General features: G+C 40.2%; 2 protein-coding genes and 1 pseudogene across 2 annotated transcripts; 1 reads left to right on the top strand and 2 right to left on the bottom strand.

Annotated features, from left to right (window-relative positions):
* Positions 1-1,353: 1,353 nt before the first annotated feature.
* On the bottom strand, positions 1,354-6,647 carry LOC113608485 (zinc finger protein 709-like). Its single transcript, XM_027084857.1, has 4 exons — positions 6,017-6,647; positions 5,528-5,654; positions 5,252-5,312; positions 1,354-3,408 (listed from the first exon to the last, which is right to left on the bottom strand). Exons 1-4 carry the CDS (start codon positions 6,017-6,019, stop codon positions 1,845-1,847), a joined length of 1,755 nt encoding a protein of 584 aa, XP_026940658.1. The 5' UTR covers positions 6,020-6,647; the 3' UTR covers positions 1,354-1,844.
* A 3,157-nt stretch (positions 6,648-9,804) lies between these two features.
* Positions 9,805-9,898, top strand: LOC113609005 (uncharacterized; annotated as a pseudogene).
* A 17,254-nt stretch (positions 9,899-27,152) lies between these two features.
* Positions 27,153-60,021, bottom strand: LOC113608881 (zinc finger protein 729-like). The gene is given in 11 exon segments (XM_027085847.1): positions 27,153-27,484; positions 27,486-29,391; positions 29,782-29,842; positions 30,047-30,173; positions 45,575-45,708; positions 45,711-45,770; positions 45,773-45,807; positions 45,809-47,113; positions 47,498-47,558; positions 47,760-47,886; positions 59,898-60,021. Coding segments are annotated over 11 exon segments (3,963 nt in total). The 5' UTR covers positions 59,973-60,021; the 3' UTR covers positions 27,153-27,412.
* Positions 60,022-68,882: the final 8,861 nt, after the last annotated feature.

Below are 68,882 nucleotides of genomic sequence, written 5' to 3'. Positions count from 1 at the left end.
AGGGAAAATAATGTGGAAAACGGGCTGGAAGCAAGTGTCTACAAAGGCCCTATGCTTCTGTCTCCTTCCATACAGGTGACTTCAAAACCTGACTAAATCATACTTCATTTCTGCATTCCAAGTTTCATGTAAGTTAGGCTTTGGTGACTTCTCACATGGGATCATAAGGCAACACATTCTAGAAAATATAGTTCATGTTACTCACATTAATATAACAGGATCAAGGGACATTGCCAAATCTAAATTTTATTGTCCTTTCACACGTCTCTCTTCTTCTTTTTTTTTTTTTTTCAGTATGCGGGCTTCTCATTGTTGTGGCCTCTCCCATTGTGGAGCACAGACTCCAGACGCGCAGGCTCAGCGGCCATGGCTCACAGGCCCAGCTGCTCCGTGGCATGTGAGATCTTCCCGGACCGTGGCACGAACCTGTGTCCCCTGCATCGGCAGGTGGACTCTCAACCACTGTGCCACCAGGGAAGCCCGGTCTCTCTTCTTAATGTAAATTCCATAGTCCAAATCCCAATCAAAAGAAATGACAAAGTGTAAAGGACAAAAGATGAAGATAATTCACAAGAGACTGCACTATGATAAACTTTGCATACTTACAAGTATATAGCAATTATATATTCCACGGAAAATAGAATAAGGATCTTTAGGCAATAAAAAGATAGTTTTCTGCTAAATAAGGTGGAATATATATATATATATATATATATATTTATAAAATGAATAAGGCATATCCAGTACTTGCCACAGGAAGCCAGTAGGAAAAAAAAACCAAACCAGCATTTTTCAATGTTCTTTTCCTTACATATAACTTACAAAATTAGGTAAAAATTAAACCTACTTGCATACTAGAAATAAACTTCAATTCATGGTTCCAATAGACTTCAAAATAGACACACAAAAAATTACTAAATAACTAAAAGACTACCTATTAATTTTTAAGGAACTCTTGCTTAATGAGTATCTACAAAATTATCTCACTTCAATGTGTACTTTGAAAACAAATTAGAAATCCATACTAGAGAGAATCACTTTAAGAATGAGTCAATTACAAAGAAAATTTATAACATTTCTTTCATGTTGTGAATTTTCAGACAGTGTACCCATAGTACTTACATGGAGATAATTTCTTTCCAGTGCAGTTTTCATATGACTTTGAAAATATTTGTTAAAATTGAAAAGTTTCCCTAATTTTTCAGTTACAAAGTTTCTAATGCATGTACATTTTTTTTTTTTTTTTTTTGCGGTATGTGGGCCTCTCACTGTTGTGGCCTCTCCCATTGAGGAGCACAGGCTCCAGATGCACAGGCTCAGCGGCCATGGCTCACAGGCCCAGCTGCTCCGTGGCATGTGGGATCTTCCCGCACCGGGGCATGAACCCGTGTCCCCTGCATCGGCAGGCGGACTCCCAACCACTGCGCCACCAGGGAAGCCCCGCATGTACATTTTCACATAGTTTTGTAAAGATGTGGGGCAAGTGAAGGTTTTCCTACATAGTTTACATTCAATACAGTCTCTCCAGTGCAAGTTCTTTCGTGGCTTTCCAAGGAAATGGGACTGAAGGCTTTCCCACATTCCTTACATATATACTGTTTCTCTCCAGTGTGCACTCTCATGTGTCCTTGGAAACGTGTGATACATGAAGGCTTCCCCACATTCCTTACATTCAGTTTCTGTCTAGTACGAGTTCTTTCATGTATCTGAATATAACAGAGAGTGCTGAAAGCTTTGCCACACTGTTTGCAAAAATACGGTTTCTCTCCAGTGTGAGCTCTTTTATGTATTTGGAATGAACTGGGAAAAATAAAGGCTTTCACCCATTCCTTACATTCATAGTGCTATTCTCCACTATGAGTTTTTTCATGGCTTTGAAAAGAACTGGGACAACTGAAGGTTTTACTACAAGTTTTACATTGATAGGGTTTCTCTCCAGTGTGAGTGTTTTTATGTGCTTGTAAAGAACTGGGACAATCAAAGGCTTTCCCACAATCCTTACATTTGCAAGGTCCATCACCAGTATGCATTATCATGTGTCTTTGAACATTTGAGGGATAAATAAAAGCCTTTCCACATTCCTTACATTCATAGGGTTTCTCTCCAGTATGAGTTCTTTCGTGTTTTCGAATGGAACTGAGATAAGTGAAGGCTTTGCCACATTGCTTACATTCATAGGGCCTCTCCCCAGTATGACTTTTTTCATGTATTTGACGACAACATAGAAAACTGAAGGCCTTACCACATTCCTTACACTTATATGGCTTTTCTCCACTGTGAGTCCTTTCATGACAACGAAAGTAATTGGGACAATCAAAGACTTTCCCACAGTCTTTACATTTATAAGGTCCATCTCCAGTATGCTTCATCATGTGTCTTTGAAATTTGGCAAGATAACTGAAGGCTTTCCCACATTCCTTACATACATAGGGTTTCTGTCCAGAATGAGTCCTCTCATGTTTTCGACAGGAATTTGGACAACTGAAAGCTTTACCACAATTTTTACACTTATAGGGCTTTTCTCCACTGTGTCTCCTTTCATGACTTCGAAAGGATCTGGAATAACTGAAGGCTTTACCACATTGCTTACATTCATAGGGTTTCTCTCCAGTATGAGTTCTCTCATGTTTTCGAAAGGAACTTGAACAACTAAAGGTTTTACCACATTTTTTACATTCATAGGGCTTTTCTCCAGTATGTGTCCTTTCATGTCTTCGAATGTAACTGGCACAACTGAAGGCTTTACCACACTGCTTGCATTCATATGGTTTCAATCCACTATGAGTTCTCTCATGTTTTATAAAGTAACTGGGACAATTGAAAGCTTTACCACATTGCTTACATTTATAAGGTTTCTCTCCAGTGTGCGTTATTTCATGAATTCGACAGTATCTGAGAGAACTGAGGGCTTTACCACAGTGCTTACATCTATAGGGTTTCTCTCCAGTATGAGTTCGTTCATGTTTTTGAAAGTTGTGGTGATATCTGAAGGCTTTTCCACACCTTTTACACTCATAGGGTTTCTCTCCAGTGTGAATCCTTTCATGCCTTTGAATAGACTGGCGAAGCTTGAAGGCCTTCCCACATTTCTTACAATCATAGGGCTTCTCCCCAGTGTGAATTTTCTCATGGGTATGTCTGGACTGACGATGCTTGAAGGCTTTCCCACATTCCTTGCATTTATATGGCTTCTCCTCATATTCCTGATACTCACGTGGTTTGGGTGTAGTGCGAGATGTCATGTGCCTATTAAAGGATGAATGACGCATGAAGATTCGTCCACATACACTGAATTCACATAGTTTTATTCCAGTTTTCTTTTTCTGATTATGATTTGAAATTTGGCTAAATGTTTCCCCATACTGACTACCTTCATTATTTTTACAGAGTCTCTCTACCATATGACTGCTGTAAAAAATAAGAAGGATATTATTAATGAATTGTTTATTAATTATATTTAGTAATAGTTATGACAATGAAAATTTTACCATTTTAAAGGAAAGTGCACATTTTCTGCACATTCTGATTGAAAGTGAATTTACTAAAGCTCTGCAAGATAATCATAGCAATTATCAAAACAGTAATATTCATAAATGGTGAGTCTGAATACTGATTCCAAGTGTACTATTTTTCAAACACTCAACATTTAGGACACATTTGAGAAAAAAGGTTTGATGCAAAAATTCTAAGATTCATTAATTTTAAGGCTGGGATGATTTATTTCTTTGTTTTACAATGTCATGGCATAAACAATCTTGAGAGAGAAGAAAGAAGCTAGAGGAATCAGGCTCCCTGACTTCAGACTATACTACAAAGCCACAGTAATCAAAACAGTATGGTGCTAGCACAAAAGCAGACCATAGATCAATGGAAAAGGATAGAAAGCCCAGAAATAAACTCATGCACTTATGGTCAATTAATCTATGACAAAAAAGGCAAGAATATACAATAGAGAAAAGACAGTGTCTTCAACATGTGGTGCTGGGAAAACTGGGCAGCCACATGTAAAAGAATGAAACTAGAACATTCTCTAACACCATATACAAAAATAAACTCAAAATGGATTAAAGACCTAAATGTAAGACTGGATACTATAAAACTCCTAGAGAAAAACATAGGCAGAACACTCTTTGACATAAATCGCAGCAATATTTTTTTTGGATCTGTTTCCTAGAGTAATGGAAACAAAAGCAAAAATAAACAAATGGAACCTAATGAAATTTAAAAGCTTTTGCACAGCAAAGGAAACCATAAACAAAATGAAAAGACAACCTACTGAATAGGAGAGAGTATCTGCAAATGATGCAACGGACAAGGGATTAATTTCCAAAATATACAAATAGCTCATACAGCTCAATATCAAAACACCAAAGGACCCAATCAAAAAATGGGCAGAAGACTGAAACAGACATTTCTCCAAAGAAGACACACAGATGGCCAACAGGCACCTGAGAAGATGCTCCACACCACTAATTATCAGAGAAATGCAAATCAAAACTACGAGGTATCACCTCACACCGGCCAGAATGGCCATATTAAAAAGTCTACAAACAATAAATGCTGGAGGGGGTGTGGAGAAAAGGGAACCCTCCTACACTGCTGGTAGGAATGTTAATTGGTGCAGCCACTCTGGAGAACAGTATGGAGGTTCCATAAAAAAGTAAAAATAGAATTACCATATGATCCAGCAATCCCACTCCTGGGCATATATCTGGAAAAGACAAAAACTCTAATTCGAAAAGAAACATGCACCCAGTATTCATAGCAGCAATATTTACAACACCCAAGACATGGAAGTAACCTAAACGTCCATCACGGATGAATGGATAAAGAAAATGTGGTATCACTTACACGTGGAATCCAAAAAAATGATACAAATGAACTTATTTATAAAACAGAAATAGACTCACAGACATAGAAAACAAACTATGGTTACCAAAGGGGAAAGGGTGGGGGAGGGATAAATTGGGAATTTGAGATTAACAGATACACACTACTCTATATAAAACAGATAAACAACAAAGACTTGCTGTATAGCACAGGGAACTATATTCAATATCTTGGAATACCCTATAATGGAAAAGAATTGGAAAGAGAATGGATATATATATACGTATAACTGAATCACTTTGCTGTACACCTGAAACTAACACAACATTGTAAATCAACTGTACTTGAATAAAACAAAAAATATCATGGCATACTAACATTCTGTCATGGGACATTGCTTTCTCATGTGAATATAACTCACCTTAGATTTGTCCCATGATTTTCATACTGATCTTCAGTATCAGGGTCTTCCCATTTTTCTCCTAAAATGCAGACCAACAACAAAAAAAATCATTATAAGTTATAAAATATCAGAGAAAAGTTGTTACATGACAGGTCCATGATGAACTATGACCATGCCTGGTTTATTTACTAATGTAGTCCCTTTCCACATTTCACCTCTTGAAAATGTTGATAAGCAAGCAACACTGGTTCTCTAATTGACTAAGTAATTAAGTAAGAATGTCATCATCCCTACCTATTGAGGTCAAGTTCTTAAAGGTTTCCTGCATCACATCTCTGTAGAGTTTCTTCTGGGATAGATCCAGCAGAGCCCACTCCTCTGTGGTGAACTTCACACTCACATCCTCAAAGGTCACTGAATCCTAAAACATCCCAAATACGTATGTGAGAGAATGGACAGAATGAAGAGCACCAGCAATCTATACTCAATTCATAGGAAGTTCACATATGACTCTGCGGTCTCCCAACATTTGTTCTATAACTTTGTCATTAGAACTCTCACTCTATGGTGACACTCCCTCATGAATTCAAGAGCATCATGAACACAACGAATTTACTGCTACATTTGTACTGTGATCACTTCAAGTCTTTATTCCTCTCTGTCAAGACATAGAGCACCTTGGAGAAATAAGAGAAACTTGCTACACAGATGAAAGAAATAGTCCATTTTAAGCACACCGGTTCATTCTGATAAAAACTTTCTCATTCCCTCTTTAGTACCCACCATATCGTGCAGCACTGTACGAGCACAGGTTCACATCTGCATGAGGTTTTAACAAATAACAACACAGTGAAGAACTGGAAGGTTTTCTTTCTATTCTCATCATCAGACACGAGGCCAAAAGTCCTGTGGAAATCCAACCTGTAACAAGATCCAGCTAGTCATATTGTCCTGAAGTACTCCAGGCTAACAGAAGTAGTCAGATCCAGGTGGGTGAATGAAAATATTCTTGTGGAGGAGTATAAATTAAAATTTATATAATATTTATCACATACTCAGTTTTGCTTTCCTTTCTCTGTCTCATTTCATGGGGCTAGGAAGTTATTCAGAGTCAGAGCCGAGACATGAGGAGGAAAACAGGACAACTCACACCTCCACAAAATCCCTATATTCATGTGCCTTGGGATGGCTTCTGAACAATTTTTAGAACACCCATACTGAGATGATAAGATCACAGAAGACCTCATTTTGGCAGAATCATACAACTATAATCTGGGCCTTGATGACCTTGGGGAACAGGTTAAGACAAAGTTTGCAAGGGCTTCATTGAAATCTTCAATGGTTTCATGGTGAATTTGCACAAATTATAAAAATACATAAAGAGTTCAACAGTGCTTTCTCAAAAAAACCCACAAAACCCTTTTCTCTTATATCAGCAAGTGATACCTGACCAGCCACTCTAGAGGCTGTCCTCCCACCTTCTCTCATTTCTGAGCTCCCAGGTGGGGCACAGCAGCATGACAGCCCATCCTAGGTATAGGAATTCCGCAGTGGCATAATTTCCTAAATGCTGGTCCCTGAAAGAGACCAATTACCCGTTGATGTCCATGTGAAGGGAACAGAAAAAAGGCTCCCATCCATCAATTCTGATGCTAGAATTAGCTTGTTTGGTAGAGCAACATCAACGAAGGAACACCTCTCTTGTTGTGGGTCCAGGGAGTAAGAGGAGCGGCCTAGGGCAGCCCTAATTACTCTTTCTTCACTGGAACAACAGCACTTGCTCATAACAAAATCCAACTACCTAGTGTGCAAAAGACAGTGAATATTAGCAGGCCCAAGAATGCTTAGCCTTAGAAATGCTTGCTCACAAATTTCATCTTTCACTAGTATCTGGGATCTGTGATTTTTGGGAGTAAGCTGACCAACCTTACAGATAAAAGTGCCTCAGTGAGCCTAAAGTGTATATGGTAAACTCCTGTTTTCCTTTGGAGAGTGGTAATTTTGTGTCATGTTCAGCAGAAGGTGCCTACCTGATCAGTACCCACCTCCCTAAACAACAATGGTCACTGAGTTTCTAATCTGTTACTTGGAGAACTGAGCCCATCCTACATGGTAACACCAAGAGACAACATTTGAGAGCTTGCTTCTGGTTTCCTCCACACCAAATTTAATTCAATACTAAACAAGACTAATACAAAATATTTAATGATCCTCATGTAAAAAAATTTTTTTTAATTATTGGGTAATGTTAAAGTAGACTGAAGTAAGTAAAATGATGGCATGTGTTCTTAGAAAGAATTCAGTGTCGCCCAGATGTCATCTCTCCCAAATGATACATTTATTAAGTTTCGCAAATACCTAAAACAGTTTTTAGGACTCGATAAAAGCTACTCCTCCAAACCTAATACAAAGAAGGAATGTCCAAAAATGGACAAAGTCTTCTATGGAAAAACATGGCAGTCTACCTAACACACCTCTATGGTAATTCAGAGGATACAAGTATTAGCAGAAAGAAAAACAAACAGAACAAAGGAAAGGAAAAGTGTCTTCCATAGACCAGCATTTAATATGGAAAGTTGTTCAAGGACAGAATAGGAGAGTAGTGGCAAATATCATGAACACTTGACTACATAAGGGACAAACTATTATCCAGTAGGAAAAATGCAGCATATTTCCCTTCATTCCATAGACAATGGCCTCCTCATTGTAGATTTAAATGTGAAAGATAAAACTAGGCCACTTTTAGAAGTCACAGGTAAATGTTTTATTGATAGAAGAATAGAAAGAGTATCTCATATAAGCAAAAGAATGATCTATAAAGACAAAGACAAATTCAAATGTATTAAAATTAAGGTAGTTAAAAGATACATAGGGCTTCCCTGGTGGCGCAGTGGTTGAGAGTCCGCCTGCTGATGCAGGGGACACGGGTTCGTGCCCTGGTCCAGAAATATCCCACATGTCGTGGAGCGGCTGGGCCCGTGAGCCATGGCCGCTGAGACTGTGCATCCGGAGCCTGTGCTCCACAACGGGAGAGGCCACAACAGTGAGAGGCCCGTGTACCGCAAAAAAAAAAAAAAAAATTACATAAAAAGGAAAATATCTGCAATGCACACAGATATAAAAATAGAAAAGGGCTACTTTGTAGAGTTAAAATGAACAGAGACAATTTTAAAATGGAAAAAGAAGCAAAACATATTTAACAGATATGAAAAGGATAATATATGAAAAAATGTCTATCACCTTGGCAACTGGGTAATAGGACACTAATATGTCCAGTAAATCCCATTTCACAGTGATTAGAACAAAACTTAGTCAATTTAATAATCTCAAGTGTTGGGACTTCCCTGGTGGTGCAGTGGTTAAGAATCTGCCTGCCAGTGCAGGGGAACAGGTTCAATCCCTGGTCTGGGAAGATCCCACATGCCACGGAGCAACTAAGCCTGTGCTCCACAACTACTGAGCCTGCATGCCACAACTACTGAAGCCTGCGTGCCCTAGAGCCCATGCTCCACAAGAGAAGCCACTGCAATGAGAAGCCTGCGCACTGCAACGAAGAGTAGCCCCCACTTGCCACAACTACAGAAAGCCCGCGCACAGCAACGAAGACCCAAAGCAGCCAAGAAAAAAAAAAAAAAGAAGAAGAAAAAGAAAATCCCAAGTGTTGAAGACCATTGGGGGGAAAAATCATTAAATTATGCACAAATGGAGGAATGGAATGGCCAAGTGATATACTCCATTGCTATTTCCTGTGAATATGAACTTGATCACTATTTACAGCCCAGCAATTCCCAACAATGTCCACAGAATTTATTGCATAGTTGCACTTGGAGAAATATACAAGGGTGGCATACACTAATATCAACAGATCTGAAGGTTTTATCAATAAAACAGTAAAACAAAGAGTACTGCAAAAAGTGCAGCATGTTACCTATTCTGTAACTGTTATGGTCTCCTGCAAAGACAGATGAAGCCTCGCCCGAGATTTAGTTCAGATGTCTGCACTGATGATAACACATACACACGTAAAGAGCATGAAAAGGGTTTCTTACTTCTATAATGGAAGTGTTTGGGAAAAGGAAAGGAAGCTTCTGAAGAAGGTGAAAAATGCCTTGAGACATCAAGGAAAGAAGGAAAGGAGCCTGGCCTGGGTTTTTTATTGAGCTTAGGGGATGGTATAGGGTGAGAATTCAAGTACACGAGCAAGGCCTTCTGTGGATTCAATCACTTGCCAGAATCAAAGGAAGGGAGACTGAGGCTTTCTTATCACCATGTACAGATGTGGGCACAAGTAGATGAAAGAAAGAGGAAGTAAGGTTTAAAGTTGTTAGCAGTCAAACATCAAAAAAAGGAGTCAGAGACTTCTTATCTATGGTCTGTTCTGGTATCTAAGGAGCTTGGAAGTCAGCTTCTGGTACCTTCTAGTCCTCAGAAGAAAAAAAGCCAAGAAACTTAAAAGCAACAACTCTTCCACCAGAGAACTGAGGTCACAGGGTAAACTGCTGTCTCCAAATTAGAAATAGAAACAAAAAAGTATACCCAGACACCTGAAACTAAAACAACATTGTAAATCAACTGTACTCCAATAAAAATTTTTAAATAAAACTGGAACAATACAGAGAAGATCAGCAGGATGACATGCAAATTAATGAAGTGTTCCATATTTTTATAAAAATACTGAATCACTGTGCTGTACACCTGAAACTAATATAATACTGTAAATCAACTGTAAAAATAAACAAATAAAAATAAATAAATAAATAAAAACATACCCAGAATAGTTTCTTCTTTTTAACAAGCCTGTCCTGAAAACAATCTATTTCACAAGCGCGCAACTAACTGGGATTTTGCTAGAGCCTAACTGACCTGTGGCTGTAGGGAAATAGCCAACGTGAGTCTCTTTTAGCATTTTCTGCTCTCAAAGGTGGGGGCACCTCTGAGGATAAAAGTGTTTTTTTCCCCTCCTAACAACAAATATGTGGTGTCCCAATGCCACTTCTCCAACTCTCTGTCACCAAATAGATGTCCAAATAGATGTTCAATTCAATTCTAACACTAAATCACATATGTTACACTCTATAGATTTAAGCGCTCAGTACTAGACAATGCCTCTACTTCAGATGCCAGACACAAATGGCGTGCTTTGGTTACCAACGTTTCTCCCCAGCCGTCTACAAATCATAGATTTCCTTGACACACCATCAGGTTTCATAATTTACTTAAAACAAAAGACACTCTATCACCCTTATTACTCAAGTCATTCCAAGGACTTCAAAAGTTTTTGCTAGGAATGCGGGACAAAGACCAAACATCTTTCTCATTGTATCACAGAAAGTCAAACCCAGAGATACAGGATCACTAAAAGATTGAGATCAAATCAGTGTCCTAGAGAATGCTTCCCCTCTGCCCACATCTACTTCTACATCAACTGGCCTCTTGTTTAATATAAATGGACTATACAGAAAGACCTAGATGCTTTCCGGTAACATCAAGAAGAAGGCAAGGATGTCCCCTCTCACCATTCCTTTATCAGTCTTATACTGGAATTTTTAGCTAATGCAATCAGACAGGAAAAGTAAATAAAAAGGATAAAAAATGAGAAGAAATAAAACTGCCTTGGCTGGCATATGACAAGACTGTCTTTGGAGAAAACCTCAAAGAATTCCAAGAGCAAAAAAAAAAAAAAAAAAAAAAAAGACCTTGAACTACTAAGAGAGTAGAGGAAGGCTGAAGATTAAAACGTTAACATGCACAAGTCAAGTGCTTTCCTACAGATCCACACATAATACTGAACTCAACTTTGACGAAGGACCAAAGGCAATATTTAATTTAGAAAAAATTTAGTCTCTTCAACAAATAATGCTGGAAAAATTGGATATCCACATGCAGAATGAAGAAATGAATCTAGACAGAGATTTAAAACCTTTCATAAAAATTGGGCTTCCCTGGTGGCGCAGTGGTTGAGAGTCCGCCTGCCGATGCAGGGGACACGGGTTCGTGCCCCGGTCCGGGAAGATCCCACATGCCGCGGAGCGGCTGGGACCATGAGCCATGGCCGCTGAGCCTGCGCGTCCGGAGCCTGTGCTCCGCAATGGGAGAGGCCACAACAGTGAGAGGCCCGCGTACCGCAAATAAATAAAATTAAAAAAAAAAAAAAAAAAAACAACCAAAAAAAAAACCACAAACCTTTCATAAAAATTAACCCAAAATGGGTCAGAGTAGTTAGTGTAAAATGTAAAGCTACAACATTCCAAAAAGATAACATATGAGAAAATCTAGGTGACCTTGGTTTTGGTGATTAATTTTTAGATACAAAAGCAAATGCAAGATCCAAAAGATAAAAATAACTTTGACTTCATTAAAACAAGAAACTCCTGCTCAGTGAAACACAGTGCTAAGAGAATGAAAACACAAGCCACAGACCGGCAGAAAATCCTTGGAAATCATCTATATGATAAAGCACTGGTATCCAAAACATCCAAAGGACTCTTAAAACTGAACAAAAAGAAAACAACCTTAAAAATGAGCAAAAGATCTGAACACATTTTATTGACGATATACAGATGGTAAATAAGCACATGAAAAAATTCTTAATATATTACCAGGAAACTGAAAATAAAAGAATGAGATATCACCCGACACTTCCTACAATGGCTAAAATTACAAGCCTTCAGAACACCAAATAATGGCAAAGATGAAGAACTGGTGGTAATGGAAAATGGAAAGCTGGTGGAGTTTTGATGTGGATCTTGTGAAGCCATTAGTGGAAAACTAAACCTCTCAGGAAACAGAAATTAAACAGTTGGTGGTGCTTTTGAGGATAAGCTTGATTGGAAGATCAAAGAATGTGGAAATATTTAAAGGAGCAAAAAATCTGAAATTATTTAAAATATATTGGAAAAAAACACTCTTCTCTTTTCAACACCAAAAGCCGTCCTTTGATGAGATCAATTTAATAAAAGTGATAAGTATCTAGTCAACATAACAGAGAAAGGAGGGAAGACAGAAATTACTCATAACAGAAATGAAAGAAGGGGGAAATGAACATGAAAAAGGACTTGACACCATCCAATATCCATTTATGATGACAAACTAATAATAGAGGGGAACTCTCTCTTTTTGAGAAAGAACATTTACATGACACCTGGAGCTAACATCATACTTAGTGGTGGGAAACTAGATGCTTTACTGGTAAGACAGGAATGGAACAGAGCAAGAAGATTCCTCTCACCACTCCTATTCAACACTGTACTACAAACAACACACACACACACACACACACAAAGAAAAAAATAAAACATATTGTACTAGAAGCCCTAGTCAATGCAGTAAGAAAAGAAAAGGAAATAAAAGATATACAGATTGGGAAGCAAGAAATAAAATTGTCTGTTCTATATGACATGATTGTCTATGTAAAAGATCTGAAAGAATCTACAACAGAGATTACTCTTGAAATTAATAAGAGCAGAGCAAGGTTGAAGGATACCAAAGGAAATAAGGTATCAAGCCATGAAAACACATGGAGGAACCCAAAAGGGACTTCCCTGGTGGTCCAGTGGTTAAGACTCCATGCTCCCAATGCAGGGGGCATGGGTTCGATCCCTGGTCGGGGAAGTATGATTCCCCATGCCGTGCAGCCGAATTAAAAAAAAAAAAAAAGTATACTGCTAAGTGAAAGAAGCTAATCTCACAAAGATACACACTGTATGATTCCAAGTATGTGACAATCTGGAAAAGACAAAACTATGAGCCAAGAAAAAAATCTCTGATTGTGAAGGATTTGAGGGTTCAAGGGAAGAATGAATGAATAGGTTGGCCATATAGGATTTCTAGGGAAATGAAACTACGCTATAGGATACAGAAATGAAATGAAGGATATATGTCATTAAACATTTGCCAGGATCTATAGATCTTTTAACACAAGGAGTCAATGCTACTGTAAACTGTATACTTTAATGTATCAACATTCACTGAACAATTTTAAATGTTCCACACACAAGATTTAAAAATAGTGTAAACTGTGTGGATGCAGAGTGGTTATGTGGGAACTCTCTGTACTCTCTATTTTTCTTTTTCTGTAAGCCTAAAATTGCTCCAAAAGAAAACTGAAGTGAATTAGAAAAAAAAAAAAAGTCGAAGACAGACTCATTGCAATTCACCCCTGATGACTGATGACCAAAACGGGACACCTTTCATACAACTGATTTGAACTTATTTCAATAAGCCAGTATGGTGCTCCATGAGCCTGAGACCTGTTAACGGAAGTGAAACTTCAACTGAATGTCATGTTGGAGAGCAGCACTGTATTTTCTGAGAAGTGCCACGGTTACTACCAGTCATGTCTGGGACTCCAACATGGATAAGAATGTCCTGGTGAGTCCCTATATTGTGGACCTAGTATATGTACAGATGAGAATAACCCTGAATTCTATTTTGGGCATCTCTAAATCAAGAGATCCCAACATTTTTTTTAATACAAAGGGGCAATTCTTGGAGGTCGTCCAAAAGGCTGTGAATACATGCAGATGGGGCCAATTTTTGGCCAGTATCAAGATGACTCTCTGATGTTTGGTTAGTTGTGTGGTTTGGTCATTTATCAGGGATATCACAAGGGATGAAGAGCAGCAACTCTCCACTGAGCTCATCATGCACAAATGCATATTGTCATCCTTAATGTCTATGCACACCCCAGAGCTATGCATTCAGTTAATCCCAAGAAACTCCCGAGGGAAGTCTCCATCTGGGGGAGTAGTGACCTCTTCCAAGACCACAGCATCCTTTAATGGACTGAAGAGAGAACAGGCCACCCTCCTGCAGGAGGCATAAACCAGGACAGGTTTTGCTCCATCACTGCACACAGTGGTGCTGGTAGGCATGCCAACCCGATGGGGTGCTAGTTCTAGGGTCAAAGGCACAATGGGCAGCTCAGCAGAGGGTCACAAGCTCAGTGCTTATGAGACCCTTTCTTTTCTTTTTTTTTTTTTCTTTTTGGCTGCGTTGGGTATTCATTGCTGTGCGCAGGCTTTCTCTGGTTGCAGCGAGCGGGGGCTACTCTTCGTTGTGGTGCACGGGCTTCTCATTGCGCTGGCTTCTCTTGTTGGGAGCACGGGCTCTAGGCGCACGGGCTTCAGTAGTTGTGGCTCGCGGGCTCTAGAGCGCACGCTCAGTAGTTGTGGCACACGGGCTTAGTTACTCTGCGGCATATGGGATCTTCCCAGGCCAGGGCTTGAACCTGTGTCCCTTGCATTGGCAGGCAGATTCTTAACCACTGCGCCACCAGGGAAGCCCCGAGACCCTTTATTTTCAAGAGAGCTTAGTGTGTGACAGTCACTGCAGCTCTAACGGCAAACAGTGTGAGGCACAGGGCAGTTTCTTGCATCAGAAGCCTATGGACAATTTAAGGCCATCGTGGGTAACTCTAGGAGGTATGAAAGGTCACTGAAAACTCTACAGTGAAGGAGGCTAAGAGGACTCTAACACAAGTTAGTGTTATGTATGGCTGTTGTACGGCAATTTAAACACAGTCTAGAGCCTTCTGTGGTAGGGGTGACCTCAAGGTGGGCAAATTTCCAAGCAATAGCAAATATGGGCTCAAGTAAAATTAGTAAACAAGGAAAATGTTGCCTCCCAACACCAAAAGGACCCAGCAGATCTTGTGGGTACTGAAAAAGACTATGTAACCATTTCTTCACAGTGTCAGAGAGGGAGCAGCCATCTGATTATCAAAGAATTTTCAGGAACTTGACCAAGGCATGAGGGTCTTATCTTATGCATGGGTCAATGGCCCATCCATCTCGTATGAGCTCCCATTCCAATACTAGTTCTGAATGAGTGTGAAACGAATATCCTCAGAGGAGGACGTCATTAGTGTGATGTCATACCTGTGTTCCTGGAGCAAAGTGCACGCAGTGCAGATCCTACCTGCAGAGACTGTGAAATGGCAAGGATGCTGAGGTTCCCTGAGGATAACCAGGTGAAGATGTATCATGTCTCTTCCTCCATGACATATAGTTTAAGTAACCCAAGCTTAAATCAGTTAAAGCTAATTCCTTTGCTGTGTCACAGTGAGGTTATGGTGTCGTCCCTAATAACTCAGAGGGTCAGGATCTTTGTTGCAGTAGAGGGAGAAGCAGCTGCAGCAGAGGTGCTGCCGATGAGCCCTCTGGTATTTGGAGAGTATACTCAGTCCACCAACTACTGGCTCCCTTCCTTCTCTTCTCTTTCTTTCTCTTTGAAATAACTGCTCTTTAAGAAGTAATCCCTAGGCTCACCTCATTCACGGGGTATAATAGTATTCATAACACCCTAATGTAACAGGGGCTATTTGCCCTCTTGCCTTGTTACAAAAGTCCTTTTACACACACACACACACACATGTGTGTATGTGTGCGTGTGTATGTGTGTGTATATATATATATATAAGTAGTCAAACAATAGTGCAGTGATACAGCAGAGTCCTAGTATTCCCCCCCACCCTTTGCCAAGCCAGTCAGCTTGCGGTATCTTAGCTTCCCGACCAGGGGCTGAACCTGGGCCACAGCGGTGAAAGCACCAAGTCCTAACCACTGGACCACCAGAGAATTCTCAGGCCTTCTATATTTTATTAACTGACCTGATTAAGCTGTACTAACTTCACAGAATGCACTAAAGTATTTTACTTTGTCCTCCTAAACTTCATCCCCTATAGCATGATAATCATTACCCAAACCCTAATTCCTAAGAATAACAGCACTTTTGACTAGCTGTTTTCCAGGGCTAGATGGTATCTACAGATAAGGGTGACTTAGGAGCTGGGACCTCCTGCCTCCTGGGAAAATGCCACAAGAAGATGAAAAACTGCCCTCTCACTTCTCCTCCTAGCATAAAAGAAACCTAAATTCTTTTCTGAATTAAGATGGTTCTTTAGGAAGTTAGTCCACCTTCTCGGTTTGCTGACTTTCAGAATAAAGTCACTACTTCTTGCCCCAACACCTCATGTCTCATTTTATTGGCCTGTCATGCAGCTGTAAGCAGGTAAGTTAGGGGAACCTCAGGAAAAAAGAACCCTGGCTTTCTTGACATAAGAGAAGCCATTTCTGGCCTAAGCCATTTTGTGATCTAAGCCTGGCCACAATGCTTGCCCTTGAACAGGTCTCAGTAATCAATGAGCTTAAGGAACAAAGGAATGAAAGAACAGAGAAAAAGTAGTCAAACAATAGTGCAGTGATACAGCAGAGTCCTAGTTCCTCCTCAAGGGATATAGATATATATACAAAATAATATATCTTTGAGTTCTGCAGGAACGAAGGCCCCCACCCGGGTGGAGGACAGAATGATGATGTTGACCCTCCTGACTTCATAAACCAAAGCTTGGACTCTGTCGACCTTTGCCCCAATTTTATGCTGAATTCTCCTCTGCTAAATCCCCTTCATGAATATGCATGTACCCTTAGCTTAAAACTTCCCCAATTTTGTTGTTCAGGGTGACAATGCTTTGGGAAATATCCCCAGTGTTCTCCTTACTTGCTGCAAGTAATAATAAATCCTTCCTTCTCCTGATCTTTGGCTTGGTTGTGTCTATTGGCTCAACACCCACCAAGAGGTGAACCCAGTTTTTGGGTGACACAGTGAGCAGTATGAGCTTGAACTTGGTAACACTAAACCCCTCCTAAAGTTGGGGAGACACCAGCCTCAGACACATCTTCACTCCAAACACATAGATGGGTTACACCCAAGACATCCACCCAGAAACACTGTAAGGAGGGCCCCATTCCCATACTCCTGCTCCCAAAGGACAAAGAATTACAGAAACTGCCAATTCAGAATCCTCTGTATATAGAACCCAGCGTTGCCGGGATCAACAGTGCCACACGGGGCAGGAGAGCGCACAGGAGGAGACCCCAACAAATAGCAGCTCATGGAGCAGGAGCTTCCAGGCTTTCTTATCAGCCTGCCCAGGTAAGAAGCGCTAGGGGAAAAGGGAGGGGTGAGGCTTAAGTTTTCAGTAGTCAAACATCAAATATGTGGATCCCCACCACCCCACCCAAGAACAAACAGAAGAAAAATGTGCATTCACATGACTTGGTTTTATATAAAGAAACAATAGCAGGACGATGGAAGTAATCAAAACTGGTTCTTTGCACAGAAGTGGAGTGGGATGTGTGGGCAGGGAGTTGCCTTAAGTTAGTTTCCTATCTTAGGGATTTTTTTAACCTTCCCATGAATTATTTATTTAAAAGAAGGAGAAAAAATTTTATACGCCATATTTTGCTATGCTTAATAATTATTTTATATTAACTTTTACATTTAAAAATTAATTTAATTTTAACTTTTCTACATAGGAAACCACACCAAGACTTAATCCTTTAAACAGTAAGGTGTATAAGACTGCAGACTGTAAATAATTTACAAATCCCTTTCTAACAAAAAGGACTAGGGGCCTTACAGTTTGTCCTTCCACTATATTTCACACTGGTGATGTTTTCAGGAACGAATGGCATACTCTAATACACTAGGACTTGCAAAGTAAGAGCTGAAGTAAACTAAGAATTTCAAATATTTACAGAGGCTTTGAGGATTTTCCTCATATCGATGAAAATAGAAATTCAATTGTTTTTTTCCTCACATTCATTAAAATAGGAACTCATTTACCTTAGGAATAGTATAATAGCTTTTAAATGTCAAATTTCTCTAGGGACAGGCACATACACTGATCTAAAAATGAAAAAAGCACCTGAGAACTTAAATATGCCCATCTCACATCTTGAGGTTCTCTTGCCTAAATGGAATAAAAATCCTATTTGGCTCCACAATTTTCTTGCCTTACATCGTATCTCTCGATCAACTTACATTTTAAAATCCCAAGTGCTGGTGCAAACTAGAGTTAAAGGGCTGCAGTATTTTGGATAAAAGAATCCAAATACTGAAATCAAAACAGATAAGCAGGCTGCTTCCCTCAAATTCAGAAGAAAACCCCATTTTCATAAAGTTGAACATATTCCAGACTTGGTGTCTAAACACTCCAGGTTGAGATGGAACCCCTAGAATGGGTCAGTCCCTGGTGAAGGAGGGTAGGGACAGGTTAGCAGCCACACGAATCATCTCTGGGAGCTCTACATGTCCTCCCCTCTCCTGTAAGCATGGAAGCACTCCCTCCTCCAGGCTTCTCTTGTCACAAGTCAGGAAACTCTCAGGCTGATTCAGTTTAAGGCTCTGACCCAAAGGAACTCCCCAATTCATAAACCTTCTGTCCATGAGACAGAACACCTGATCTTCACAGACTCTCAGTGTGTACAAATTACACTAACTGCACGTACACTGTGGATGCAAAACTCAAACACTCTGTCTAAAAGTGGCTAGGCCTACGGAACTACAACTACAACCTAAAAAAGGCATCATCCCCACCCCCACGTGCAGGTGCACCGCCAGCTTTCCAAAGCTCTGCATCTTCTCTCACTATAAAGTTTCCTTCTGTGGTGGATGTGAACAGGGAGGACACCTGAAAGGGTAAGGCTTCCCAGGAAGAACCAACTAGATTTCGCAGTACTTCCCTTTCCAACCTCAAGGGGGCCTTAGTGAGGCTCACTGACCACAGGCCTCTACTCTCCCTGGACTTGCTTTGGATCCCTGAGATTTTAAATGACACAAAGCCAGTTTTTGAACAATACAGCAGAATAATTTAAATCCAGTGTTTATGTGGGAAGGAGGAAAGAAAATGCTAAGGCACTTTAGTAGTTCAAGCAGAAAACCCCAAATATCTATTCCATCCAGAATAAAAGATGTCAGTTAATTATTATTTCCATGGCAAGAAATTCATTTGTAAGTAATTAACTATACTTGAACACTTTTGGTCTAAGCCCTGCAATTTCATTTGAAAATATCCAAAAGTAAACACAGACCTCAGAAACTTACTACACACGTTCAGGGAAAGAAAGAGTGGAACCAAAACTCTTAACAAATGTAATGTAATACAAGAATATTTTATCTTCTCTCAGAGTCACCTCTTTCTTGCCTGTTTGGAACTATTTTATACTGTCCTTATAGCTCTATTGATTAAATACGTTTTTCCTTTATTGAAAAATGCAGACTAAGTCAGTAAATCTCTTTAAAGTTACAAACCCAGGGAGAGGCAGTGCTGACAGTTTCCACAAAAATAAACTCCACCCAAAAGCCTTCCCATAGGATGTATGTGTCCTGTAAGGATTCTGGGGGAGAGGCACAAGGTTTTCATACAATGAACATGGTTCCGTGTGGTTATTCGTCTTTCTTCACATGTAAAACATCCACAGATAAAAAAAATAAATCTTTAAGGGCCATCCATGGCTCTGTGGGAAAAGGATAAACAGTTAAAATATTCGGTCGCTTTGAAATGCACCACAGAGGACAAATAGTTGATAGTCATGCTGTGAATCGGAAAAGCGAAGCTGGCTTTGGGAATGGGAGGAGGTATTTATTGCCAGAGCTAGGCTGGGGAAACAAGAGCTGTGAATTTGAAACCCTGCTCTAAAAACCACAACACTCGTAAAACTCAGAAGAAAACGAGTCCCGCTGACGTGAAAGGAGAGACTGTGGACTCCATAGAGCACAGCTCCTCCCACGCACGATCCCCGGAGACCCAATCACAACTGTTCCCTGATGACCCTCCCTGTGGTCACCGCACAGTCTCGGGGAGACGACAAACTGCGGGCGCAGAGCTGCCCAGAGAGGCTCCGGGGTCAGGGCCCAAGTCGCCGCGCGCAGTGACGGGACAGGACGCCCGGGGTTCCGGCTGCCGGCCCCGCCCCTACGCTGCCAGACCGAGGGGACTGAGGTCCGAGCGGAGACACACGCGGCTCGGGTCCGCATACCCCAGAGTTGACCGCGGTCAGACCCGGGTCCTGCCAGGGCCGGTTCCGACCAGACCCTGCACCGCATCTCCACATCGCTGGGCAGCGCACTTACCATTTCTAGGTTTCCCTGAGTCCCTCCTATGACTCCCACGACCGCTGCAAAGCATAGCGTGAGGGACACTGCGGCAAAGCCACAGAGACGACTAGGGGCGAGTAGGGATGTCTGCGCCAATGCAGTGCATGCCCCCACCCACTTTCCCCAGCGGGGTTCTTGATTGGACAGTTTGAGAGGCCTCGCCCCCCACGCTTGAGTGACAGCGGGGCAGCAAGATGCATGTCTGCGGAACCAGACTCTGCGGGTGGGCGGCGACCTGATCCGGCAAAGGATGTTTGCATTTAAACGGAACTTCTTTCCGGCTTCGGGCGGCCTGTGTTGTTTTCGCCCAGTTCTTTATGAACGCGGAGGAACAGGGAAATGCTGATTAAATTCCCAAATGAATAAAGTAAGTACAGCACTGGAAGATGGCCCATATCAGGCGACACTGAAACAATACGGTCTTACGTCCTATATGGGTCAGGGTCTTGGCTTAAGTCTGTCAGACCATTCTAAATTGTGACCCTTGTTTAGAAACAAAGACACTTAAGGTGACCCCGCCATCTGTAATAGTCTGGCTCCATTTTAATATTTGTCCTTTGACAGGACTGAGCCTTCCATCCATCCCTGCGTCTTCCCCACTCATATAAATTATGAAACAACTTGCCAATCTTTCTTACAAAGATTATTGCTGGCATTATAATAGGTATTACATTGAATCTTCAGATCATTTTGTGAAGTAGTGCCAGTTCAGCAGTGTTAACTCTTCTGAACCATGAAATTGGAATGTCTCCTATTTACACTTGTCTTAATTTCTTTTCATCACGTTTTGTAGTTTGAAAAGTACTCATTTTATACTTTAGGTTTAGCTTGTTCTTTTTCTAGTTTTTGAGGTGTAAATTTAGGTTGTTTATTTGATAGCTTTCTTTCTTAATATAGGTGTTTATAAGTTTCCCTTTTACTATACCTTATGCTGTATACAAGTCTCCTTGCATTTATCTCCCCTGCTGTGTTTGGGTATCCCTAGAAACTCGATGTTAAATAGTCTGTGTCTTAAAACTCTGTTTTAATCCACTCCTTTTATACTGAGCCCTGTTGATACGGTAGGAAGGTACTGGTGTGGGAAAATGTTCTCTTTTGATTGAACCTGTAATGTTTTGGCAGGACAGAATCCCTGGACTATGAGCCTCGGAACAGGTTCTTAGTATTCATTCCTTCCCTTTTGACACAGAGAAAACCTGAAGGGTCAGGGAGCTGTCTGACTGCTCTGCCCCATTTCAGATAAGGTTTTGGCAAGTTAATTTTCTTTGAGAGCCTGAGTTACAGGGAACAGAATGCTTTGTATGCTTATCAAAATTGTTTTCCTGATTCGTGCATGAAGCATGAGGCAGTGTTTTTCCATCATTCATGAGGAGAACCTGGTTGGGCTCCTAGGAAAAATTCATAAATTTGGGGGGTTCCCTGAGACTGGACTCCCTAAATGTTTTAAATCTCAAGGTAGTCCAATCTGTGTCTCCAGCAAATTCAAGTTACCAGTTTAAATGTTCCTAGAGGTTACTAGCTCCAGTTGCTTCACCTCCAGGTAACTGACAGTTCTATTTATCTGTCTCTGATTTGGGGAGCATTGATTGCCATGTACTCAAATCTTTCATGAATCTAAGAACAGGTGTTGCCTTTCAAGTTGTTTAGTTTTTCTTTCTTGTTGTGAAGATAACAATGATCTCTCAGAGCTCTTTACATATCCGAGCAGAAACCATCCATTCAGTTGTGCTGTTCTGTATTTTTCCTTTATAAGACTGTTTATCATTTCACTTATTCATTCCTCTGCTAGTGACCATGTAGGTGGTTTCAAAGTTCTTCTTCTGTGATCATATTTGGATCTCTGTATTTGAATTTCTTTCCTCATGTTCTAAAATATCTTACCCTGAATACATGTTTGTCACCCTAAAGACATTTTCCATGCGTTACCTTCTGTTTTATCATTGCCCTTTGGGGAAAGAATTAACACCTTACCCAAAATGGGATCAGATGTCAACACTGATGTTCTCAAGTGCATCAAAAGAAAGATGTTGGACTTCCCTGGTGGTGCAGTGGTTAAGAATCCGCCTGCCAATGCAGGGGACATGGGTTCAAGCCCTGGTCCAGGAAGATCCCACATGTCATGGAGCAACTAAGCCCATGTGCTACAACAACTGAGACTGCGCTCTAGAGCCTGTGAGCCACAACTACTGAGCCTGCATGCCACAACTACTGAAGTCCGCACACCTAGAGCCCGTGCTCCGCAACAAGAGAAGCCACTGCAAGGAGCAGCCCGCTCAGCTCAAAGACTAGCCCCGTTTGCTGCAACTAGAGAAAGCCTGTGCGCCGCAATGAAGACCCAATGCAGCCAAAAATAAATAAATTTATTTAAAAAAATAGAAAGATGCTTATTACTCAAAGGTACTTTCTAAGGAGAGTCGGGCAAGGGTAAGCTACTTCAGGTGCCTTGTGTAAAGAATGGCTTGGCTATTTAATGTGTGTATAAGTGGAGGCTGCAGGTTTTCAAGTTTTGACCCTCCCACCTGCTGACACAAAAAGAAAAGGAGCAGGTGTCACCCTTCCTAACTTAGTTATGCACTGTAGGCCAGACAGGTGAGCAGATACCCGAAGCCCTTAAGAGTCAGATATCAAAAATGAGGTCAGTTCTTTCACTCCTTAAGTTTACAGACTGAATGCTGCCACATCTCATTGAAATGAATTTGAATATTAATTGAAAAGCCATGTGACACAAGCAACATAATTAAGATGATGAAGCTTCGAAACAACATTGGAATCCTGTCATCCCCGGGTATTTTGAGGGATCCAGGAAAGTGTGTCAGTATGGTTCTGGAATTCTGTTCAAATATTTCAATAACATTGTTGTTGTTTATTTTAATTTGCTGTCTCATTTGTGTTACTGGTGGCACTTTGCCAGTTTATTCCACCCACATGCAGCAAGCAGCCCTCCTAGGGGAACAGAACTCTCCCTCCCTGGCTCATAAATAGTGCAAAGCCAGGTGGTCATCAGCTACCATGTCCACTAGAGAGTTGTTCTTCATGGAAAACACCTGAGGCATTAGCTGACTACTACATGTATTTTGAAAGTTTTTGACATTTCTTGATTGGCATTAATGATATGTTTGTTGAATGACGTTATGTGTGCCCAGGTCAGTGCCAGGGGCTCCAACGACGATGAGTCTGTGATTGTAAACTGTAGGAAAAGAGCACGTTTGTGTTGGATGGGCCAGAGGGGTTTGAAGGAGGGTGCCCCAAATGAAATACTGACATGTAGGTTACCCAGTCTATGGATGATGTTAGGAGGAAGAACTGGGACTGGGATATACATGTGGTGGCCAGGATCTACTATGACAATAAACCAAAGACCTGTAGGAGTGACCAGAAATGTCACTGACAGAATGTCCAGTATAGAAAGGCTCTACTCGTAAGATAACAGTAAGCCTGATGACCAGAACAAAGTAACTGGCCTCAAAGACTGTGGATTAAATCTGAATAATGCCCTGAACAGCAGGAAGACCTATGTATAGAAGAAAGCAAGCTTTAAGTAAGCCATTAGAACATCCTATGAGGGTTGTAGACTGGGGTCCTGAGACTGCCAGTGAATGCCTTTTTCAACAGCCTGGTTTTTCAGAATTGAGTGGATATCAATAATTTCTACTGTGTGTCGGTGAGTGATTGCATTTTGGTTTCAGAAGGGTTATGTGTGATAGGATAAGTAATTTTTGTATATAAGTATCTACCAAGTTTAGAGCATAGCAAGTAGCCAGTAGAGGGGGTGAAGGGCCCTACAAAGTCTGTTTGCCATCAGCTGTAGGGACCCCTTCCTTGGTCAGGAAACTATGTCTATTGAGTTTATTACCAATGGTGTGTTTGTTCACATCAGATGCCTTGGTCAGTCACTAAGGCAGCCATGGCAGAGAAGGGATGTCCCATGAATATTGCCTAACATTGAGGTTAGAGGCCTCTAAGTGGTTACGGATTGCGGGGGCTCACAGGACCAAGGTTAATACCATCAGATCCCAGGTGAGAGTGTGCCCAGAAGTCAATTTATCGCTCTGAACACAGCCTCTGCAGACTGAGGTTTAATATATGCACAGAGTAAGGACTGTCATTGATTTGGACTTGGATATTGTGAGGCGTTACTCTCAGACTTCTTAATGCCAAAGGGGGTAACTTTGGATAAGGAGCTGTGATTGGTGCTTGAGGCACCTAGATCATTGGCAGTGGCCAAAGGATCTGTAACAATGTACAGATGAGTTCCGTTCTTGGCTGGGGAATTCTCTATTGCTAGCACGATTGCCTGGAATTTGACTAATCCATCTAATGCTTGGGTCCAATCTCTCATCTCAGATGGCCTGTTTGATTTAGGGACAGAACACAGCATCTCTGCAGTGGACCCCATCAGGTGTGGTGGCAGCACACTGTGTATAAAGTATGTGGACTCCCTGGTCTCTCCTGGGATCCCAAGTGACTCCTCAAGTGGCCGTGTGTCCAGAAAGAAGTGACCTACTCTAGAACAGAAGACATTAACTGGGGGGGAACACAGTTCCTTCAGCAAGTTGGATGTGACAGAGGGGCCAATTTTTGCTTTATGCTGCAAGTACCAATGTCTTTTTAACGAGGAAGACTCTGGTTTGCAAAACTGAGGGGTCCTACATTCATGACCCAAGGCAAAATGGGAAATTGGCTGTGGAGGCTCAACTCTGGCCATGGGAGGGCCTCCATTTACAGAACAACTCTGTCAGCTGCCAGCAGAGCTGTTCTAATTGTGTGCAGTTAACAGCTGAGGAGAATAGTTTCTGGTACAAGAATGCCTTGGATAACTTGTGTCCACCATGGGTGGTTTAGAGACACCTGGATGCATAAACAGAGGCTGCTAAAGCCTTTATGGTAAATGGGTGTGGGGAGGGAGACAATAATAGAGTAACTGTTACGTAGACAAATTCCAGAGTGTATGATTCCCCATTCAAACTCAGTAAAAATTGAAGTACTGTGTGAACAAGCAAGCAAACATATTTTACAAATATGAGACAGCCAGGATTACTGTGGCCGATGGAATGTGCCCATAACATAGGTTCTGCCAACTGTTTCTATTACCCTCTCAACTCACAGTCACTGGTGTTGCCTCAGGAAATTTTCCAGAGTGGGATATACGTGGATTTCTAAAGATGTTTCCACATAAGCAGGCACAGAGTAGGCTTGAGAGCTGGAAATAGTCTACAGATGGTGATGGGAGGAAATGATGTGATTTATACAAACGAGGATGTCTCCAGGTAGATCCCACTTGGGATACACCATTAGGTTTCAGAACCACAGTATCCCTGATACGAGGAAGGAGCTTATTCTCACATGGAAACAATGGGTCAAGGCAGACACTACCCAGTGCAGCAGAGAAACAAACCCCCATGTTGACCTCTTTGGCTGCACCCTTCTGAATGTCATGGTGAATCAGGAAAACATACTCACTGACACTATTAATGGCATAAGGTGTTTCCTATACAAATTAGACATTATAAAGATATAAGCTACAGAAGGTGGTAATCAGACAATACTCCCAATGATGAAACATGAATTACTTTCCAAGTGGACATGAGGCCTTACAGAAAAATTCAAACTCTGATGGATTTTGATGTGGAACTAGTCAAGACATCAGGGGAAAACTAGACGTCTAATAAAATGGAAATCAAATATTTGTTGGTGGTGTTGGAGATACTCTTAACTACAGGGACACAGAATCTGGGAAATAAGCTGCAAGACATTGTCCTCAAACCTCCTATTCATCTGTCTCTTTCCCAGTGTGGTGGCTCCAAAATCTGAATAATACCCTCTTTGCATCTGCCTTTCAATCCAACTCAGGTAATGCAACTGATGACTTCTAACACAGAGTCACAAAGGAGATGAATTCTGGTAAATCTAGCTCCTAACATTACTCACAGGCAATGTATCTCCAACTCTATAGATTTTTTTGTCCTATCACAAGTCTCTCTTCTTTTTTTTAAATTTAATTTTAGTTTTATTTGTTTATTTTTGGCTTGGTTTGGTCTTCGTTGCTGCGCACAGACTTTCTCTAGTTGCAGCAAGCAGGGGCTACTCTTCGTTGTGGTGCACGGACTTCTCATTGTGGTGGCTTCTCTTGTTGCAGAGCATGGGCTCTAGGTGTGCGGGCTTCAGTAGTTGCAGTACATGGGCCTAGTAGTTGTGACTCATGGGCTCTAGCACGCAGGCTTAGTAGCACACAGGCTTAGTTGCTACACAGCATATGGGATCTTCCCGGACCAGGGATTGAACCCATGTCCCCTGCATTGGCAGGCGGATTCTCAACCACTGTGCCACTAGGGAAGCCCCCTCCCCTTATTTTCAGTATTTATTTATTCATTTGGCTGTGCCGGGTCTTAGTTGCAGCACACGGGACCTAGTTCCCTGACCAGGGATTGAACCTGGGCCCTCTTCATTGGGAGCACAGAGTCTTAACCACTGGACCACCAGGGAAGTCCCATAAGTCTCTCTTCTTAATTCAAATTCTATTCACCAACTACCAGTCAGAAGGAAAGACGAAAAGCAAAGAGGAAAATCATAATTTACGTAAAAGTATACTCTTTGACAACCTTTCCATACATAAAAATTTATTCCAAGCCTTTAATAGAATGGGAAACTGAAAAAGGCTCCTATACCCACCACCCCCCAAAAAGGATCTTTCTCAGTAAAAAAGGTGCAATATATATAATAGATTAGGGGTATACAGGAACTGTGACCCAAGGCCAGTAGAAAAATCCCAACATATACCAAACTGCCATTTTCAATGACCCTTTAACAGAGAATGAACAGAATATTACAAAAATTTAAGCCTACCTGCATATTAGAAATACATTTTAATTCATCCATGGATCCAACAGACTTCAAAACAGAAAGAGAAAAAAACCATCTGATTAAACTCAAAATCACTACCTTTGAACCTTATGTACTATTGTTGAAAGACAACTTACAGAACTCACATTAATATTTATTTTTGAAATTCGTAGAGATCCTATGTCCAAGGATACACTTTAAGAAAGATCCTTGCTAAACACAGCATATTTAAAAACTTTTAAAACAACTCTTTCATACTGAAGGTTTTCTGGAACATTAGGCATGGATTACTTTCATCAAGTTATCTCATGTTAAATTTATACCTCTTCATAGGAGTTTTCACGTCTAAGGATGTGGGCCAACTGAAGTGTTTCCCAAGCTGTTTACAAACAAGAGGTTTTATCTAGTGAACCTTTTCATGCCTTTGTAAATTACTGTGATAAAGGAAGGCTTTCCCACATTCTTCACATTTATATGGTTTCTCTCCAGTGTGCAGTCTCATGTGCCGTCGAATGCTTGACAGAGAAATGTAGGATTTCCCACATTCCTGACATTGATAGGGTTTCTCTCCAGTGTGAGTTCTTTCATGCACTTGAACATAGGTGGAACTGAACGTTTTCCCACATATTTTACATTCATAGGGGTTTTCTCCAATGTGGGTTCTTGCATGATTTTGAAGAGAACTGTGAGTACTAAATGCTTTAGAACATGTTTTACACACATACCGTTTCTCTCTAGTGTGAGTCTTTTCATGTCTTTGAGAAGAACTGGTAACAAACAATGCTTTCCCATATTCCTTACATTCATAGGGTTTTTCTCCAGTGTGATTTCTTTCATGATTTTGTAAACCTTTTTGAGAACTAAAACTTAAACCACATTGTTTACATTGATAGGGTTTCTCTCCAGTGTGACTCCATTCATGGATTTTAAGAGAACTGGGATTAATGAACACTTTCTCACATTCTTTACATTTATAAGGTCCATCTCTAGTGTGTGTTATCATGTGATATTGGAAGGTTTTGTACCATGTATAGGTTTTCCCACATATTTTACACTCATAGGGTTTTTCTCCAGTATGGGTTCTTTCATGCATTTGGAAACCTTTTTGAGAACTAAAACTTTTACCACATTGTTTACATTGATAGGGTTTCTCCCCAGTGTGACTCTTCTCATGTATTTTTAGAGAACTAGGATTAAGGAATACTTTCTCACACTCTTCACATTTATAAGGTCCATCTCTAGTATGTGTTATCATGTGATATTGGAAGGTTTTGTGCCAGGTGTAGGCTTTCCCACATTCCTTACACTCATAGGGCTTTTCACCAGTGTGGGTTCTTGCATGATTTCGAAGAGAAGTGGCACTACTCAATGCTTTAGAACATGTTTTACACACATACGGTTTCTCTCCAGTGTGATGCCATTTGTGTATTCGGAAGGAACTGAAATAACTGAAGCCTTTACCACACTGCTTACATTCATAGGGTTTCTCTCCTCCGTGACTCCTTTCATGTGCTCGAAAGGTTTGTTTACATCGAAAGGCTTTTCCACACTGTTTACACTGGTAAGGTTTCTCTCCAGTGTGACTCCTTTCATGGGTTCGAAGAGAACTGTGGTATCTGTAGGCTTTCTCACAGTGTTTACATTGATACGGTTTCTCTCCTGTGTGAATTCTTTCATGTGTTTGAATGCTTTCATGACAACTAAAGGCTTTTCCACACTGTTTACATTCATAGGGTTTCTCTCCAGTGTGAGTTCTTCCATGTACTCGTAAGGAACAGTAATAACTGAAGGCTTTGCCACATTGTTTACATTGATAGGGTTTCTCCCCAGTGTGACTCCTTTCATGTATTTTAAGAGAACTGGGATTAACAAATACCTTCTCACATTCTTTACATTTATAAGGTCCATCTCCACTGTGTGTTATCATGTGTTTTTGAAAGGTTATGAGCCATGTGAAGGCTTTCCCACATGCCTTACACTTATAGGGTTTTTCTCCAGTATGAGTTCTTTCATGTTTTCGAAGACAACTGAGAGTACTCAATGCTTTAGAACATATTTTACATTCATACAGTTTCTCTCCAGTGTGACTTCTTTTGTGCATTAGGAAGGAAGTGAAATGATTAAAGGCTTTACCACAGTGCTTACATTTATATAGCTTGTCACCATATTTTTGAAACTTTCCCGGTTCACATTCAATGTGACATTTCATGTGTCTAGTAAGGGATGAACGATACATGAAGACTTTTCCACATGCACTGCATTCACATGGTTTTAGTCCAGTAGTTTTCTTCTTCAGATTGAGAGATGGAATAAGGCTGAAGTGTTCTCCACAGGAACTACTGTCTTTACGTTCAAAGAGTCTCTCTACCATAGGACTTCTGGGAAAAATGAAAAGTACATTTCTAATGATTTCTTTATTGATCTTATATTTCTTGTATTTATTATGATTTATAGGAATAGTATAGGTTTTCCACCTTGTGTGAATTGTTAGAAATTGAATATACTGAATGTACTGCAATGGGACTTCACCCTTCCTACTATTAAAAGTGATATTCAAATATAGGGTTTATTAATAATATTTGCAAGTGATCTATTTTGCAAACACCTAACATTTATGTCACATTTAAGAAAGTGTTTTTGGTAGAAATTTTCTAAGAAGAACTAAATTTGAAGAAGGGGCTATTTGTTTTGTTTGCTTGTTTTAAAAATGTCATAATTTACCAGGATTCTCACTTGAGACAATGCTTTGTATTGTGAGTGTGACTTACCTTAGGTTTCCCCCCTGGTTTTTGTACTGATCTCCAATGTCATGATATTCCCATGTTTTTCCTAAAATGCAGACCCAGAAAAATTATTCCAAAATATTAGAAATTAATAAGAATTATTTGATTCTATGTCCATTGTTTAGGGTGACCAAGCCCAGCTGATATCCCAATATCCTCCCTTCCCCAATTCCACATCTTAGAACAATGTCAAGTAGCACAAAGCATTTGTTCTCTAACTGACTAGGTGAAAGAACGTCACCATCCTTACCTACTGAGGCCAGATTCCAGAAGATTTCCTGCATCACATCTCTGTAGAGTTTCTTTTGTGAAGGATCCAGCAAAGCCCACTCCTCCAGGGTGAAGTTCACAATCACATCCTCAATAGCCAATGAGTCCTAAAACACCCAAAATATGTGTACAGTAAGATGCATGAGACTGACAGCACTAGGCATCTATATTCCATTTATAGTAAGGTTACTTATGAACCTGTTGTTTCCAAAGAGTTATTCTATGACTTGATCATGAGAAAAACTTATTCTCTCCATGCTTCCTCGTAAATTTAATGGCATCATGAACACACGGATATTATTTACACATTATTTTTGTGATCACATGATAACTTATACCTCATTAATGGTAGAGCCCAGAGATTGCTGGGAAACGACAGAAATGCTATACAAGTAAAACAAATATCATTTTAAAGACATTGATTTCGTGTGACAAAATTCTTTCATCTTCCCCCTTATTTTTTTTTTTACATCTTTATTAGAGTATAATTGCTTTACAATGGTGTGTTAGTTTCTGCTTTATAACAAAGTGAATCAGTTATATATATACATATGTTCCCATATCTCTTCCCTCTTGTGTCTCCTTCCCTCCCACCCTCCTTATCCCACCCCTCCAGGCAGTCACAAAGCACAGAGCTGATCTCCCTGTGCTATGCGGCTGCTTCCCACTAGCTATCTATTTTACGTTTGGTAGTGTATATATGTCCATGCCTCTCTCTTGCTTTGTCACAGCTTACCCTTCCCCCTCCCCATATTCTCAAGTCCATTCTCTAGTAGGTCTGTGTCTTTATTCCTGTCTTACCCCTAGGTTCTTCATGACATTTTTTTTTCTTAAATTCCATATATATGTGTTAGCATACGGTATTTGTCTTTCTCTTTCTGACTTACTTCACTCTGTATGACAGACTCTAGGTCTATCCACGTCATTACAAATAGCTAAATTTCGTTTCTTTTTATGGCTGAGTAATATTCCATTGTATATATGTGCCACATCTTCTTTATCCATTCATCCGATGATGGACACTTAGGTTGTTTCCATCTCCAGGCTATTGTAAATAGAGCTGCAATGAACATTTTGGTACATGACTCTTTTTGAATTATGGTTTTCTCAGGGTATATGCCCAGTATTGGGATTGCTGGGTCGTATGGTAGCTCTATTTGTAGTTTTTTAAGGAACCTCCATACTGCTCTCCATAGTGGCTGTACCAATTCACATTCTCACCAGCAGTGCAAGAGGGTTCCCTTTTCTCCACACCCTCTCCAGCATTTATTGTTTCTAGATTTTTTGATGATGGCCATTCTGACTGGTGTGAGATGATATCTCATTGTAGTTTTGATTTGCATTTCTCTAATGAATAATGATGTTGCGCATTCTTTCATGTGTTTGTTGGCAGTCTGTATATCTTCTTTGGAGAAATGTCTATTTAGGTCTTCTGCCCATTTTTGGATTGGGTTGTTTGTTTTTTTGTTATTGAGCTGCATGAGCTGCTTATAAATTTTGGAGATTAATCCTTTGTCAGTTGCTTCATTTGCAAATATTTTCTCCCATTCTGAGGGTTTTCTTTTGTTCTTGTTTATGGTTTCCTTTGCTGTACAAAAGCTTTGAAGTTTCATTAGGTTCCATTTGTTTATTTTTGTTTTTATTTCCATTTCTCTAGGAGGTGGGTCAGAAAGGATCTTGCTGTGATTTATGTCATAGAGTGTTCTGCCTATGTTTTCCTCTAAGAGTTTGATAGTTTCTGGCCTTACATTTAGGTCTTTAATCCATTTTGAGCTTATTTTTGTGTATGGTGTTAGGGAGTGATCTAATCTCATACTCATCTTCTCCCTTATTATCCACCATTTATTATCCACCATTCCATGAGGTAGAGGGTCAAATCTGCATGAGTTTTCAATGAATGAGTCTCCTGAGCAGAACTGGAAGCTTTTCCTCCTAGTCCTATCACCAAACATGAGAGTCCAGGGGGCCTGTAGAAATCAAACTTTTACCAAAACCCAGCTGGCCCCACTGTTCCAAAGTCCTCCAGCCCTTTAGAAGTAATTAGATGCACCTGACTGAATGTAACTCTTCTTGTGGGGAAGCACTGCTTTTAAGTTGTGTAATAATGATCACAGACTGTGTTCTTCCCTTCTCTCTATGTATAATTTCATGCAGCTAGAAAGTTATTCTAAACTTAGAGCTCAGACCTGAGGAAAAAGGAATAACAACTAAGACCACAAAATCCCTCTACTCATGTGCCTCAGGGATTGTTCCAGCCAAACTGTAGAATACATACGGAGATAATAGCCAGAATAGCTCCTTCTGATCAAACCCTGTTCCCTTGAGGAAAAGGTTAAGAGCTACAGATTGCGAGTGAGTTCACTTAAGTTCATATGGGTTGATGGTGAATTTGTCCATGATTATAAAATATGTAAAGGTTTCATCAGTGGTTTCCTCCAAAACAGCATAAGGTCTCCATTCTGCAATTGCAAGACCTAATGTTTCCTGAGCAGCCACGCTAGCTGCTGCCTGGCCAACTTACGTTCTGGAATTTATGAACCTAAAAGTTGTGATTTTCAATCTTACTAGAAGAGAATGAAAACATTTGAAAGTCTTCCTAGAGCCATGAGACAAATGACTTCAAAAGACAAACTGGTGTCTCTGGAACTGGGAAAGAGAAAATAAAGACGTTTTAAAATATGCCACAAATATTCTGTTCTTAAGCGCTGTACTGAAAAAAAATGTTTCACCAGAGTGTAATGCAAAGACAAAAGGAACAAAACAGATAGAACATGCTATCCATAAATCCTAGCATAACTTTTTCTAACAGAAGATTAAAAACACATATAATGAAAATAACTGAAGGAAAAGAGAGACAGAAAGAAACAGAAGATGTAAGTAACAATCACTGAGATTTTTCTAAAATTAATGATAGACAACAACTGTAGATCCATGAATCTCAGTGAACACTAAACATGAAAACACCTAAAAAGAAGACTAAAGTATATCATACTCTAACTAGAGAAAAATCAAATGCAAAAAGAACATATTTTAAGAAGCCAGAGGGGGAAACAGACCTCAGGTATAGAGAAATTAGAATTAAACTGGACACCTTTTCAGAAAACAAACAAGCAAGAACAGAGTGGGGCTTCCCTGGTGGCGCAGTGGTTGAGAGTCTGCCTGCTGATGCAGGGGACATGGGTTCGTGCCCCGGTCCAGGAAGATCCCACATGCCGTGGAGCGGCTGGGCCCGTGAGCCATGGCCGCTGAGCCTGCGTGTCCGGAGCACGGGAGAGGCCACAGAGTGAGAGGCCCGCGTAATGCAAAAAAAAAAAAAAAAAGAACAGAGTGGATTGAAATGCTTAAAGTTCTGAAATTAAAACCACTCTAAGAATACTACATCAAGGACAATTATCCTTAAAAAACAAGGAAGAACTGAGGACTTTCTGAGACAAAAATTGAGGGAATTTGTCATTACTACATCTACTTTGAAACAAGTGTTCAAAATTCATAAGAAAGAATACAAATGATGAAGGTGGATTAGGAGGGGAATAAATAAACATCTTTAATATTATCATATATAACAGATAAGACTTTGTGTAAAATAATATTAACAACAATGACACTGGTAATGAAAGCCTTGTGGATAAGTAAGGTAAGACAGGAGGGAATTGAGAATAGTGTGGTATGAGATACCTGTACAACCAATGAAGAGGTATAGTATTACTTGACAGAAGACGTAGGCTAATTCTAAATATATACTGAAAACTCAAGGGCAACCACCAAAAAAAATTTTTTTTAATGTGTAACTGATAGGCTAAGAGAGGATTAAAATGAAGAATCAGGTAAAATGCTCAGTTAAAGCCAGAGAAGATAGAAAAAAGGGGGAAGGCAAATGAAAGAAAGAACAAAGGCAACAAATAGAAACAGGAGAATGTATGGTAGATATTAATCCAACTGTATTAATCACCATTTCAATCATCAATGGTCTCAATACAAGTGAAAGACAAATACAGTAATATCAGATATTAAAAACTGTAATTATATGTTGTCTACAAAAAACCCATTTTAAATATGGAGACACAGGTAGATGAAAGGTAAAGGGATGGAGAAAAATGCACTATGCCAAAACTAATAAAAAAAAAAGCTGGCATTGGTATATGAATTTCAGATAATGGAGATTTCAGCCCAAGGAAAACTCAGCGATAAAAAGGGGCTTTACATAGGGACAAAAAGGTCCATTCTCCAAGAAGGTATAACAATCCTTCATGTGTACATACATAGCAACAAAGGGGCAAAGTACTTAAGGAAAGACGTGAAGAATGCAGGGAAGGATACATGAATCCATTATTATAATTGTACATGAACACCCCCTTATCACAAGCTATAAATTTCAGCAGGCAGAAAATCAGGAAGGACAGAGTTGAACTGAACAAGCACCATGAAACAACTCAACTTAACTGTAACCTATGGAATGCTTTATGCAACAAGGGCAGAATACACATTCTTCTCAACTTTACATGGAACATTCACTAAGACAGAACACATTCGGGGATATGTAACATACCTTAACAAATCTGAAAGAAGAAAAATCATACAAACTATGCTCTTAGACCTCAAAGGCAATTAATCTAGATATCAATAACAGCAAGAGTTGGAGAACCTCTCAATACCTGGAGATTCAACAACACCCTTAGAAATAATACAGAAGATCAAAGAAGTCTCAAGAAATATAAAATTTATTTTGAACTAAATGAAATGAAAATATAATGTGTCAAAGGATGTGGGATGCAGCAGAAGAAGTGCCTAGAGGGAAATTTATGCCATAAAACAAATACACTGGAAAAACACCAAGATGTGTAAACAATAACGTAAAAGCATGTACCTTAGGAAACGATAAAAAGAAGAGCATATGAAACGCAAAGTAAACAGAATAAAAGAAATAATAAAAATTAGAAAAAAAGTAAGGTAACTGTGGGATATCGATGGAGAAAAAAATTTTTTAACTCTTGTTCTTTTTTTAAAAAAAATATTTATTTATTTATTTGGCTGCACCCAGTCTTAGTTGCGGTTCATGGGGTCTTCATTGCAGCATACGGACTCTTAGCTGCAGCATGCATGTGGGATCTAGTTCCCTGACCAGGGATGGAACCCAGGCCTCCTGCATTGGGAGCGAGAAGCCTTAACCACTGGACCACCAGGGAAGTCCCTAACTCTAGTTCTTTACCAAGATTAATGACATTAATAAATATCTAGTCAAGATAACTAAGAAAATAGGGAAGAGAAAAAGTACAAATATCAGAAAGGGACAGAGGGCGAAATGAAAATGAAAAAGAATTTGATAAAATCCAACAACCATTTATGAAAACAAACTGCTAACAGAGGGAACTTTCACCTCCTGAGAATGAACATCTTCATGAATCCTGTAGCTAAATATATAACATTTATTTGTATAACATGATTATCCCTGTGAAACATCTGAAAGAATAAACAATGAAAGAGATAGCTCCTGGAATCAATAAGAGACTGAGATTGAGGGTTAATCAGTTGCTTTCCTATAGACCCACACAAATGCATTCAACTGAACTTGGAGAAAGATGGCAAGGAAATTCAAATGAAAAGGGAACCTTTTAAACAAATAGCACTGGAAATAACGGATATCCACATAAAACACATGCACACACACAGACATACAACAATGAATGTAGACACAGGCCTTACACATTTCACAAAAAATAACTCAAAACACATCATAGATCTCAATGTGAAATGCAAAAGTAATAAACTCCTAGAAAATAATACAGAAGGAAATGTAGGTGACTCTGGGCTTAGTGATGAATTTTGAAATATAACACCAAATGCAAGGTCTGTAAAAGAAAAAGGTATAATTTCACTTCACTGAAATGAAAACATTCCTGCTCTGAGAAAGAAAAGTGTTAAGAAAATGAAAAGACAAGTCAGAGAGTAGGAGAAAATCTTTGCAAAACATTTATCTGATAAATGACTGGTATCCAACAGATGCAAAGAACTCTTAAAGCTCAACAGTAAGAAGAAAAACAACCTAATTAAAAATGGGCAAAAGATCTGAACAAACAGCTCCCCACAGAAAATACACCAAAAAGAAATATGCTACATGAAAACATACTCCACATCAAATGTCAATGGGAAATTGAGTAAACAACAACGAGGTATCACGACACACTTATAAATGGCTATAATTCAAAATACTCAGAACGCCAAATATTGGTGAAGATGGGAAGATAATCCTCAGTCATTGCTGAGGTGGAAGGAAATTGGTACCCTAACAATGAAAGACAGGAGCTTTCTTTCAAAAAATATACTCTTATTATGTATAGTAAGATTCAGCAATTACACTCCTTGCTATTTATCCAAATGAACTGAAATCTTATGTTCACAGAAAACCTGTATACAAAAATCTGTAGAGGTTTTATTCATAATTGGCAAGAGTTAGAGTTAAGCAAGATATACTTCAAGAGTCTAATAAATAAATGATCAGTGCAATGAAATACTCTTTGGTGATAAAAAGAAATGAGGTATCAAGCTTTGAAAATACATGGAGGAAGCTTAAAAGTATATTGCTAAGTGAAAGAAGCCAATCTAACAAGGTTATATACTGTATGGTGCCAAGTATACGAGGTTCTGGAAAAAACAAAAGCATGAGACCATAAAAATATCTTTGGCTGTGAAGATTTTGGGCTTTTGTTTTAAAGGATTTGAGGATTAGAGAAAGAGATGAATCAACAGGCTGAGCACAGAGTATTTTTACGTAAGTAAAATTACACTACATGTGCATAAACGATGGACACATATTGTGTCAAATCCATACATTACATAACACAATAACACACAACACAATAACAAAAGGTCCACACTAATACAACCTGTGCACTTTTAATGTATCAGTATTGGTTCAGCAATTCTAACAAATGTAGCAGTCCTACAAGATTTAAAAAACAGTGAATACTGTATGGATGGAGAAGGGTTATGTGAGAACTCTCTATAATTTCTGTTCAATTCTTCTCTAAACCTAAAACCAATCTAAAAACGCTGAAGTCTACACCAAAAGAAGAAGAAGACGATGACAGATCTGTACAGCTCACCCCTGAGGACTTTCTGATTTTTCCTTAGGTGTGGTGAACCATGGGTGTGCTTATCTACCAAGGCTGTCCCAATTGAGGGATGAAGGGCAGCAACTCTCCACGGAGTTCCAATACACCCTGACAATACCTCAGGGGTGTACTGTCATCCTTAGTCTATGCACTTCCCCAGACCTGTGCATTCAGTTAATCCCAAGCAACTACCCAGGGAAACAAGGTGTTGGAGACAATGGCTCCTCCACCACCAGAGCATGTTTCAAAGGACTGTAGAAAGAAATGTCATCTCTCCACCGGGAGGCATAAGCCAGAGGGCCAAGGTTTAGCTCCATCATATAACAAGTAGGTGTGAGTAGTCAGTCTGAGCTGACTGGGATGCTCTTTCCAGTACCAAAGCCATAACAGGCACCTCAGTGGAGCCCTCTATTTTTAAGAGATCCCAGTACGTGGAGACAGTTACAGCTTTAATGGAATATTAAGATGGGACCTGGGCAGTGCCTTGCATCAGAAGCCTATGGACAACTTAAGGCCCTCCTCCAGAGAGCCTCCCATTACTGCCAGCGGGGTTAGAGGCCTCCTCATGACACTGATTGCTTTATAGAATTTAAGGAACTCACTTATGTTGGGTTTGAACTAATCTCTTTGCTGTGCCAAACTGAGACAGTGGGTGTTGTCCATCATAACCCAGAGGGTAAGGAGCCTTGTTGTAATAGATGAAGGGGCAACATCCTCTTAAAAGTTATTTTAAAAGTTTTGGTGAGCCTTCTGGAATCTCACCACCTACTAGCTGCTTTTCCCTGTCTCTTTTCTTTCACTTTCTTTGAAGTAACTGCTCTCTAAGTAGTGACTGTCTTTTGGGCTCACCTCATTCACAGGGTATAATCATCCTCCTACTCTCCCAGTCCTTCCCTCAACACTAATGTCTGGGCAAACCCGGCTTCAGTCACACCTTCACTCTAAACACAGATAGGTTCCAGCTCAGACATCAACCCAGGACCATTGGAAGGAGGGCCCCATTCTCATATTCCTGCTCCCAAGGTACAAGGGATTAACAGAAACTGCCAACTCGGAGTTCTAAGTGTATACAACCCAGGCTTGGTGGGGTCAACAATGCAATACAGGGCAGCACAGGAGGAGACCCCAGCAAACAGCAGCTCACAGGGCAGGAGCCTCCAGGCTTTCTTATCAGCCCGTCCAGGTAAGAAGCACTAGGGGAAAAGGGAGGGGTGAGGCTTAACTTTCAGTAGTCAAACATCAAATATGCGGATCCCAAGTAATCATTCCAAGAACAAAAACTGTAAGGAAAACAGGCATTCGCACTGGATTGTTTGTGTATAAAGAAACGCTAAAAGGATGATGAAGTAGTAATCAAAACTAGTTATCTGAGGGTGGCTGGAGTTAACAGTGGAAGAGTGTAGGAGGATACGCGGGCAGGGAGTCCTGAGATACTTTCCTCCCTTAGGAGTTTTCTACAAAGGAAACTACTGCAAGATCTGATCCTTTAAACAGTAATGGATATAAACTTGTAATCCATAAAAAATGAAAACCTCCTTTCAAACTAAAAGGACAAGGGACATTATAGTTGGTCCCTCCACTATAGTAAACAGAATGGTCCCTTAATGACCCTCCCCGTGGTCAACGCACAATCTGGAAGAGACACGGGGCTGCGGGTGCAGAGTTGCCCAGAGAGGCTCCGAGGTCGGGCTGAAGACGCCACCCGCATGGACCGGGTCCCGGCTGCCGTCTCAGCCCCCACGCTGCAAATCGGAGAGGACTGAGGTCCGCGCGGCGCTCCCGGTGGATTCGTGTCCGCAGACTCGAGTTGACCGCGAAGAGGCCGGTTCCGGACGCTTCCGACCAGTCCCTCCGCCCCGTCTCCGCTCCCCGGGGCAGCACACTCACCATTGCGAGGTTTCCTAGGTCTTCCTGCGTCCTTCCCTCGACTCCAACCACCAGAGCAGGTCAGAGCGGAACAGAAGAGACGGAAGCTCTACCAGAGACCCTGAAGGGTAAGTAAGCCGCCAGCCCAACGCTGTGGGAAGAACCGACGTCCACGCCGGTGCGCCGCGTCGCCCCGCCCACCCGCCTCACCGGCCTCCTGATTGGACAGGTCCCAGTGCCCCACCCCCTCATGCCTGAGTGACAGCCTGGGAGAGGAAGCCTGAGTCAGCGGAACCACTTTCTGCGGTTGGGATGGGACCTGTCCCCGCCTGGCACTTTTGGTTTGTGACAGAAATTTTTCCTGCCCCGGGATTGTCTCTGCTCTCTTTCGCAGCTCCTCGTGCACTGGGATTCCTGACTCAATTTTAAGACGGAGCTAGTACAGATAAGAGGATGGCTCAGGCCTGCCCTGCCTGGAACAAGGTTTTATGTCCTCCAGGGCTCAAGGGCTTGGTGTAAGGCTGGCTGTATGGCCATTCATGGAGCTGTGCTTCTTGTTAAGAAACGCAGACATTTAAATGTGAACTCATCATCTGTAGTAAAGGGCCGGCTCCATTTTCATCTTTGGTCCTTGACAGCGCTGAACCTTCCACCCATCCCTGCGCCATCCCCACTCATTAAGTACTTAAGGTACCTAATCCCAGCGCACTTGGCTCTGGTAGGAGGTCTGAATCAGTCAGCTGGGTGCCAGGACAAATCTCAGTCAAACCACAGGCTGTGAGGTGTGTGCATTAACTTCTCAGGCGTACATTTTACACTGGAAGGAAATTTATTTTAGATCAGTGTTCCCTGTGTGCCTAGAAAACCTTGAAATGTCAACAGCTATAATATATATATATAAGGCAATTGTATTCCTATTTCCACTGACAGAAGAAAAACTATAAATTGTACTTAAAATTGGAATGCACCTAGAAACTCTTCCTGCCCCCCATCTTTATTGAAATATAACTAATAAAATTGCATCTAAAGATTAAAACATAATGATTCTGATACTTACACTGTATTGTATAATAGATATTTGCTGAGAAAGTGGATCTTAAGCATACTCACCATGCAAACAAAAATAAAGGTGACTAACTGAGGTGATGGATGTGTTTAACCTGGAAAGTCTTATATTCCCAAGAGATTGAAATGCAAACTGCTTTACATTGCAAAATACTTCATGCATTGATTTCTTTGAACAGCTTTATGGAGACATAATGCACATACTTTAGAAGGCATCTATTAAGTGTACATTTTAATGGTTTCCGTATATTTGCAGATACACACAATTATCACAATTTTTGAGGATTTTTGTTACTTCAAAAAGAAACTCTTCTGCCCTTTAGCTATCACTGCTAATCTTCTTATCCTCCTATTCCAATCCCCCAGCCTAGAAAACCACTACTGTACTTTCTATTTCCATATTCTGCTCTTTCATATTAAAAGAATTATATATGGCCTTTTGAAGGACTTCATTCACTCAGCATAATTTCTTCAAGAGACAACTATGTGTGAATATTGCCTTCGTTTTATGTCAGAATAATATTCTACTGATTGGATAAAACATGTTGTGTTTATCTATTCACCTGTTAATTGACATTTGGATGTTTCTCCCTTTTGGTCACTATGAATCACATTACTACAAAATTCATATATGTTTTCATCAAATATGTGTTTTCATTTTCTTGAGCATGTACCTAGGTGGGATTGATGGGTCATATGATAATTCTAGGTTTAATATTTAAGGATCTCCCAGACCTTTATCCAGAGCAGCTTCGCCATTTTATCTTCATTCCACCCCATATGAGAGTTCAAATTTCTCCATGTATCCTCGATAAAACTTATTGCCTCACTTTTTAATTTTAGCCATCCTAATTGTTGTCAAGTGGAATCTCACTGTGGTTTTGATTTGCATGTCCTTGATGACTAATGATATCCAGAATCTTTTCATATGCCCTTGAACATTTGTGTAGTTTACTTGGAAAAATGTGTATTCAGATCCTTTGTCATATTTAAATTGAATTATTTGATTTTTATAAATTGTTATGTCTAGATATTTTCATTACAAGTTCCTTTTCAGATATAAGATTGGCAAAATTTTCTTCCATTCTGTGGGTTGTGTTTTCACTCTCTTGCCCTAAAAATTTTACTTATATTTGTAGTAATATACACATACCATAAAATGTACATGTTCACCACTTTTAAGTGTATAGTTCAGTACTATGTAATACACTGCCATTGTGAAACCAATCTCCAGACAATTTTCATCTTCCACAAACATGTTGAGATAAACAAATAGACTGCCAGTTATTTCTCCAGCAAAATATGGGTTTATCCAGGACGAGCAAAGAATTGTAATTTGGGATCTGCAACCTTGGCATGCGAGATCCCTGGAGCAAGGAGACGACTCTTTTAAAGAAGGGAAAAGGATGTTGGGAGGGCTATCATAAACAAAGAATGATCTGAGCAACTGAGGGTTCAAAGTACAGTGGCTTTTCATTGGCTGAGTTATGACAGTTTCTCACTGGCCAAGATCTTGAGGCAAGAAGAGAAAGCCCTCCTTCTTTCTGTTGGGCTCAGCTATCCTCATAGGGTGTGATAGCTTCCCTTCTGGTCTCCTATTTAATTTAGGTTTCTGTTTATTAATTTTTTACATCCGTAAGACAACAAGTCCTCATTCTCCCATTGCCCAGCCCCTGGCAAAAACTATTCTACTTTTTGTCTCTAGGAATTCAACAACTCTAGGTACCTCATACCAATGAAACCACACAGTGCCATTTCAACAGTGTTAAATATTCTGATCCAAGAAATTAGGATGTTTTCACATTTATCTTACATTCATTTATTTATGTTGACCATGCTTTGTAGTTTTCTGAGTATTCATTTTGTATTCCTTTTGCTAAATTTATTCCTAATTATTTTATTCCTTTTCATCTTATTAGAAGTGCATGTCTTAGCTTCATTATATCATTCCAAGTGTATAGAAATACACTAAAAATAATTATTATATTTTGATCTTGTATATTATCACTCTGCTGAACTCAATAATGAGCTCTAATACTTTAAAAAAATTCTTTAGTCTTTTCTGAATAGACGATATCTCATCTGGAAATGGAAATAGTTTTTCATCTTCCTAACCAATCTTTAAGCATTTTATTGCCTTTTCTTGTATAATAGTTTTGGCTAAAATCTCTAGTACATTCTCAAATAGAAGTGACAAGACCAGATATCCTTGTTTTGTTCCATATCTTCAGATGAAAGCATCCAATCTTTCATCATTAAAAATATTAGCTTTGGGTTTTCCACAGATGTTCATTATGAGGGTAAGAAATTTCTTTCTATTCTGAGTGTTTTCATCATGGTGTATATCATAGGTGTATATCACTACAACCTTCCCTTTTACTACTCCTTATGCTGCATACAACTGTCCTTGTATATTTCTCTCCTGGTTTTTACTTAATACTAAACACCATGGAAAATATTTAATTTCTTCTGCTCTTTAATAAAAATTGAAGTTGTTACTTTTATTTTCTAGGTTTCCAGAAAATGTGCTGGAAGTCTAAGCATATGGAAATGAAACCTGTGAATAGCAAAATGTGCTGTGGGCTTTGTGGATCATCGAAACGAGAGGCGTCCTGCTTAAAGGAAAAAACATTAAAAATTTCCCATATCTCCTTTTATACTCAATTATAATATTACATGAAATGACACAAATCACCAAAACTTATAGGCCTCACTTGAGTCATAAAGGAGATATTAAAAATATTACATAGTATACTAAACAGTAAATTTATATATTATAACTGAGGTACTGCTTGGTACTTCAGGAAATACATCAGTGTTTAGATAACAAGTAGGAAATGCAAAAGCTGTTCCAAAGGACCAGGAGCTGGCCTGTATTCTTTGTAAGGCCAAGTCTTTTCCTGTTGAAAAGAAAAATGTCACACACCTCCTTCATCAAGGCACTCAGTGGCCATGAAGGACAAAGACATTTATATGGATATTTTATAACACTATCTCTAAAAATGGTAAAAGATAAAACTCCAAATCATAAAAATGACCAGTACTTTCCTTTTCTTCCTAATGTGACTGACTGGAATGTCTTATGAAAAAACTTTCACTCTAATTCTCATTTTTACCTTCTAGAAAACAACAATTATGATCACCAATAAGAGAAAAGTTTACCTCCTCACACCATTCAATACAGAAAAACATCTTGCTTGGTTAAATAGCAATCATATCCTCTAACAAGAGTCAAAATCCTATAAGAAGTCCATTTCAGCATCCTGTTGCTATTATACTTCACAGCCCTTTGCGGTCTGTGTTCATTCTTATTAAAATTCATTATACTCCTTTTTTTTTTTTTTTGTGGTACGTGGGTCTCTCACTGCTGTGGCCTCTCCCGTTGCAGAGCACAGGTTCCGGACATGCAGGCTCAGCGGCCATGGCTCACGGGCCCAGACTCTCCACGGCATGTGGGATCTTCCCGGACCGGGGCACGAACCCGTGTCCCCTGCATTGGCAGGCGGACTCTCAACCATTGCGCCACCAGGGAAGCCCCCTCTACTCCCCTCTTTGACTACAGGTGTGATCCTATGGGTCAGTGGCAGAGGGCACTGAAAAATTTTTACATTTTTGGTATTAAGAGTGAATGAGAAATGAATTTCAAATAAAAAATTTTAACTACAAAAAAGTAAAATTTTTCTGAGAAAAAAATACTTGAACATGATAATACTAATGCAAAAATATAATGATTAAATGAATAAAAATGCAAATTTATCTGAATATCCATAATTATAATGGGTATTTTAAAATATATTCTGAGAAAAGATAAACCACAGTATTTGTTAGCATACGAAAGCTTAGGAAAGAGTTGATAAAATATCTATCCGAAACAACTACAGAATCATTTCTTTCACCAAAAAATGAACATACTTTTAATCATGTACAATCAAACATAACTGAAAACAAAGAGGGATTATATTCAGCTACAAGTAACAGAAAACACCCATATTTTTCTTGATATGAGGAAGGGGCTTCTTCTCATATAGAAGGAGTGGGGTCAAGGCAGCCACTGCACAATGCAGCAAACTCCCATGTCATTGTTCATCGCTGCACCATTGTGAATGTCATGGTGAATCAGGAAAACATACTCACCAGCAATGTTAACAGCATAAGGTGTTTCCTACACAAGTTAGACATGATGAAGCTATAATCTACAGAAGAGGGTAATCAAACAATACTCCAAACCATGAAATTCTGAATTATTTTCCAAGTGGACACAGAAGGCTTCACAGAAAAATTCAAACTATAACAGATTTTGATGTAGAATTGTGAAGACATCAGAGGAAAACTACACTTCTGATAATAGAAATCAAACAGTTGGTGGTGGTTTTGAGGATACTCTTGAATACAAAGGCACAGAATCTGGAAAATAGGATGAAAGGTGGTGTCCTCAAACCTCCTAGGTATCTGTCTCTCTCCCAGCGTGGTGGCTCCAAAATCTGAAGTATGCCTTCTCCTCATCTGCCTTTAAATTGTACACAGGTGACGCTATTGGTTAATTCTAACATTGAACCACAAAGGGGATAGATTGTGGAAAATCTAGGTCCTAATATTACTCACAGGCAGGATATCTCCAACTCTAGATTTTTTTATCCTATCACAAGTCTCTCTTCTTCAAAGTCTATTCACCAAATACCAGTCAGAAGGAATGAAGAAGCAAATGGAAAAACATAATTTACGTGAATGTACACCCTTTGACAACCTTGCCATACAGAAAAAATTATTCCAAGTGTTTAACAGTATGGAAAATGGAAAAAGGCTCCTATACTCACCACCACCCAGAAAAGATCTTCCTGTAATAAAGGTACAGTATATATAACAGATTAAGGATATCCAAGAACTGCCACCCAAGGCCAGTAGGAAAATCTCAACAAATACCAAGCCTAATTGCCTATTAGAACTACACCTTATGGGGTATATGTATACGTATAGCTGATTCACTTTGTTATAAAGCGGAAACTAGCACACCATTGTAAAGCAATTATACTCCAATAAAGATGTTAAAAAAAAAAACAAACTACACTTTAATCACCCATAGGTCCAACAGACTTAAAAATGGAAAAAGAAAATATCATTACCTGATTAAAGGAAAAATCACTACCTTGTAACCTTATGAATTATTATTAAAAGATGACTTCCAGAATTACCTCACCTAAATATTCATTTCTGAGGGTAACTTGTACAAATCCAACATCAAGAAAGGCACGTTCATAAAGATCCTTAGTAAACACATATATTCATAAATTTTTATAACAAGTCTTTTATATTGAAAATTTTCTGAAACATTATTCTTGGATTACTTTCCAACAAGTTACCTCATGTTACTGACATTTATATTTGTTTCTCATGGGAGTTTTCACATATAAGTATGTGGGCCCACTGAAGTCTTTCCTAGGCTCTTTAAAAACTATATTTTTTATCTAGTGAACCCTTTCATGCTTTTGCAAAGTAGAGAGATCAGAAAAGGTTTTCCCATATTCTTCATATTTACATGGTTTCTCTGTAGTATGCATGCGTCTCTGAATGCCTAAGACAGAAATGTAGGCTTTCCCACATTCCTACGTTCATAAGGCTTCTCTCCAGGGTGAGTTCTTTCATGCACTTGAACATTAGTGGAAGCGAAGTTTTCCCACATATTTTACAGTCATAGGGTTTTTCTAGTATGAGTTCTTTCATGTTTTTGAAGAGAACTGGAAAAACGAAATGCTTTAGAACATATTTTACACACACATGGTTTCTCGCCAGTGTGAGTCCTTTCATGTGTTTGAAGAAAACTGGGAATAATAAATGCTTTCCCACATTCTACACATTTATATGGTTTCTCTCCAGTGTGCAGGCTCATGTGTCTTTGAATGCCTGAGAGAGATATGTAGGCTTTCCCACATTCCTTACATTTATAGGGTCTCTCTCCAGTGTGAATTCTTTCATGCACTTGAACATAGGTGGAACTGAAGGTTTTCCCACATATTTTACATTCATAGGGTTTTTCTCCAGTATGGGTTTTCTCATGTTTTCGAAGATATCTGGGAATACTAAATGCTTTAGAACATGTTTTACACATATATGGTTTCTCTCCAGTGTGAGTCCTTTTGTGTATGTGAAGAGAACTGGGATTATTGAATGCTTTCCCACATTCTTCACATTTATATTTCTCGCCAGTGTGCAGTCTCATGTGCCTTCGAATGCCTGAGGGACAAACGAAGGCTTTCCCACATTCCTGACATTGATAGGGTTTCTGTCCAGTGTGAGCTCTTTCATGCACTTGAACATAAGTGGAAGCAAAGGATTTCCCACATACTTTACATTCATAGGGTTTTTCTCCAGTATGGGTTCTTTCATGTTCTCGAAGGTATCTGGGAATACTAAATGCTTTACAACATGTTTTACACACATATGGTTTCTCTCCACTGTGACTCCTTTCATGTATTTGAAGAGAACTGGGGTTAATCAATGCTTCCTCACATGCCTTACATTCACAGGGTTTTTCTCCAGTGTGATCTCTTCCATGTTTTTGGAAACCTTTTTGAGAACGTAAACCTTTACCCCATTGCTTACATTCATAGGCCTTCTCTCCAGAGTGAATTCTTTCATGTGTTTGGAAACCTTGATGATTACTGAAACTTTTTCCACATTGCTGGAATTCATACAGTTTCTCTCCTGTGTGAGTTCTTTTGTGCCTCTGTAAGGAACTGTAATATTTGTAAACTTTCCCACATTCCTTACATTTATATGTATTATACAGTCCCTGATCATATTTTTTAAAATCTTGAGGTTTGTGTTCAATGTGACATTTCATGTGCCTATTAAGAGATGAATGATGCATGAAGACTTGTCCACATACACTGCATTCACATGGTTTTAATCCAGGAGTTTTCTTGTTCTGATCAAGAGGTGGAATAAGGCTGAAATTTCCTCCACATGGATTACGGTCTTTACGCTCAGAGAATCTCACTACCGTATGATTTCTGAAAATGTGAGAAGCACATTATTAATGATTTATTAATCATTTTATATGTATTGCATTTATTACAATTGATAGGAATAGTGTGGTTTTCTAATTTGTGTGAATTGTTAGGAATTGAATATACTGAATGCTCCGCAACGGACTGCACCCTTTCTATTGAAAAGTAATATTCAAATACAGGGTTTATTAATATTGCTTGCAAGTGAATTATTTTGCAAATACTGGACATTTATATAACATTTAAGAAAATATTTTTGAAAGAAACTTTCTAAAAATAATTAAATTAGAAGAAAGGGCTATTTGCTTCGTTTGCACATTTTTAAAATTTCGTAATATACCAGGATTCTCACGTGAGTCAAAGCTTTCTATTGTCAGTGTGACTTACCTTGGTTTTCCCCCCTGGTTTTTGTACTGCTCTTCAATGTCATCATCATCCCATTTTGTTCCTAAAATGCAGACCCAGTAAAATGATTCCAAAGATTGGAAATTAAAGAAATATTATTTGACTCTATGTATATTGTTAGCTGTGACCATGCCTGGTTTATATACCAACATCCTCCCTTCTCACATTACACAACTTAGAACATCAATGAGCAAGAAGCATTTGATCTCTACCTGAGTAACTGATGGAAAGTCCCCATCCTTACCTACTGAGGCCAGATTCCTAAAGGTTTCCTGCATCACATCTCTGTAGAGTTTCTTCTGTGTAGGATTCAGTAGAGCCCACTCCTCCAGGGTGAAGTTCACAGCCACATCCTCACAGGTCACTGAGTCCTAAAACATCCCAAGTATGTGTACAGTAGGATGAGTGACAGCACTGGACACCTATATTCCATTTATGGGAAGGTTATGTATGATTCTGTCCTTTACAAACATTTACTCACCCTCTGTCCATACCTTCTTCCTCATTAATTTATCAGTACCATAAAGACATGAAAATTATTTATACATTTTTACTGTGATCACATTACATTTTATTTCTCTCTAATGGCAGGGCTCAGAGAATACTGGGAAATGACAGAAATGCTATACAAATGAAACCAATATTATCATTTTAAGACCATCAATTCTTTATGAGAAAAATTATTTCATTTCCTTCCTTATTACCCACCAATTCCAGCACTCCAAGAGACAAGGGGTCAAATCTGTGTGAGGTTTCAATGCATAAACCACTGTGAATAACTACAAGCTTTTTCTTCTCTTCCCATTACCAGGCATGAGAGTCCAGGAGGCCTCTGGCATGTAACATTTAAAAAGGTCCAGCTAGTTACAGATCCTACAGTCCTCTAGAACATTAAAAGTGACAAGATACAACTGGCTGAATGAAAATATTCTTGGGGAGAAGCACTGCTTTTGCCCTGTGTCATATGTATTACAGATTCAGTACCTCCTTTGTCTCTCTGTCCAATTTAATGGACTAGAAAGTTATTTGGAACAGAATTCGGACATGACAAAGAAGGCATGACAACTTAAACCACAAAATCCCTACACTCCTGCACCTCAGGGCAGCTTCCTGCCAATTCTGGGAACACACAGGCATACACACTGAGATAATAATGCCAGAAGAGCCCATGTGGCACACCATGACAGTCGATCCTCATCCCTGCTGACATTAAAAAACAATTTAAGGAGAGGAGAACAAGATGGAGGAGTGGAGGGACATGGAACTCACCTCCTCCCGCCAGTACATCTACATGTGGAACAAATTTTTTAGAATACCTATTTAAAGCTTGCAGAAGATCTCATATAACCAAAGCTGCAAGAAAGATCCCCACATAACTGGGTAGGATGAAGGGAGAAGAGAGAAGAGAAACTGAGATGAGACCTGTGCCCCTGGGAGGGAGCTGTAAAAAAGGAAAGGTCCCCTAAGCCAGGGAACCTTCTTCACCAGCTGGGAGGTCACCAGGATAGATAGGGAGCTTCAAAGGCTGAAAAGGAGAGTGTGGCAGCTGGCCTGTAGCCTGGCAGGGTAGAGAGAGATCCGAACTGAAGGTCCTGGTAACGTGCCCACACTTCTCAGCCCAAGACATGTGCCTGCTGGTGTGTGCAATGACTGGGTGCAGAAACGTGGCTTCAACGGACAGACCCAGGGAGAGGACTCAGTTTGCCTGCACAGAGACAGCCCACAGGGCCTGGACTGTGGCCTGGGTCGCAACTGAGGGCATGAGCAGGACGGAGAGTAGGTCTGCCATAGGAGCCCCATTGTCAACACAGGCAGGAGGGGAACAGGTCTGCCACAGCAGCCTCATTGTCAGCATGCTCATAGAAGGGATCTAGCTGCAGTGGGTTCTTTGAACTTTGTGGGCCTGCACAAGCAGAGGCAGGGCTGAAATCTGAGCCAATTGCAGGCAGTCCTACTGCGGGTGCTGGGATGCAGCTCCAGCGGGTTCTTGTTCCAACAGATTTTGGGACCGGGACTGCTTGTGCTTGCCTGAGAGCCACCTGAGCCAACTATCTGCTGGGTCAAGGGGACATGACTCTGTGGGTTTAAACACTGGTGGCCCTGTGGGCACACATACACGCCTAAGGAATCTCTAACCTGATTACCAGAGCCCCCAAGGGAAGGTGGCCATCAAGGGCAGTGCCAGTAGCAGTGATCTTTGTGGGTACGCACACCGGGTGGCAAGTAGCATCACAGAATCACACACCCCACAGACATCTCCTGGGGATGAAGATGAAGCAGCTCCTCTCCCAGTGGGAGGCCTCCAGTGTCACCTACCTCACACCACAGCTTAGAACCGGATCTAGGAGCTTCTATTCCAACAACTAGAGAGCAGACCCTGCCCCCAACAGACCTGTGACAACCACAGAGCAAAGAGGAGGCCCCGCCAAACATCCAGTGCAGTCTCTGGTCACCACAAGGCCAAACACACCAACAAGGGCCAGCAGAACCTGATGAGACACATGGCAAGCATACATACTAAAAACAGCCCTTGCACCATGAATATTGGACTCAAGCAGTCTACACAGTGACACTCCCACAAAACATCAGCACTGCAAGACCACAGTAGATAACTGTTTCTCCTAAACTGACAGAGTCAGAGAAATATAAGAAAAATGAAATAGCAGAGGAACTACTCCCAATTAAAAGAACAAGAGAAATCCCCTTAAAGAACAAACAATGAAACAGACCTCTCCAGTCTACCAAACCCCAAGTTCAAAAAGGAGGTAATAAAAATGCTGAAGGTATTAAGAAAGGCTACCAATAAAAATGTGGATCACTGCAACAAGGAACTAGAAACTATAAAGATGAGCCAATCAACATTAGACAACTCCATTGCCAATATGAATACTGAGTTAAACATAATAAATAGCAAACTTAATAATGCAGAACAATGAACAAGTGACCTGGAAGAAAGAATAATGGAAATCACCCAATCAGAACAGCAGACAGAAAAACAAATGAAAAATATGAAAGTAACACATCAGATGTATGGAACAATATAAAGCATGCCAATTTACGCATAATAGAATCCAAGAAGGAGAAGAAAGAGAAAAGGTGATTGAAAAAGTATTGAATAAATTATGGCTGAAAACATCCCAAGCCTAAAGAAGGAAACAGAGATCCAGGTACAGGAAGCACAGAGGGTCCCAAACAAGATGAACCCAAACAGACCTGCTCTAAGGATATATCATAATTAAAATGGGAAGAAGTAAAGATAAAGAGAGGATTCTAAAGGCAACAAGAGAAAACCAAAGAGTCAATCACAAGGGAATCCACATAAGGCTATCAGCTGATTTCTCTACAGAAGCTTTGCGGGGCAGAAGGAGTGGCAAGATACACTGAAAGTCCTGAAAGGGAAAAACCTGCAACCTAGGATACTCCACCCAGCAAGATTATCATTTAAACTAGAAGGAGAGATATAGAATTTCTCAGAAAAGCAAAAACTAAAAGAATACAGCAGTACTAAGCCTATCTTACAAGAAATATAGAAAGGTCCCCTCTAAATGGAAAAGCAAGAATCTATATGAATGGGAAAATCAAAATAGTAAAGGTAAATATATAAGAGCACTGAAGATCACTTAAATAAACCAGTACATAGATTAAAAAAGAATCAAAAGAATACTGTGAAAGCAATTATAACTATAAGGAACAGCAAAAGGGTAATAAACATGAAGATGTAAAATAAGACATCAAAATCACAAAACGTGTGGGAAGGGAGTAAGAATGTAGATCTTTTACAATGTGTTTGAGCTTATATGACTACCAGTCTAAAGCAAGTACATAAAGGTTAACAAACTTGAAAATCAGGCTAACCACAAACCAAAAACATACAATAGATTCACAAAACCCAAAATGAAAGAAACTCAAGCATAATACAAAGAAAACCATCAAACTACAAAGGGAAAAACAAAAAGAAGAAAGGAACAAATAAGAAATATAAAATCAACTGGAAAACAAGGTTTTAAATGTCAATAAATACATACTTACCAATAACTACTTTATGTGTCAATGGAATAAATGCTCCGATCAAAAGACAGAGTGGTAAACTGGACAATAAAACAAGAACTTTCAATGTGCTGCCTACAAGAGACCCGATTTACAGCAAAAGAAACATAAACATTAAAAGTAAGGGAATGGAAAAAGATATTTCATACAAATGGAAATTACAAGAAAGTAGGGGTAGCAATACTCATATCAGACAAAATAGACTTTAAAACAAAGGCAATAAAGAAAGACAAAGAAGGACACTAGATAATGATAAAAGGATCAATACAAGAAGAGGATATTGCACTCATTAACATACATGCACCCAATGTAGGAGCATCTAAATACATAAAACAAATATGAGCAGACATAAAAGGAGAAATTGATGGGAATACAGTAATAGTAGGAGAGTTTAACACCCCAGTGGCATCAATGGACAGATCTTCCAGACAGAAAATCAGTAAGGCAACAGAGATTCTGAATGACACAATAGTTAGATTTAATAGCTATATATAGGACACTACATCCAAAGAAACCAGAATACACATTCTTTTCAAGCGCACATGGAACATTCTCTAGGATAAACCACATAGTAGAAAAAAAAACAAGGCTCAACAAATTTAAGAGGACAGAAATTATTTCAAGCATCTTTTCTGACCACAACAGCATGAAACAAAAAATGAAGCACGGAAAGAAAAACGAGAAAAAAATGATTACATGGAGACTAAAAACAACATGTCCCTAAAAAAACCAATGGGTCAACAATGAAATCCAAGAGGAAATTAAAGAATACCTCAAGAAAAATGAAAATGAAAACACAGCCATACATAATCTATGAGATGCAGCAAAAGCAGTTCTGTGAGGGAATTTCATAGTGATACAGGGCTTCTTTAAATAAAAACAACAAATCCCAAATAAATAACCTAACCTACCATTACAAAGATTAGAAAAAGAACAAACAGAACCTAAAGTCACAGAAAGAGGAAAATAATAAAAATCAGAGAGGAAGTAAATAGAGATTTAAAAAAAAAATAGAAAAGATCAATAAAACAGAGACCTGGTTTTTTGAAAAGATAAAAAAAAAAAAAAAAAATCAACAAACCTCTAGCCAAGCTCACCAAAAAGAAAAGAGAGAGGACCCAAAGAAACAAAATGAGAAATGAAAGGGGAAAAATAACAACCAATACCACAGCAATACAAAAAAATCATAAGAGAATACTATAAACAAGTATATGCCCACAAAATGGACAAGCTAGAAGAAATGTACAAGTTCTAGAAATATACAGCCTACCCAAATTGAGTCAAGAAGAAAGAGATAATTTGAACAGACCAAGCACTAGGAGTTAAATGGAAACTGTGCGAATCCCCTGGTGGTCCAGTGGTTAGGGCTCAACACTTTCACTGCTGTGGCCTGGGTTCAACCTCTGGTCGGGGAACTAAGATCCCACGAGCCATGTGGTGCGGCCAAAAATAAATAAATTAATTTAAGTTTAAAAAATTGAAGCTGCAATATAAAAACAAAAACAAAAAACTCCCTGCAAACAGAAGTCCAGGACCAGAGAGCTTCCCTGGGGAATTCTACCAAACATACAAAGAAGAACTTATACTGATCCTTATCAAACTATTCCAAAAGACTGAAGAGGCGGGTACACTCCCAAAGTCATTCTATGAAGCAACCATCACCCTGATGCCAAAACCAAAGACACTACATAAACAAGAAAATTACTGGCCAATACCTTTGATGAATACAGATGCAAAAATTCTCAACAAAATGTGATCAAATCAAACCCAACTATACACAAAAAGGACCATACAACATGATCAAGTTGGATTCATCCCAGGCTCACAAGGATGGTTCAACACACACAAATCAATCAATGTGATACATGACATCAACAAAAGAAAAGACAAAAACCACATGATCATCTCAACAGGTGAAGACAAAGTATCTGATAAAATTTAACACACATTCATGATAAAAACTCTCACCAAAGTGGCTATAGAAAGGACATATCTCAACATAATAAAAGCCATTTTTGGCAAACCCACAGCCAACATAACACTCAATGGTGAAAAGCTGAAAGCATTCCCAGTAAATTCTGGAATGAGACAAGGATGCCCACTTCCACTACTTCTACTCAACAGAGTATTGGAAGTCCTAGCCACAGGAATCACAGAAGAAAAAGAAATGAAATCCAAATCAGAAGGGAAAAGGTAAAATTGTCATTATATGAAGATGACATGATACTCTATATAAAAACCCTAAAGACTCCACACAAAAACTCCTAGAACTGACAAATGAATTCAGCAAGGCAACAGAATATGACATAAACATACAGAAATCTGTTGCATTTCTTTACACCAAAAAAGAAATATAAAAAAGAGAAAGTAAAAAGACAATCCCATTTAAAATCACATCAGGGACTTCCCTGGTGGTGCAGTGGCTGAGAATCTGTCTGCCAACGCAGGGCACACATGTTCAAACTCTGGTCCAGGAAGATCCCACATGCTGCAGAGCAACTAAGCCTGTGTACCACAGCTACTGAGCCTGCACTCTAGAGCCTGCAAGCCACAACTACTGAGCCCACATGCCACAACTACTGAAGCCCATGTGCATAGAGCCTGGGCTCCACAACAAGAGAAGCCACCGCAATGAGAAGCCCACGCATTGCAACGAAGAGTAGCCCTCACTCGCCACAACTAGAGAAAGCCTGCGCAGCAATGAAGACCCAATGCAGCCAAAAATCAATAAATAATAAATAAATAAATTTACTAAAAATAAATTACATCAGGACTTCCTTGGTGGTGCTGTGGTTAAGACTCCACCTGCCAATGCAGGGGACACGGGTTCGATCCCTGGCCTGGGAAGACCTCACATGCCACAGAGCAACTAAGTCCGTGCACCAGAACTACTAAATCTACACTCTAGAGCCTACAAGCCACAACTACTGAAGCCCGCTTGCCACAAATACTGAAGCCCGCTTGCCTAGAGCCTGTGCTCCACAACAAGAGAAGCCACAGCAATGAGAAGTCCATGCACTGCAACGAAGAGTAGCCCCTGCTCACCGCAACTAGAGAAAGCCCGTGCACAGCAACAAAGACCTAATGCAGCCAAAAATTAATTAATTAAAAAAATAAATAAAATAAAATCACATCAAAAAATGAAATACCTAGCAATATGCCTAACCAAGGAGGTGAAAGACTTGTATGCTGAGAACTATAAAATATTGATAAAGGAAACCAAAGATGATTCAAGGAAATGGAAAGATATTCTATGTTCTAGGATTGAAAGAATTATATTGTTAAAATGGCCACACTACCCAAAGCAATCTACAGATTTAATGCAATCCCCATCAAATTACTCATGACATTTTTCAAAGAACTAGAACAAATAATCCTAAAATTTATATGGAACCGTAAAAGACCCAGAATTGTCAAAGCAATTCTGAGGAAAAAGAACAAAGTTGGAGGAATAACCCTCCCAGCCTTCGGACAATACTACAAAGCTACAGTAATTAAAACAGTGTGGTACTAAACAAAAACAGACATAGAGATCAATGCAACAGAATAGAGAGCCCAGAAATAAACCCACACACCTATGATCAATTAATCTTTGACAAAGGAGGCAAGAATAAACAATGGAGAAAAGATATTCTCCTCAGCAAGTGGTGTTGGGAAAACAGGACAGCCGCATGTAAATCAATGAAGTTAGAACATTCCCACATACTATACACAAAAATAAACTCAAAATGGCTTAAAGACTTAAATATAACACCTAATACCGTAAAACCCCTAGAAGAAAATATAGGCAAAACATTCTTTTGCATAAATTGTAGCAGTGTTTTCTCAGGTCAACCTACCGAGGCAATAGAAATAAAAGCAAAAATAAACAAATGGGACCTAATCAAACTTATGAGCTTTTGCACAGCAAAGGAAACCATACACAAAACAAGATGACAACCTATGGACTGGGAGAAAATATTTGCAAAGGATGTGAGTGACAAGGGCTTAATTTCTAAAATATACAAACAGGGCTTCCCTGGTGGCGCAATGGTTAAGAATCTGCCTGACAATGCAGGGGACACAGGTTCGAGCCCTGATCCAGGAAGATCCCACATGCCATGGAGCAATTAAGTCTGTGGGCCACAACTACTGAGCCTGCGCTCTAGAGCCGGCAAGCCACAATTACTGAGCCCGTGTGCCACAACTACTGAAGCCCGTGCACGTAGAGCCCGTGCTCTGCAACAAAGAGAAGCCACCGCAATAAGCCCGCACTCTGCAATGAAGAGTAGCCCCCGCTCACCGCAACTAGAAAAAAGCCCACGCACAGCAACGAAGACCCAACGCAGCCATAAATTAATTAATTAATTAATTATTTTTAAAAAAGGGACCTAAATAGACATTCCTCCAAAGAAGACATACAGATGACCAATAGGCACATGAAAAGATGCTCAACATCACAAATTATTAGTGAAATGCAAATCAAAACTACATTGAGGTAACACCTCACACCAGTCAGAATGGGCATCATCAGTCTACAAATAATAAATGCTGGAAAAGATGTGGAGAAAAGGGAACCCTCCTACACTGTTTGTAGGAATGTAAATTGGTACACTATGCAGGTTCCTTAAAAAACTAAAAAGAGTTACCATATGATCCAGCAATCCCACTCCTGGGCTTTTATCAAGAAAAGAGGAAAGCTCTAATTTGAAAAGATACATGCATCCCAATGTTCACAGCGGCACAATTTACAATAGCCAAGACATGGAAACAACCTATGTGTCCATCAACAAATGAACGGATTCCAAAGATGTGGTTTATATATGCAATGTATTATTACTCGGCCATAAAAAAGAAGGAAATAATGCCATTTGCAGCAACATGGATGGACCTAGGGATTATTAGACTAAGTAAATCAGACATTGATAGACAAATATATGATATCTCCTATATGTGGAATCTAAAAAAGAGTACAAATGAACTTATTTACAAAACAGACAGGCTCACAGACATAGAAAACAAACTTATGGTTACCAAAAGGGAAGGGGGGAAAAGGGATAAATGGGGAGTATGGGATTAACACATGCAGTTTACTACATATTAAATAGATAAACAACAAGGACTTGCGTACAGTATAAGGAATTTATAAATTGAAAAAAAAAATTTAAGAGCTGCAGATTGTAAGGGAGCTCACTGAAGTCCATGATGTTTTCATGGTGGATATTCCCATGATTATAAAATAAATAAATCTGTTCACAGTGTTTTCCTCCCAAAGAACATAAAATCACCATCCTCTAATCAGAAGGAAGTCCTCTGTGACCAGCCACTGTAGAGGTGTCCTTCCTTCCTCTGCCATTGTCAAGCTCCTCTAGGAAGAAAAGGAACATGCAGTTTAACCCCTAAGCATAAGAATCCCTTAGCTGAAGACAGCACACACTGCCAGTAGGCTATAAAAGGGTATATTCCTCCATAATTGAGGTCTCTGGCGAGTGTAAGGCAGGCCTCTCAAGCAGGCGTGAAATAGCTTGAGAGAGCAAGGAAACGTGTGTGGACTTTTTTATTTTGGTTTTGTGGTGGGATACAGTGAGACTTTATACACAAGGGCAGAGCATGTGTGGATTCAATCTTTTCCTAAGCCAAAGGTAGGAGCAAAGCCTTTCTCACTGCCTTGGATACATGTGGGTCACAAGGGGAAGAAGGAGGGATGAGGCTCTAAAGCTGTCCACAGCCAACTGTCAAAAAATTGGAGTCAGGGCTTCCTTGGTGGCACAGTGGTTGAGAATCTGCCTGCTAATGCAGGGGACACGGGTTCGAGCCCTGGTCTGGGAGGATCCCACATGCCGCGGAGCAACTAGGGCCGTGAGCCACAACTACTGAGCCTGCGCGTCTGGAGCCTGTGCTCCAGAGGAGAGGAGAGGCCGCGACAGTGAGAGGCCCGTGCACCGCGATGAAGAGTGGTCCCCACTTGCCACAATTAGAGAAAGCCCTCGCACAGAAACGAAGGCCCAACACAGACAAAAATAAATTAATTAATTAATAAACTCCTACCCCCAACATCTTCTTTAAAAAAAAATTGGAGTCAGAAGCTTCTACTTCCGGCTCTAGCATTTAATACCTTAGAAGCTATCATTCCCAACCTCGCAAGAAAAAAGCAAAATAACTTGAAATAAACTTCTCTTCTTAGTTTCTTCACAGCATTTAGGTCACAGGGCAACCCACGATCTTTAAAATTGGGAAAGAGAAAATAAATACAACATTATAAATATTCCCCAAATATTCTGTTCTTACCATGGCCTGTCAAAAAATTCTATTTCAGCAGAGTTTAATGGAAACACAAAAAAGACAGAACAATATCTATGAACCCTAACATAAACTGTCTTAAATAGAAGATTTATAACCATCATGGGATTACGAAAGGAAAAGAACAGAAGAAATTAGTGTAGTAAAAATCATTGAGATTTTCCTAAAGTTAATGATACACGACACACTGTAGATCCAGGAAGCTCAGAGGACACTAAACACATAAACAATAAAAATGCACAACCAAGTAGCCCGTATTCAAACTACACAAAAACCAAAGACAACGTGAATATATATGGAAAGAAGCCAGAGGGGAAAACACCTTAGTTATACAGAAACAAAGATTAGAATTAAATCAGACTTCTTTTCAGAAACCACGCAAGAAACAAGAGTGGAGTGAAATATTTAACGTTTTGAAACAAAAAACAACTCTCCTAGAATTTTGTGTCAAGCGAAATTATCCTCCAAGAATAAAGGAGGAATAAAGACTTTCTCAGAAAAAAATTGAGACTTTGTCTTAATAGACCTACTTTGAAAGAAACATTCAGAAACTCATCAGAAAGAATGTAAATGATGAAGATGCAGGATTAGAAAAACAATATATGAAGGTAAAATATCTACTGTAATTCTTATAATTAATATGGCAGATAACCACTTTGTTTCAAACATGAACAAGAATGTATTTGGCAATTATAAACTTATGGATAAGTGAAATAAATGAGAGCCATGTGACAAGGGACCAGAGATGGGGGAAATGGGAATAACTTCATATGAGGTACCTGCATGCCCAATGAAGTGGTATCGTGGCACTTGACAAATGTGGCTTAGTTGTAAATGTATACTGAAAACTCAAGGGCAAGCACTAAAAAAGTGAAAAAATATGTGTAATTGATATACTAACAGAGGATTAAGAAAAACAATCAGGTAAAATGCTCAGTTAAAGCCAGAGACGGCAGAAAAAGTGGGAAGACAAAAAGAAACAAAGTACAAGGGTAACAAATAAAAACAATAAAAGGTGTGGTAGGTATTAATCCAACTGTATTAGCCACCACTTTAATCAAGGTCCCAATACAACTGAAAGACAAATACAGTAATGACAGATTTTTAAAATCACACTTAATCGTATGTTGTCCACAAGAAATCCACTTTAAACCTAAAGACACAGACAGACGAATGTTAAAAGGATGAAGAAAAATGTCCTATGACAAAGCCAGAGAGGGGCAAGGCTGACAGATCAACCAGGAAATCTTCCAAAGAGGACCACCACTGGCAGGATTTCGGATAGGATGTCTGTGCCCAGAAAAGATCCTGAGGGAGAGGCATGAGGATTCAAACAGTAGTTCCACGTAGTTATTCATGGCTGTCCTCTCATGTCAAATATCCACAACGAATATAAATCTATAAAAAGGAGTCATCCATGACTCTGTGGGGAAAAAAATTAAAACAAAAAAAAATTGGGTCTGCTTGAAATGCACCACGAAAGACAAATAGTTGATAATGATGCTGTGAATCGAAGAGGAGAAGCTGGAGTTTTAGAATTCGGGAAGGAATCTGGAAATTGAGGCATTTATTGCCACTCTAGGAAGAGCTAGGCTAGAGCGACAGGGTCGTGGATTTGAGACCCTGCTCCCCAACCATTTGGAAAACTCAGGAGAAAACGGGTCCCGCCCTGGGGAGAAAGGAGGGACCACACAGCTCCTCATACACAGGTACCCCGGGGACCGAGTCAGTATTGTTCCCTGATGATCCTCCTCGTGGTCACTGCACACCCTGGGGAAGACGCGGGCTGCGGGCGCGGAGCTGCCCAGAGAGGCTAGGAGGCGGGGCCGAAGTCGTGGCGCGCAGTGACGGGACAGGACGCCCGGGGTCCCGACTGCAGGCCCCGCCCCCACGCTGCGAGCCGGAGGGAATGAGGTCCCAGTGGCTGTCCAAGTGGACACGGGTTCGCAGACTCCGGAGTTGAACGCAGGGAGGCCCGGGTACCGCCTCGGCCTGTTCCCGCCGGTTCCTACCAATTTCTCCGCTCCGTCTCCACACGCCGGGGAGGCACACTCACCATATCCAGCTTTTCCGGGTCTCCCCGAGTCCCTCCTACGCCTCCCACGACCACTGCAGAAACGACTAGGACCATTAAGGGCGGGGAACGCCAGATATCTTCCCTGGGACATCGGAGTCCGTGGCGACTTTCTTGCGGGTGCTGTGCGTCGCCCCGCCCACCTCCACCAGCGGCCCCCCTGATTGGACAGTTCGAAAGTCCCGCCACTTCGTGCCTGAGTGACTGCAGAGCAGGAGGGCTGGGCTCCGCCCAAACATCTTCTCCTCTAGGTGGTAACCTCACCAGCCAGCTCCATTTGCATTTAAACAGAAAGTTTTCCTGGCCTGAGGCTGCCTATGGTGTTTTCACCCAGCTTTTTGTGAAAGTGTGGGCTCAGATGTGCGCCGGGAATTCCCAATTCAGTCTCAGGTTGGAGAAATACAGAGCAAGAGGATGGCCCAGGCCAGGTCTGCTTGTAACAAATGGGCCATCTGTCCTCTGCAGGTCAAGAGCTTGGCGTAAGGCTGCGGCGAACCACTCATGGAACTATGACCCTTATTTAGAATGTCAACCATAAGGACCACCAATTATAAAGAGGCAAAATGGCAGTCTATTGAGGGATCTTAGAATTGCAATTCAAGGGGTCACAGATTCTGGAGAGACCCAGAATGGCGTCCGACCCGAGGAAAATGGGTAAAAGTTTTTCTAGGAAAAAGGTGGTTGTTCATTCAGGCTTAAAAACTTCTTTACCAAGAATTTGGATTGGAGGGTAAAATTCGTCTATACATACCATTGGGTTACGGAACACATCTCATCCGTTTCTAGGGAAAGGTATGTTTTCTTTAGTCCAAAATAAGTCCAGTTATCATCATCATTATTTGGCAACTCAGCAATTATTCAGCCATTTTATTTAGAGAGCTCAGCAAAATTCCAACGCGGGAAGAAAGATGGGGGTCCTTTGGTCACATCTCACTCGTTCCTGACACAGTTCTTTTCATAAGAAACACACTTAAGTGTGACCTCACCGTCTGTAACAGAGGCTGGTCCATTTTAATCTTTGATCTTCGCGAGCACTGAGATTTCCCTCATCCCTTTTCCGCCCCCACTCTTTTGGTACTTAAGGTAAAGAATTCCAGAACACTTGGCCCTGGTGAGAAATTTGAAGCCCGCAGTCCTAGGTGGGTGCAAGGACTCTGCTCAGTCTAACCATAGGGTGTGAGATGTGTTCATTAAGTTCTCATGTCTGCATTTACACTGAAAGGAAATTTATTTTACATCAGTTTTTGCTGCAAACCCTAGTGAACTTTGAAATGTAAACGACTATGACATCCCTAAGGCAATTGATTCCTATTATTTCTGTTACAAGAAAAACAATAAATCATCCTGTAAACTTGGGATTCATCTGGAAACTCTTCCCCCACAGCTTTCTTGAGGTATCATTGACTAACAAAATTGTCTATCCTTCTGTTACTACCACATCTTGATTACCTTTGTTTAGTACAAAGTTTTGAAATCAAGAAATGTTAATCCTACAATTTTTTTTTTCTTTTTCAAGAATGGTGTGGCTATTCTGGTTTCCTTACAATTCCCTATAAATTTATGAAAGAGATTGCCAATCAAATTACTGTTCAGATTATGATTATTGAATCTTAGATCATTTTGCAGAGAAGGGCCATTTCAACAATGTTAAGTCTTCTGATCCATGAAACTGGGATGTTTTCCCATTTGTTTATACATTAATTAATTTCTTTCAAACATGTTTGTAGTTTTCAGAGTATTTGTTTTATACTTCCTTTGTTATATTTATTCTGTTTTATTGCCTTTGATTCTATTGTAAATACATTTCTTTTCTGAACTTCATTATCAGAATGTTCATTGCAACTGTATAAAAATGCAGTTGTTTTTATTTTGATCTTGTATCATACAACCTTGTTAAATTCAATTACTAGTTCCTATAGTTTTTTTTTAGCAGACCCTAGAGTTTATTATATATAAGATACCTGACTGGAAGTAGAGACAGTTTTACATCTTTCTAACCAATATGCACGCATATTAATCCTTTTCTTGCCTAATGAGTTCTTGGCTAAAATCTCCAATAAACTGTCAAACAGAAGTGACAAGAGTAGACATCTTTTGTTAGTTATGGCTGGGGGTAAGCATTCACTGTTTCACCATTAAATATAATATTAGCTGTGGGTTTTCCATAGATGCTTAATATGAGGTTAGGACATTTCCTTCCATTTTATTTTATTTTTTTATTTTTGGCTGCGTTGGGTCTTCATTGCTGTGCGAGGGCTTTCTCCAGTTGCCGTGAGCAGGGGCTACTCTTCGTTGCAGTGCACAGGCTTCTCATTGCCGTGGCTTCTCTTGTTGTGGAGCACGGGCTCTAGGCACCCGGGCTTCAGTAGTTATGGTATGTGGGCTCAGTAGTTGTGGCTCACAGGCTCTAGAGCACAGGCTCAGTAGTTGTGGTGTGTGGACTTAGCTGCTCTGCAGCATGTGGGATCTTCCCGGACCAGGGCTCGAACATGTGTCCCCTGCGTTGGCAGGCAGATTCTTAACCACTGCGCCACCAGGGAAGCCCTCCTATTTTTGGTGAGTGTTTTAATCATGAAGGGGTATTATTTCTTTTGTCAATTATTTCTTTGAATCTATTTAGAAGACCTTGCATCTATTGACCTCACTCATTACATTAATGATTTTGAGATGTTAATCCAAACTTTCATCCCAGGAACAAATCCCACTTGGTCATGATGTATAATTCTTTTTATCTGTGGCTGTATTGAGTTTGCTAGTATTTGTTGGGTGTTTTTCCATCCATATTCACAAAAGAAATAGGTGTGTCTTTTTTTTTTTTGGTACTTCATGTGTTGGCTTTGGTATTAGAGTAGTTCTGGCCTCACAAAATGAGTGTAAAGTATTGTCTTCATTCTATTACTTACAAGACTTTGTGAAAATCAGTAATAAACCTGACACCCAGGGGAGAAACCCGACGGTCCCTAACCCACCATGCCTAAATTGTCTCTATAAACAAGTACACCTGTCTTAGGCAAGGAGGCAAGGAAGCCAACCGCCCCACCCTCCCATTCTAGTAAAAACCTCCCTCCTGGCAAACTTGCAGAAAACCAGAACTAACTGTATCTACTAGTTGTGTTTACATGACAGCAAAAAGAGGGCTTAACCATAAGAATCCAGGATAATCTGACTGAACTTCAAAAGTGGGACAAAGGTCACTCTACAGCCGATTGCCATCTCATCGTAATAATAAAATCTCCACCCCTCACCCCCCTGCCATATTGGTTCTACCTGCTTCTGACCCAGACCCAGAAGGGCCACCACACAGCAGCAGAAAAGAGAACTGAATTGCATTCCAGGAAACCTCCATCCATTTCCACGAGTCAGGATGACAAAAGACACTCGTCCCCTGTAACCTCCTTCACCATTTTCTATAAAAAGCTCATCCCTGCTTGTAATCAGAGAGAAGGTGTCTTTAGAGCATTAGCTCCCCTTCTCTTTCTCTGGCCATTGAGGAAAAGCCTGTCGTCCTTGCACCAAACTCAGTTTCCTTATTGGCAGCTCAAACCTGAGCAGGAAAGAACTCCCTGACCCAGCCAGGGGGTCTTTGGTTCAGCTAGGGGCCAGGAGGGGAGTCTCCAGTCTAATTCAGTAACAAATCTTCTTTAAAATTTTTGGAGAACTTTGTGTAGAAGCCATCTACGCAAAGGTAGAGTCTAGGTTTATTTTACGGTGGATTTTGTTTACTAACTCAACCACTTCACTTTTTATAGTTCTATTCTGATTTTCTGGGGTTTTTTTCTTTTTCTGTTGTTTTTTTCTTTTTACTAATATGTAGTTTTTAAACTTATTATTGAAATATAGCTGATTTACACTGTTGTGTTAGTTTCTGCTGTACAGCAAAGTGATTCAGTTATACATATACATTCTTTTTTATATTCTTTTCCTTTATGATTTATCACATGATATTGAATCTAGTTCCCTGTGCTATACAGTAGGACCTTATTGTTTATCCATTCTATATATAATAGTTTGCATCTGCTAATTCTCTACTAATATGTTTTGTTTTCTAGTCTATTTTGCCTGGTATTTATATAATCTCTCCAGTTTTCATGTTGGTGTACCTATCATACGCTTTTACTTTCAATCTGTTGGTGTCTTTGCATCTAACGTGTGCTTCCTCTCAGGTAGAAGGTAGTTGGGTCCCTGGGCTGAGCAGCTGGGAGTGTGTCAAGCAGAGTAGATTGGAGCTTTGTTTTCCTTAGACACACCAAGGACAAAGTTAATGGCAGGAGCTGAGCTCTGCTGGAGTAACGAGATAAGAGGACCACATCTATCAATCCTGAGGTCAAGGAAACCTCCCTATCTGCACATGTGCAGGAAGGCTCCTTGGAGGTCATAAAGGGAGGGGGCACCACCCCACAAAAAGTGTGGACATACTCCTGAAGTCCTCTGTGTTGGAATCCATTTTGGCAAAAAGTTGCGCACGCATATTGGGGAGAGCTCTAGGACAGGTCAAGTGTGGAAAACAAACGAGATAACTGGCCAAACGTAAACAAAGATCCAGAAGAACTGCCCTGTATAAATGATGTAACCACCTCTTTACTGTGCTCCTCATTAGGGAGGACCCCACACCCCTTCTCTCCAGGTGTGTATTTCTGCCTTGCTTCTGTCTTAAACAAACTGTTTCTCTGTGTGCTCTCCCACATGATATGCTGTGTCTCTGATAATAAACTCTGTACCTGTTTTTACAGTTTTTGCCTCTTTGAGAAATCCATTTTTCAAATGGGGCAAGAGCCAGGGGAAATTTCCTTCTAGCCTGGTGGTCTAGCAGCTAGGATTCCTGGGTTTTCATCCAGGCTACCCAGGTTCAATTCCTGGGCAGGAAACTAAAACCTAGCTTCAAGACCACTTGCTGTTGTCTCTCTGAGATCACCTCTACACAGAATATAAATTTAGATCATCATTTGTTTGTTTAATCTGGGGCGACAATCTCTTCCTCCTGTTTGGATCATGTAATCCATTTACATTTAGTATTTTTGACATAGTTGCAATTATACCTGCCATTTTACTTTTTGTTTTCTACAATTCTCATGTTGTTTTTAGTTCTTAGTCCTCCTTTACAAGTTTCTTTTGCATTAAGTGAATATTTTCAAGTGTAACACTTTCATTTTCAAATGACTTCTCCATTATATATTTAAAACATTTCAGAGGTTGCCGTTTTAACATAGATGTATTAAATAACTAAAATGAGACTCAGATTTATACTAGCTTAATTCCAGTGATACATGGAAACGTTACTCATATAAAGCTCTATTCCCTTTTGCCATTTTTGTGTTATTATTGTTATGCAGATTACTTCAACTTATGAAATAACCCCCAAAGTATTTTCTTACACTTATCTACAATCTGTAGTCATCTCCTTAGCCCAGTACAGCTTTACTCCCACCTTTGTGCTCTTTAATGGCAAATGCACTCACTACACAGATATTCTATGTTGCGCATTAGACTGTTACTGTTACAGTTACTAGACTGTGTGTTACGACACACAGTCTAGTAACACATTACATACATAGGATTTATACAGTTCCTTTGACATCAGTTGAAAGAAGAAAAGAGAAAATATGTATTGATTCTGCCTTTTCTAATTACAGAATTACCTGTATGAGTGTTTTTGTTTCTTTATGTTGATATGAACTACCTTCTGGAGTCCCTTGCTTACAGCCTGAAGAACTCCTCCAGTAATTCCTGTGGGGCAATTGACAGTCAATATATTCTTTTAGCTTTTGTTGATCTGAAAAATGAAGGGCAGCCTTCATTTTTTTTCAGAAGGCAGTTTTGGTGAATATAGGATCGTTGGTTGACAGGTTTTTTTCCTAGTGCGCTTTGAATGTTTCCCTCTGCCTCTGGCCTCCCTGTTTTTTGCTGAGACATCACCTGGTTTTACTGGGGTCTCCTTGTAAGAGTTGGGTCATTTTTCAATTGCTCTTTATTCCCACCATCTGGTTCCTACCTTCTTATTTCTTTGCATGTCTCATATTTTGTTGTAAACTAGACATTTTAGGTAATATATTGCAGCAACTCTGGGTTCTGGACCCATTCCTTCTGGGGATTATTATGGTTATGTGCCTATTTATTTGTTCAGTGACTGCCTGGATTATTTTAATGAAGCCCGTTCCCACTGTACTGAGAAGTCAGAGCTGGTGTATTGAATTAAGAATATGCAGATTATGACCTGCTGAATAACGGGCACATCCTGTTCTTGACCTTAAAAATATAATTTATTTTACCAGTAAAAATGAGTTTATGCAGAAACAGCAAAGGATTGCGACTCTGGACAAGCAAGCTATAACAAAAGCCATAGTCAAGACCAACAAAGAAAGGAGAGGAATGTTGTTTTATTGAGATAAAGGAGGAAGTTGGGAGGAGCTTTTTTTTTTTTTTTTTTTTGGCTGTGCCGCACAGCATGCAGGATCCCAGTTCCCTGACGAGGGATCAAACCTGCACCCCCTGCATTGGAAGCACAGAGTCTTAACCACTGGACCACCAGGGAAGTCAGGAGAAGTTGCTTTGATGGAAAGTCCACTGGAGAAAAGTGAGAGTTCAGGGTGATGACAGTTTCTCATTGGCTGAGCTGCTGGGCAACTCAATTTTTTGTAGGAAATGCAATGTACATTCTTCTCTTTGTGACCTATAAAGGATGATTCTTTCCTGATGAAGATTCTACTGTTGAGGTGTGTAAATGACAATTCCTCCTACAACTGATGTGGAGAGGTACTGGGCTACAGGTCCCCATCATAGGCTCCCAACTCCATTTTAGTGAGGTTCTCTTTTATAAATTCTCATAACCATCCACATGGAGTGGGCAGGTATCTCCCTCAGCAAATGAGTTCCCACTTTGGCTAAGTGAAACCCATGGGGTTGTTTTGATTGAAGGTGCAGTTTCAATAAACCCAGAGAAAGCAAGTACAGCCAGGAGATCTATTACTTACACATCCCAGAAGTTGGGGGCTGAGGGGGGCGGTTACAATGACCCTGGGAAAAGGGCAGTCCTCAGTCCCAGGTCAGGAGCAAGCAGGAGAGAGAGTAGGCACCTACCAATTATAAGACGGATGGCGCTGTCAAGTAAAAAAACAGTGCACAACCTAAAAGTTGACAAGTATGTTTTTTAAATTAATTATATTTTTGGCTGCGTTGGGTCTTCGTTGCTGCACACAGGCTTTCTCTAGTTGTGGCGAGTGGGGGTTACTCTACATGGGTTTCTCATTGTGGTGGCTTCTCTTGTTGTGGAGCATGGGCTCTAGGCGCATGGGCTTCAGTAGTTGTGGCTTGCGGGCTCTAGAGCGCAGGCTCGGTAGTTGTGGCGAACGGGCTTAGTTGCTCCGTGGCATGTGGGATCTTCCCAGACCAGTGCTCGAACCTATGTCCCCTGCATTGGCAGGTGGATTCTTAACCACTGCGCCACCAGGGAAGCCCGAGAAATATGTTTTATTTGGCAGAACTTCTGAGGACTCAAGCCCTGGAGACAGCCTCTCTGATAACTCTGAGGGACTGCTCTGAAGAGGTTAGGGAGGAGACAGAATACATAGGAATTTTTACAATAAAAACCAGGTAGTTGGAACATGAAAATCAGGTAGTCTGGTTAATTAAAGAAAACCAGATATCTCAGGTTAACGAATTTAGCACTTTCCCATGTACAGGAAGATGCAATAATCTGGGCTCACTGAAATCGTTCCTTTGATATGCACCTTAACTTACTATCCTTGATGGTCCTTACTATCTAGGACCAGTATCCTGCTCTTCTCCATCCTGAATCCCCTCAGGGAGCACCCTTGGGGGTGGCAGCAGCACTTGCTGGCTAGATGGCCCCAACATCCTTTGTTTACTGATATGGCAGATAACAGTCTTCATCCACAGTGCAAAGGTCACTAACTTTTCACAAGCATAACTCTAAGTGGTTTTATTGTTTGTTTTTGTTGTCGTTTGCTTGTTTTTGGCCACGCCTGGCAGCACGTGGGATCTTACTTTCACAACCAGGAATGGAACCTGCGCCCCCTGCATTGGAAGCGCAGAGTCTCAGCCACTGGACCGCCAGGGAAGTCCCCCTAAGTGGTTATTTTAATAAATGTCCTGAGAAAACCTTAGCAGGAACTAAGAGTGGAATCCTCAACTCAAGTCTTTATCTAAATGTCCAGATTCTGGGTGTGAGCAGGGTTATCATTACTGTAAAATGCCTAGGCAGTGACTAGGAAAGACAAAAGCAGTTTTTTGAAAAGTGGTTTTTCTCACCACACCCCAGACATAGTGAAACTTCTAACACAGGTCCTCAGGTTGGGCGCAGCTTTGGGTAAACCCGCTGTATCCTGGGATGACAGGACCGTTGGTGAGGCTCTCTTGCTCTTTCACAGACCTCACCCACTGGTGAAATTAGATCAATCTGTGGCTGATGGCTTGACTGTTTTCACCGACACGGAGCAGAGAGGGGGAGGAGAGCAGGAAAGGGCATAATTTACTCTCCAATTTATTCAATGCAATTATGGTTCCTTTGTAGACATATCTCCCAAAATCAGTACGTGATATTTGTTTAACCCTTGGAATCCTCCTCTCAGCACTCTAAGTTCCCAACTCTACCCAGAAAACTAGGCAGTGTACAGGTAGGCTACTTTCATTAAATACAGAATCTACTCCTAACTGATTTTCACCTCATTTTCCACTTTTTTGCTAGGGCCCTTTGACGTCCACTTTTCATAATCTTTTGCCAGGCACTTTAATTCTTTGGAAAGGTAGTCAGAGCTCGCTTCCCACCCACCCACCTACACCCCACCACCCCATACTCAGGAAAAAACCTCTGTGCCAATCCTGGAGCTGTTTGGGGGTAATAGGAAGCCTCTCTGAATGACAATCCCATCCTAAGAGCCGAGTGCTCAATGGAGGGGAGACAGCAGCCAGTGGTCCTCTTGGTTGTATCTTCAGGCACCTCAGGAATGACTT

This window comes from Aethalodelphis obliquidens, unplaced genomic scaffold (assembly GCF_003676395.1).
Source record: "Aethalodelphis obliquidens isolate GAN/ISIS:26980383/991018 unplaced genomic scaffold, ASM367639v1 scaffold53, whole genome shotgun sequence".
Lineage (NCBI taxonomy): Eukaryota > Metazoa > Chordata > Mammalia > Artiodactyla > Delphinidae > Aethalodelphis > Aethalodelphis obliquidens.
The sequence above is the reverse complement of the archived record's forward strand: the minus strand, read 5'-3'. Positions and strand labels throughout refer to the sequence as shown.

Excerpts from the sequence above, each read along its gene's own strand:
- LOC113608485 (XM_027084857.1), bottom strand. Across the intron at positions 5,313-5,527 it reads TAAGAACTTGACCTCAATAG|GAGAAAAATGGGAAGACCCT; the intron begins GTAGGGATGATG and ends TCTGCATTTTAG. Across the intron at positions 3,409-5,251 it reads AATCATGGGACAAATCTAAG|CAGTCATATGGTAGAGAGAC; the intron begins GTGAGTTATATT and ends TATTTTTTACAG.